At 45.5% G+C, this 70,747-nt stretch overlaps 1 protein-coding gene across 2 annotated transcripts; it reads right to left on the minus strand.

Moving 5' to 3' along the window:
• Positions 1-2,359: 2,359 nt before the first annotated feature.
• Rab7a (RAB7A, member RAS oncogene family) lies at positions 2,360-51,146 on the minus strand. Of its 2 annotated transcripts, none has more exons than XM_006236849.5 (6): positions 51,036-51,146; positions 19,543-19,603; positions 16,363-16,489; positions 8,451-8,669; positions 7,654-7,782; positions 2,360-3,753 (listed from the first exon to the last, which is right to left on the minus strand). In XM_006236849.5, exons 2-6 carry the CDS (start codon positions 19,593-19,595, stop codon positions 3,658-3,660), a joined length of 624 nt encoding a protein of 207 aa, XP_006236911.1. In that variant the 5' UTR covers positions 19,596-19,603; positions 51,036-51,146; the 3' UTR covers positions 2,360-3,657. The 2 variants fall into 2 exon arrangements, with proteins under 2 accessions (XP_006236911.1, NP_076440.1); NM_023950.4 differs by lacking the exon at positions 51,036-51,146 and adding an exon at positions 47,105-47,264 and having other exon boundaries at positions 2,363-3,753.
• Between the last annotated feature and the right edge of the window lie 19,601 nt (positions 51,147-70,747).

Below are 70,747 nucleotides of genomic sequence, written 5' to 3' on the forward strand. Positions count from 1 at the left end.
CATGGATGCTATGAACTGGACTGTGAGACGTCACAATGCGCGACTCAATAGGTAGATTCATCTGTGCAAAATGAGGGAGGCAGGACTTTGGGTGCAGCCAGTTTTACTGAGCTCAGTGAGTTTCCCGGTCATCACAAACCGTTAGTTCAGTTTTAGAGAACAAATGCGTTTTGTGTGTACATTAAGTGGTCACTGCTACCTGAGCACAGCCAGAAGCTGGCTCTGCCCTCCCATCTCAGGCCCAACCATACTTTGTCTCAGAATGTCTTCCAACAGCCCAAGACAACGTGGGAGGGAGAAAGGAAAAAAGCGAAATAACCAGAGTAAAGGCCTGTGGCTGCTACTCATCTCAGGATGTAAAGCTGTCTCCACTCTGTAATGTCCACTCAAAATCAAAAGCAGGTACTGCGGGCCACTCCAGGGGCCTGTCCTATGTTCACAGTAATGTTTACTTGGAAACAGCGTGTCCACAGGTAATAACTCATTCTGCGTTTGGTTCAGCATTATTTTATTAAGGTGGTGTGATACTGTTATGTTCCGTGAGATGGCTTGGTGTTTCCCAAGTAAAAAAGACTATCTGCAAAGTGACAAGGGCTTGAGCAAGTCCCATACGGTATATAGGTCAGAGTTCGATACACTGATGTCAAACCTCTGCTTGGATCAACAATAATTGCAATAACTGACTTAGAGAACAAAAATACACATCTAATCAAAGTTCAAGCGTTCTTTTGGCTTTTGTACAAATATTCCACAGTAGTTACAATACCGGACAGGTACCTCCTGGGTGTTCCCTAAGTAACCATATGCAGTGGCTATACTAATGTGGTCAGAGGAATATAAAGGTAGAATCTTTCTACCCTTGCCCTCCAAAGCCAACTAAGTTTGGGGGATGGTAGGGCATCTCTCAAAGTGTTAATACTGTAAGGGGGTCTCTGACTCATTTGTCAGGGCCAGACCCCTCACGGAACTCTACCCTGTGCAGTCTGCAAAGAGGAGCATCAATAGGGAGGAAAGGTGCCCTTCACACTTTCAAGCAAAGCCATGGTCAACAAGCCCCTGACACAGGTGGAAGAGTTGGTCAAAGGCAGCCTAAGGGGCCGAAAAATCCCCTCTAGCCTGTGACTCAGACCAGATCCTCAAATGGCCTTGGCAGTAAAAATAACCCGAAAACACGATGAACTACGGCCACATCTATGGCCTTGAAAATACAGCCAAGCAGCAGGACAAGTTTAACAATTCAAGGCAGCAGTTCTCAAGTATGGGTTGTGACCATCGAATAAACACATATTCCCGATGGTCTTAGGAACTGAGACACTGCTCAGTAGCAAAATTACTGTTATGAAGTAGCAACAAAAATGTATGATTAGGGGCTCCTAGGGCCATCAAAAACACATGTTTTCCTACCTTCACAACCACTGGCTTAAGGGTGTCATGCTTCCTGCACATTAAGCTTAAATCTGTATAATCAGTATGGGATATTTACACTGTTTCTGGTGATTTTCTTCTTGCTAAGAAAAATGTTGACATGATAGGACATCATGACCTTGCCTAATACTCTCAATTCAACACAGATACCAATCTGCAGCCAAAAGAGGCAGGCCTTAAACAAACAACCAGAAAACTGAAAAATCAAATGATAAATTTCTTCTCTCTCTGGCTCTCTCTAGAAGCCACCCAGGAGGGTCCTTGCTGACTCTATCCACTCCGACAGCTGAGAGCAGATCCTGGGGTTTACCACTCAAGACCAGCCATGGATGTGGGAATGGCTGCCCCACAAGTGCAGGAAGGCCAGGTCACTCCAGTGACCCAATATACACAGGGGCCACCTGCTCTCTGAAGGCAGGGTCTGGGGGTCAGAGATGCTCTATGGAGCCAAGGTTTCAACCCTTCTGCCTCTATTTCCCCAGTTTTGAGATTGTAGATGTAAACTATAATGCCCATTTACTTTAATTTCTGAGGTTTTAAAGTTTCTGAGCCAGTGTCTTACTCTGGCCCTGACTGGCGTTGACTAGGTCAGGCTGTGGTAAGGCCAGGACTATGTGACCATAGTAGCTGTGGTAAGGCCAGGACTACATAACCATATGTAACTTCAGCCATGTTTCATCTCTAGTGAGCCTTCCTGTTAACTTTACAGACTTTGTGTTTTGGTGGAGATATGTTATAGTTTGTATCTGAAAGTTCGCCAGTTTGAACCTTTCCCAAAACTGTGGCTAAGAAAAAGATCCACACTAGGGTAGGCATTCTAGGGAAAAGCTGGAAGGCACCCTTGCCTCTGTGCACCACCGAGAATCCAATGAACATTGAGAATGTCCCCACACAGCTCAAGTCTTCGAGAGAAAACAGACAGAGAGAGCAACTGTTGTTTGTTCTTGTTAAATTTTATTGGCATCACGCTCATCTCTTTACAGAAGAACTCAGCCTACACCCTAGAATGTAGACTTCTGGAGGGGAAGTGCTCCGGGAAGCAAGCCATGATGCAGGGCAGGACCTCAGGAGGGGACAGAACTGCCAGGGCTCAACCCAAGAGACTGTGGGTTAGTGCTGGGCCACACTAGGGTGGGTGGGAAAGGAGGGGATCTGCTAACCTACAGGTACCACAACCCTGAAAGGAGCGCCTTCTAGAACAAAGGTAGAGTCACTGACTGGGACAGGTCTGGTGGGGTTCTCCTTTCCTCTTTGAGTAGGACAGTGATCTAAGGGCATTGGGAAGTGTTGAACAGAAGAAAAACAGAAAGGGAGAAAATGATAATTTTAATTTCTGAAGTAACAGCAATTTATCCATTGTATACACTACTGTATTATGCAAATCAACCTTTTGGAAAATTTAGACACAGAAGGGAACTGTCTCATTCAGTTTTCCCTCTGGAGAGATGAAAAGCTTTTTGGCTCTTAAGTCTGTGATAAAAGGCGTACATAATTCTTGTGTCTACTGTACAGAATACTGCCGCTAGCTGGACTTCCAAATTTGAGTCTCTAACACTCTGTAATCCAGACAGGGTTCAACCCTCCACCTTGCACGCCTGCGTTAGAGGACTTAAACACACAACCCAGGAATTCCTTACACTAATTTATACATTTTAATTGGTTGCATATATTAACATGTACTATAAGATTCTTTTCTAAGAAGCATTACATAATAAATGGATACTGTAAAAAGATCTGATTAGTTAAAAGTAACAAGCATTAACAGATACATACAAAACAGCCTGCTCAGAACGGAGCCTGGGCACCAGCCTTCCCACAGGACCTTCAAGGAGGGTAGGGGTAAAAGACCACAAGACCGTTAAAAAAAAAAATCAGATAATTAGACACAGATGAACTGTGAACAGTTCTCTCACTTTCCAGTGGACAAAAAGAGTAAGCTTTCCACGCCCACTGCACCCCAGAGCACCCAGGGTCTCCGCCATATGCCATACACAGGGCTCACGGTGGACAGCTGCCCCAGGAGCCCTGACAGGCACAGGCTGGAGTTTGCTTGCTGTGTGTGTATGTCTGTGTGTGTGTGCATGTGTGTATGTGTGTGTGTGGAGTTTCTTTTGGCAGCTGGATGTGAGAGCTCACGTTCTGGTCTGTTTAGAGGAGGAGGGACGCGTGTTGAAGGCCTACGTGTGTGTTCTTGGTCTGTGAAGGACTCTGTGCTCTGTGCTCACTGCCTCTTCAACAGCTGCAGCTCTCTGCGGAGGCCTTGGCCCGCTCGTTCTTGTCCAGTTTGATGGGTTCAGGGAATTCATTGTACAGCTCCACTTCCGTTTCCTGGATAGGAGGAGAGAGGGGTGGGGAGGGGGGTGACGACTGGAGTCACAGTATACCCATACGATAGGGTGGCAGACTTTGTGAGGAGATTCAGTCAGCAGGAGCCAGCCAGAATGTGTGCCAACTCAAGTTCTGAGCACTGTGGACCACACCCTGCTAAGGTGCTGGATTTCTATCATTCTGTCATAGGGTTTCTGTCACTGCCAGTTCTTAACTGTCAGCTAGGGCCCTGTTCAAGGCTCCATGGTCCCAGGATGCTCCCCTTGCTACCACTTCCCATTCAACTTTCTGGATTGTTGCCTAGGAGCTAGTTTCTTCCTGGGTTTGTCTCTCACATATTGCAGCCAAAGGGGCAAAGCTATAGTGACATCATCAGTACCCGCACTGCCTGAGTAGATAAGGACTTGAGTCACTGGGCTCTTCTCTCAGGAGGGACTGGGTGCCTACATACCAAGCCCTGGGGCCCATACCACAGCACTGTACCCAAGAGGGGGAAAAACGTTTCCTAAACAGTATTATTTTAATTTTATTCACAATAGCTAAAAATATCCTAGGTTTTCTAGGGTCCAGTGCACCAAGTGTGTAACACACTGGTCTTGGTGTACTTACAAAACTGGCCCCTATCATCACCTCAGAATGCTCATCACCTCAAGGGGAAGCCCCTGCTGCGCGGTGCTTGTTCCCCACCAGCAGTCTTTTTCTCCTTCCCCAGGGCTCCACATGTGCTATGTAAGCACTCTGCCAATGGGCCGTCGTCCTCATTCTGGTAGTCCAGGGTCTTACTCTGCAGCACAGCGTGGTCCTGGATTGGTTTTGGCCAATGTGTTACATACAGCCTTGCTCCCGCCCTCCTGCCCCTGTTAACGGAGGGGCACACGGAGAATATGGACTACCTTTGTTCAGACAGTCACAAGGTTGTGAACATTTGCATGGTGTTGACTTTTTGGTTATTATAAACAGCAATAAACTTATATTCCCGTCAGCACTAATATACACATTTAACACAAAAAGCAAAGAACATGAGTAACAACCTTGGACAGATTGGGCGCCAACCCCAAAGTTTCTATGTTGAAGCCCTCATCTCCACCCCATGCCTACTTATGCCCAGAGTCTTCAGACTAGACAAGGCTAGCTGTGACATCGTCTCTCACAGCACTTCAATTTTTCTTTTCAGACACAGTCTCACATGTATCCCAGGCTGGCCTTGAACTTGAACTCCTAAGTCTTCCTCCCTCCACCTAGTGCTGGGCGTCTAAGACATGCATTATTGTGCTAGATTTATGTAGTACTGGAGATGAACTGGGGCAGGACCTCATGCATGCCAGGAGAGCACTCTATACCAACCGTCAAGCTCAAGCTTCAGGGCTTATTGTATATGTTGCTCCTTGGACAACAGAGGGCAAATTATCACATTTGCTCTTTGAGCAAAGTTGCTCTGTGTGGACAAGAAGACGGTCATGTACATGCCAGGAGAGCCCCAGACTGTACAACTGTGACAACAAAATAAAACGTTTTCTGTATGAGCTGTCTGACCTGTGTATTCTGTTATGGTTATGTTATGTTATTTGTTATTCTGGAAAGATGGCTCCTGCTCTTCAAGAGGTCCTGAGTTCAATTCCCATTAATTACATGGTGACCCAAAACCATCTGTAATGGGATCTGATGCCCACTTCTGGTGTGTCTGAAGACAGCATATACATACATACATACATACATACATACATACATACATACATACATATATATATATATATATATATATATGCTGAAAATATGCTGAAATAAAGATGGCCCAGGTAACAATTCTCCACAAGAGAGTCACAAGGGGGTCATCCTGCATATCAGACATTTACATTACAATGTATTAACTAGCAAAATTACAGTTATGAAGAAACAGTTTTATGTTTTGGGGTTACTACAACATGAGGGAGCATATTAAAGGGTTGCAGCCTGGTTGAGAACTACTGAGGTAAAGGAATCCAGCCATGGCCAGGGCAGTTTGTGCATGCTGGAAGAGAAACATGATGATTTAAACAAAGGTCACAGTTTTCAAGGGGATAGTGGCTACTTCCCAATACTCACATCACTGGAAACAGAGTTCTTTGAAGGGAGGAGGAGCTAAGAGCTCCTCCCACCCAGACCTTTCAAAAGGTAACTGACAGATGCCTTTCTGTTGTTAGGGTCTTTTATATCCCAGGGTGGCCTCCAATTTTCTTTGTTGCCGAGACTGGCCTTGAACTCCTGATCCTGAGACCTCTACCTCCCAAGTGCTGGGATTACAGCATGTTCTAGCTCATCTGGAGTTTTCTCTGTGTAGGCTAGGCTGTTCTAGAACTTGCCATCCTCCTTTCTTCTTAACTTGGCTCTATAAGTGCTGAAATTATAGGCAGATACTACCACACCCAGCTAAGATGGCCTTTTCTTTCTAGGACCAAAGGATACACGAACTGGGGGGAGAAGGGGAAGAAATTGGACGTAGGAGAAGGTAATGTCTACTCACTAAGAGTTCATAAGGTCACTCTGGGCACATTCCCAAGGACTACCTCAGAAAGGACCACAGGTTGGTATAAGGACCCTTGGTGAGTCAGAGAACTAAAAAAAGCCCCATTCTAAAGGTATCCTGATCTGAAGAATTCAAAAGGACACCAGTAAAGAAAAGGTGAAAGACTAAGATGTCCAGGAAACCTCTTGAGAACACGCTGGCCGTTCACAGTAGCTGTCGGTATTCTGTCAACACCTCCCCACCCTCACCCCCACTGTATAAGGGGCTGCTTCCCCTCCTCATTCTCCCTCCTCTGCTCTCTTGCCCTCTTTGTCCCTTCTCTCCCCATTCCCTTCCCCCGTTCCCTCCACGTGCCTACGGCAGCCTTTACTTCTCCCTCTTCTACTCTTCTCTCATTAAACCTCTCCATGTTGGCCTGTTGTGCTTAGTCCGGATGTGAGCCAAGATTTAAACCCCAACAGTATGGAGCCTAGGAGGAGAGGTTCAAAGGGACAGTGCTCTGAAGGAGGCAGCTGAGAGTCAGCAGTTAGGGTTGACACCCACAGCTTGCTGGTTGGAGCTCCCAAGTCCACACTTTGTTTTTAATTAAACTCCCCCCAAAAGTGTAACAAACCCCAGAACCTTGCATATGCTAGGCAAAGACTCTACACTGAGCTACACTTTCAGCCCTACTATGTTGCCCTAGCTGTCCTTGAACTTGCCATCCCACCTTGGCTTCTCCAATAGTTGGAATTATAGTGCCACAGACCTAGCCTCTATCCTGCCCTAGTTCACGGTGGTATCTTCTCACAGAAGAGGGTAGCTGGGAGCTCTGGGTCCCTTGAGGCAGTTTCTTGCATTTCTTACTTGTGTATTACATAACCACTCTCAGGAAAAAGCAATTTCCTGGGATTGAGAGTTTTGGGTAATCACAATCACCCTCTAAAGCTGTCCTTGGTTCTGCATAAGGGGCACAAGCTCAGACACGAATGGTTAAACAGCAGGGAGATGTGATTCAAGTTTATCTCATTAAATAGAAACAGGGATTTGGTGCGAGACCCCTAAGTGGCCTGATTGGCTAAAATGCACTGCAAAACAAACCAACCCAGGGACAAGCAAGCTCCTTTACAAGGGCGCTGCTGTCCTGTTCCCACGGTTTCACTCTATCTGGACCTCACTACTGGAGGACCAGGCCGCTCCTCTTAGGTAAGTGTGCTATCTATCAGCAAGCCATAGCCCAGCTCTGCCCTGTGTCTTTCAGATGTCTAATAAAGCAGTGGATCTCACAGGAGCTGAGGCAGGGTCTGTCATGACACAACCACTCAGAGAAGCACCTTAGTTTATCCCAGATGCAGCCAGGGAAGGACATCAGGCCTCACCAGAGGGCGCCATGCAGCGCAAGGGCCCTGGAGACCCACCTGTTTAAGGGCATTCCGAGCAATTGTCTGGAAGGCCTGTTCCACATTGATGGCCTCCTTGGCACTGGTCTCGAAGTAAGGAATGTTGTTTTTGCTGTAGCACCAAGCCTGTGCCCTCTTTGTGGCCACCTGTGGGAGGGAGAAGGACACTTGTGACATGGACAGCAGAGGACTCAGGCCTCCCCATACAAGTACACAGGTGAGAGAACACATCTGGGAAGGAGGAAGGATGTGGCCTATAGACCTGCAGGGCAGCTCACTCTGCTGCCCACAAGAGGGATCCAAACTCCAGTTATCTCTGTCCATAGCCAGCCCACGGGCCAAAGGCCAAAGGAGAGTGATCCTCCTGGGGTACACAGCCTATCTCTGATACAAACCTGTTTCCCTCACTCATCTAGGGCCACCTGTCCAGAAGGGCAGGTGGCACAGATTTTCCTGCCCCTACCCCTGCCCCAGTCAAGAAACAACAGACAAAATCTGGAAAAAGACATGTCAGAAATAAGCTGAGCTATAATTAACAAAGCTATGTTCTAACAGAAGTGCTGTGTAGACTCAAGCCCACAGCATTCCTCCTACCCCAAAATGAGAAAAGCAATCCCTTCCTTTAAGGTACAAATGGGGAACTGAGACTCTGAGAGCCAGGACTGCCCACACCGAAGCTGGCTGAGGTCAGCTTGGGTACTAGGTGATAAGCAAGCCCACTTCATTCCCACGTTACTCTGAGCCTGGTAGAGAACCCTCTGAACAGGTCCCAGACAAGCACAGTCTGTGACGGTAACTGCACTGCTGAAGCTTACTTGTCTGTTTTCCAGGTCAATCTTGTTTCCCAACACAACAAAAGGGAAGTTCTCAGGATCCCGGGGGCTGGCCTGGATGAGAAACTCGTCTCTCCAGCTGTCAAGGGTTTTGAATGTGTTGGGGGCAGTCACATCAAACACCAGAACGCAGCAATCTGCACCTCTGTAGAAGGCCACACCAAGAGACTGGAACCGTTCTTGACCAGCTGTGTCCCAGATCTGCAAGACACAAAACACCTGGTCTTAGGCGATGTTGGGCAGCGTCTGTGTGCACAGTGACATGAGTCTCCTTTCTTTCTTTTTTTTTTTTTTTTTTTTTCGGAGCTGGGGACTGAACCCAGGGCCTTGCGCTTCCTAGGTAAGCGCTCTACCACTGAGCTAAATCCCCAGCCCCATGAGTCTCCTTTCTTCATCCAGGTGTGTAACTAGAACATGAAGCTACAGCCTCAAGACTAATGGATTCTGGGGGAACTTTCTGCTCTATGTAGCCTAGGCAGATCTCGAACTTGCAATCCTTCTGCCTCAGCTTCCTGGTTGTTGAGATTACAGGCTAATCTATAGATTTTTAACAATGTCATTTCTTTAGTCAAAAAGTGGTTCTTGGGGTTGGGGATTTAGCTCAGTGGTAGAGCGCTTGCCTAGCAAGCGCAAGGCCCTGGGTTCGGTCCCCGGCTCTGAAAAAAAGAAAAAAAAAGGTGGTTCTTGTTTATAACTTAAAACCAAAATTGACCAAAAATCCTGACAAAAATATATGGAGTGAGCAGTAGGTCCTACTTGTTAAGCACAGACACTGTCCTACAGGGCCATCCATGTTCAACTTAGAGACAAATGGTATATGGAATCCAAAGACATAGAACAGACATAAAAATGAAGAAAAAAAACCTCAAGAAAATTTTGTTGTATTCCCAGTAAGTTTTAAAAATTACCTTCCCTTCAAACTTACAAAAGTATAATTCATATATGTCAATTAACAAGAAAAAAATACAGCCCTATGTCTAATGGTCCTTTTACATTTTCTAGAGTTTTCTGGAAGTTGGTGGTGGGAACAGAACCCAGTGCGTTGTGAACTCTGAAGAAGCTCATCTATATCAAGTCCCAAATGAGATACTGTCCTCGACCCCAAAATTATATCCATATATAATTTTTAAAGAATTATTTATCTTATATCTATGAGCACATACACTGTAGCTATATTCGGACACACCGGATCCTATTACAGATGGTTGTGAGCCACCATGTGGCTGCTGGGAATTGAACTCAGGACCTCTGGAAGAGCCATTCTCTAGCCCTATATTCATATACTTATCTATCCATTACTATGATAATTTGGGCAGATACTGCATATGGAAATAGCGTGGTAAGTTTTAATATTGCCACCGTACTTATTTTCTATTTTTTAAAAAAAATTATTTTATGTATGTGAGTACACTATCGCTGTGTCTCCAGACACCAGAAGAGGGCATCAGATCTCAATACAGATGGTTGTGAGCCACCATGTGGTTGCTGGGAATTGAACTCAGGACCTCTGGAAGAGTAGTCAGTGCTCTTAACCACTGAGCCATCTCTCCAACTCTTCTTATTTTTTCTCAAAAGAGTAAACTTATAGGCAGAGAGACAGCTCATCAGTTAAGACCACTGCTGTTCTTCTAAGTACGTGAGTTTGATTCCTAGCATCCATAATCTCAAGCAGCCCATAATCTCAAATTCCAAGAGATCTGACACCCTCTGCTGCCTGTGTGCCCAAGGTAGGAATGTGGTGCAGAGAGACACATGCACATACAAGTGCATAAAACATTACCTCCATGACACTTTTTCAGAAGGAAATGATGCCTGAAGAAAATGTCTTACACCAATAGTGCTTTGCTGTGAATCTCTTCCAACTCACCTTCTCTCATATCCAAAATTATCAGTATCCCATTGCCTTATTATACTGTACTTTATACCCTGGCCAGTCATCCTCATATGCAGGGCTGCAATGAAGACTTTTGCTTCTCTCCTCATGCCAAAGGTTAAGATGAGGTTTAAACCATAGACAGAAACAGAAACTGGGACTAGGGAGCTGTGGGACTGGGAAGAGCTGGTCCAGAGCAAGAGTGGGGTCAAGACATGTCCAACCTCAGAAATCTCATCCTGAGATGGGCAGGAAGAGGACTTGCTCCCACGCTACCCCCAGTTAAAGGAGCTATCTTGCTGAAGCCTGAAGAGAGTCTGTTCTTGCCATGCTCACTTGCTGCCTGAGGGCTCCATCAGCTCCAGGCCATTCCTGCCCCAATTTCCCTCTTAGGCCACAGGTTGTGATGGTTGAGGATCTGCTGTTATGGATGAGGGTGGAGGAGTGGAAACACAAGAGACTGCTATGCTGGCAGATGCATCCACTCTGCAGAAGAGCACAATGCCTGGCTGCCCGCCTCTGCCTGCCCACTCCTCCTCCACATGACCACAATTCCCTGAAATCTGGCTTCCAGGCTAGTAAGGCTTGTCTGTGGCCTGCCATTTTCTGTACTTTGCCCACTTAACCGCCAGTTTCCTGTGAGCACATGCTCCTGTCCAGGGACTACTGTATTTGGTGGTAATGTCATTCAGGGTTCATTCATGCTTTATACAATCTAAACCCTGTGTGACTTATTCTCACTCCTCTACTTTCCATGTGCACATTCGTACTTTTTCGCCTCAAGTCCTGAAGCTTCTGGCTACTCCACTTGAAGGTCTTGGTCCAGCCAAGTGTGACCTGTCCCTAAGAGTTCCCAGCAAGGGCCCCACCACCTGTGTCCTATCCCATGGGCCTTCTCTGTATCTCTGCTAATACCACTGCTTCATTCAATGATACCATGGCTTACCAAGTCTGCAGTGTTCATGCACACCTACCTGGCTGTACCCAGCATTGCACACTGACTTGTAGCCTCAATGCATCAGAAGTGTGAATGGTAACACAGCCGTCACTATCCCACTGGACCTTACAATGTGTAACTCCAATCCTGGTTTTCTTATGGTAGGACCCAAATGTAAGAGCCACACCTGAGAACCCACCTAACAGCAGGCCATGACTTTGATAAATACTTAATGATTCCCTCTGCATCATTATTCCTAGACAGTTCAATAACTACTCCCGTGGGATTAGGTATTATAAGTAATTACAAAATACCTACATTTAAAGTTAGACAGGGGGCTGTCCTTACATTCTATATAGACATGACAAATCAAATTTATTTATACAATTTGTTTTTAATTGATGTCTTATTCTATGAGTGTATCATCTGCATGTGTGTCTGTGCACCACTTGCATGCCTTTTCAGGGAGGCAGAAAAGGGTGTCAGATTCTCTGAGACTGTAGTTACAGATGGTTCTGAGTACCACTGTGCATGCTGGCATTCAAACTCTTCTGGGAGTAGCCAGTACTCTTAAACTGAGCCACCTCTCCAGCCTTTACATTGACCTGTTTAAAGATGGCATCTAGGAGAGAGTAGCTGGGGACAACATGGAGGCTGACGTTAAGATTCCACGCTGCACCTTTACAGGTTGTTATGAGTGTTCTTAAGGGATGGATGTGTACAGGGCTGTGTATGTTTAGGTGGGCAATTATATCTTATCAATTGGATCAGAAAAAAAAAAAAAAAAAAAAAAAGACAGCATCTAATGTAGCCCACACTGACCTTGAACTCATTATGTAGCTAAAGGTAGCCTTATAGCAATTCTGATCCTCCTGCCTCCAGCTCCGTTTCATGTTGAGCTGGGGACTGAACCCAGGACACTATGCAAGTAAGTGCTTGGCCATCTCAACTACACAAATCTGAAGCCCTGGACATGACATAAAGGCTGCATGGTGGTGAGGAAGTGTCTTGGACCAATCCTGAGTAGACACCAAAGGAAACCCCACATGCTTTCTTTGCTCCATAGTGGTGGGGGTGGAACACAGGGCCTCATGCATCATACCAAGCATGACGACTCCTTGGATGACTCCTCTAGCCCTTTGCAGTTAGGTTTACTTTATTCCAACTTATTGGTCTTTATGATGGGGTCTCATGGAGGCCAAGAGACAAAAAAACAAAACAAAACAAAACAAAACAAAAAAACCTGTGCTTTTTATTACCCAAGTTCTAAGTCTGAAAACAGCTTGCTGGTGTCACCTCTTCAACATCACCCCGCTGCTCTGCTGCTATGGATGGTTGGCAAGCACATGGCTGCTGCTTCCTTGGCGTCCACGGCCACGCTGGCACTGGCTTCTCTTTAGTCTTCTGAGGTTGGGTATCACTGCTATTCATGTACATTTTTAATTTATTCCTCCTGCCAGTTGAGATTTCTGGATCCCTGGATTGGTTTCTTTTTTCATCACACACACGCACACGCACACGCACACGCACACACACTCTTTTATACATGGCTCAATGGAGGAGCACGTGCTGGACATGCATGTGTAAAGACAAAAATGAAAGAGTTGGTGTGGCCTCACCCAACCCTCTTTTCTGTTTTTATTTTTTATTTTGCAGATCTTTTCTGCTATGTCCAATCTACTGTTAACTGAAATTTCCAAAGTTTTAGAAACTTTTACTTCTTTTCTTCTCAAATCTGTATTGCCTACTTGTTCTCTGCAGATATAAGGTTTTTTTCTTTTAAATTAAAACCAATGTACTGAGTTCTAATTAGAGGTCTGTGGTAGAACACCCCCCCCCCCCGCCCCGCAAAGAAGGGAGGAAGTTCCAACATGTTAACTGGGTCTGAGAGTTCACGACTGCCTTCTCAGCACTTGGGAAGACGAAGGTAAAAGAACAGAAAGAGTTTGAGAGTAGCCTAGGCTATATAGAGTGAATCCCAACCTGTAAAAATAAATCAATTGCCACGGATGACCCTAAACTGTGACACCGGACCTGGCTCCTTTGTAAATATAAAAATCACTCTCAAGGACAAGGAGGTCACCACTGGATTTTTATCTGTGATGTCTTTCTTTTCTTATCTTTTACTACAAGCTGCTAAAACTCTTTTTTTTTTTTTTTTTTTTTGGTTCTTTTTTTTTCGGAGCTGGGGACCGAACCCAGGGCCTTGTGCTTCCTAGGTAAGCGCTCTACCACTGAGCTAAATCCCCAGCCCGCTAAAACTCTTGAGACATATGTAGGGCTCACTCAAGACTCTGCCCCATCATTCAGAAGCTGCCACCTCCTCCCGCTTTCTCCTGGATCCTTCTGTGCCATGGGTCTCCAGTGTGGCTCATCAGACGCTGGCTGTGGGGATGCACTGCAGCAGTGAGTGTGGCGAAACCTCAGTTCTCAACCCCGTGCTGGGTGCACTGACAGTGCAGGTCTGTGCAGCTCCTGCGCTTCACCTGATCGCCGCAGTGCTGTGAAGAACACCAAACACCAGCCTCGCCACCCTTCCTCCAAGTCACATTCTTTCTGGGGACTCTTGGGGCTGTCATTCTGTTTCCTGCAGTCTTGGGTTCCCTTTTGTTAAGCTGTCTTACTATGTTGCTCTGGCTATTTTTCCTGTGTAGACCAGGCTAGCCTCACAGAGGCTCACAGGACCGACAGAAGCCCACCTGCCCTGCCTCCCGAATGCTGGGATTAATGGTGTACGGCACTGCACCCAGCCAGGCTCCAGTTCTCTCTGACCCCTTGCCCAACCCCTCAGCTTACCCACGCTTCTAGAGTTTAACAGTGCCTTTCACTTACTGTGATGTTTTTTTTTCAGTTTTTTTAAGTTCTAAATTTTCCATATCTTCATTTTTATAGCAGCTTTTTCCATACTGGTTTCTATTCCTGTTTTAAGAAACTATATCACTGTGAAGGTCTTGATTTCCTCAAATGGCCAGGAGCATATATATCTCTCACTCCAATTTTAAGTGTCCCACAGAGTAATCTTGGTTTTTGTCAAGAATGGCATGTGTTTCTGTTAAATTCTGTGAGACAGAGTGTCCTACCTTTGAAGAGTATAAACTTAAATTCTATACACATCAAGTTGCACTGGGCACACAAACCTTTAATTTCAGCTCCTGGGGAGGCTTTGCAAGTTTACGGTCAGTGCCTGGGCATCTAAATGATACCCTGTCCTAAGACACTAGTTTTAAAAGATCTGGGGACAAAGACCAACAGCAGAGCATTTGTCTACTAGCACTTAAGAGACCCTAGGTTCAATTCCAAATTTCCCATCCTGCAAACACACAAAGGAACCACCACCCATGTGGACAGGTGGACAATGAGGCAATCTCAAACCCCCAAGTCCCACAAGTATTGCTCCATCTTTGGCCTGTCTCCCCGTCCTGTTTTTATACTCTTTGTGGGGACTGGACATGTGGTGTACGGGGGGTGCTGGGGATGAGGTGGGGAGTACAGGTGCGTCTCAGCTCTGGCCCCACACATGGGCAGTGTACATCTCCAGTCCTTTCAAAGCTAAAACTTAAAATCCAATCCCATCCCATCCCATGGCAGGAGCCTCTGAGCCTATCACAGTTTTACTTTCCGCTTTGTTCCAGAAATTTCTTTTTCTCAAATTTGGTGTCCTTAACTTTCACTCAGGTATTTTGAATATCTTCAGATCTATGTGCATATGTGTAGTTGGGCTGGGAAGAGGCTGGCTCACATTACCTCCATCCTAAAATGGTTCATACCTTACAGTGATTGCCTATCTGTCTCCTATTTCCTACTGTAGTGCTGGCTGGATAGATGCTCCTCTGGTATCTCTGGTTTTACATGGGTTCTAGAAATTTGAGCATGAACTCTCACATTTTGCATAGCAAGGACTTTCTTTATCCATGGAGCCATCTCTCCGGCCCCACACTTGTTTTTGTTTTAGTTATATGTATGCTTTGTATAGGTAGTGGAAAAGCAAGAACAAAGACCCTGTCTCAAAACAAGGTAAAAGCTGGCTAAGATAGTGTACACATTTAATCCTAGCAGTAAAGAGATTACTTCTAGGTTCAATGACAGCCAGGGCTACAAAGTAAGATCCTGTCTAAGAAACAGATGGATGGATGGATGGATGAGCTGAACAGAACTCAACTTTATAAAAGTTTTTATTTATGAGTTTGCCTGCACTTGTGCACCAATTTGCCTAGAGGGCAGCTCCCTTAGCACTGAAGTTGTGGACAGTGCTGAGAACTGAAGCTGAGTCCTCTCTAAAGAGCAGCTCGTGCTTTTAATCACTGAGTCATCAATTTAGGTTAGCCAACAATTAAATAGTTAAATATACCTTACTATATGCTGTAAGAACTTAGGAAAACCCAGAAAAATTTCTGAGCTAAAGCACTGGACAAAGACACTAAGATAAGCTACAGGATGGCTTATGACTTTAATCCCAGCATCCCAGGGCATCTTTATGAGTTCAGTCATGGATACACAGATACCAACCCCTCCAAAAGAAAATAAAAATGAAGACTTTTAGAACATAGAAGGGACCTATAATTTGCTGTTTAGAAAAGGAAAAGAAAAAGACAATAAATCTTGTTAAATTAAATCCCTAGTTGTAATATAAATTTAAAATTAGGATTGGGTTGTAGCTTAGTGGTGGAAGCATGTGCCCTCAGCCTACATGAGGCTAGGGTTCCATGTCCACCGTGTTCCCAACCAACAACCCTATCTGCACCAATTATCCATTTTCCACAAATATAAATCAGTCTGAAAAGCAGGGAGATGTGACAGACAGTTTAGATGTAATAAACTGGGTCTACAAGAGTTCAGCAGGTAAAGCTTGATGGCCTGTGTTCAATCCCTAGAACCCATATAAAGGTAGAAAGAGAACCAACTCCACAAAGTTGTAGACACACACACCCCCACCCCACCTCTCCTCTCTCTCTCTCGCTCTCTCTCTCTCTCTCTCTCTCTCTCTCACACACACACACACACACACACACACACACACACACACACACCCCATTTTAAAGGTTCAGTAAGCTAGCCGTCTGGCTACTGGCTGAGCAGAGGCTTACCTGCATGGTAACAAGTCTGTCATCCACCATCACCTCCTTGGTCAGAAAGTCTGCTCCTATTGTGGCTTTGTACTGGTTACTGAACTTCTTATTCACATACTGGTTCATGAGCGATGTCTTTCCAACACTGAAATTGGACAAAACCCACATGTCTAAGTCAAATAAGGGACCGAGAGGAATTTAGATTTACAATTTTAAAAGCAACCTGACTGGGCTAGGAAGATAGATCAGTTGGTAGAGTGCTTGCCGGACACAGACAAGGCCTGGGTTTAACTTCTAGTACCACAACAGTTTAAAAACAAAGCATTTATTAAAGGATGTCATGATTGAGAGAAACAGCTCCCATTCGGGGAGCACCAACAATCACCCTAGCATCACATACTAGGTTTGTATTTTCCTGGCATAGTGGAGGGGGAGGGGCTGTCAGGATAGCTCAGGAGGTGTGGCAGTCTGAATGAGAATGGCTCCCACGGGCTCATAATCTCTTGTGGAGAGGGTGGGGTTTAAGGTTTCAAAAGATTTGTGTGCATGTTTCCACACTCTACTCTCTCTACTTTCTCTCAGCCTAGTGGTTCTGAATCAAGACAGAAGCTCTTAGCAACTGTTCCAGTGCCATGCTACCATGTCACCATGCGCTCTCCCTCTGCAATTGTAAGCCTACAATAATAAACTTTTCTGTAAGTTGCCTTCGCCATTGGATCTCATCACGGCAGTAGCAAGGTAAGATAGTGGGTAAAGGCACTGCTAAGCCTAGTGACATGAGTTCAGTCCCCAGGATTCACTGGGGTGAGCAATGGGGGTGAGGGTTCCTGCAAATTATACTCTGACTTCTACACATGCACCAAGCATGTGCAACAACCCATAGACATAAACAAACACAAAATAAATACCCATACACACGTGCAAAAAAAAATACATGTGATTTTAAAAAATCCCATCAATTCCAGCATAGCAGTACAAAACAAAACTGCAAACACCTATCACACACAGAACACCATTTGTAAGATTCAGTACGGGCAGCCCAGGTGGGAAGCTAGTGCAACTCTTCCCTTCCAGAAGGAGACACACACACTCCTAAAAGGAGCCGAGAGAAGATCACCACTCTGCCACTCCAAACAGCACTGTAATCTCAGGTGTTTATGCATCGCTCAAGTAATACCAGGAGGGAGCCACTTGCTTCAGCAGGCTTTTTGTCAGTGCACAGCCAGAAAAGAATGTTCCGGGACAGGTGTTGCAGCACAGGTCTGGAATCCAGTGCTTGAGAGATGAGGTAGCAGCATGGGAAGCCTGACGCCAGCCTGGGCTGCACAGTGAGTTCAAGGGCATCGAGCCACGTGTTTTTTTGTCTCTATAAAAATAAAGTCCACACAAAACCCAACAAGAGCAGGGCCCGTATGACAGCCAAAGGGGAAGGCACCTGTTGCCCAGCTTGATGACCTAAATTCAATGCCCAGGATCCCACAGAAGGAAAAACAATTCTTGCACACTGTCTTCTGATCTTCATACCCACATGCACGTGCACATACATAATAAAAAAGTAAATGTAATTGATAAAAATTCAAAGAATGTTCCTCCCAAGGAATTGTTTTTACCAAGAAAATTTACCAACCAAGTGTTCAGGAAGAGTAGGGCCAAAGTTATGTGACCTGAAGACAGAGCTAAAGCTTTCCCTGTCCCTGTGTGGCTTTCCACCAAGAATCAAATTCACATTCAGATGACTTGGACCTATACACAGCCTAAGGCAGTAGTGCTTGTCAGGGGTATAGCTCAGTGCCTGAGGACCACTGGCCTAATATGTGAGCCCTTGGGTTCTGTCTCCAGTACTGCAGCACAATTAGAATTTACAGAGGAGTAGCAGTAAGATGTGTAATCCTCAAAGATCTTCAGACTCCTTTCAGACAAGTCTGGGCAGCACAGATCTAAGGACAGTATGTCATTTCTGACAGTACTGGGCAGGAGACCTTATTCCTACTGGAATGCAATTTCGGAAACAAGAAAATACTTGTTTAAGGGTTCCTTAAGCAATTCAAACAGGCCAAACAGAAAATCCATGGCTGTTTAAGGAAAAGAAACTTTGGAAAACAGGGACATAAATGCCTTTATTACTGTTCCTATTGCCCTCTTTCTCAGAGACAGGTCATGCTGCCCAGGCTACCTTCAACCTTTCAAGGCTTAGCTGATTTTCCCATCTCAGCCTTCCAAGTTGCAGGTATGTAACACTGTGCCAACTTCATCATGAGTCATTTAAGAAACCAAATGTGAAAACTGGAGTAGAAAACAATTGGGAGACAGAGGCAGGCAGATCTCTATGAGCTCAAGGCCAGCCTGGTCTACACAATGAATTTCAAGACAACCAGAGCTACATGGTAAGACCCTATCTCAAATCTCTTGCCCCAAACCTACCCCACATAAAAAAAGGGGGGTGGTACTCGGCAATCTTTTAAAGATTTATTTATTTTATGCATGTGATTACACTGTCACTGTTTTCAGACACACCAGAAGAGGGCATCAGATGCCATTACAGATGGTTGTGAGCCACCATGTGCTTGCTGGGAATTGAACTCAGGACCTCTGGAAGAGCAGTCAGTGCTCTTAACTGCTGAGCCATCTCTCCAGTCCCTACTAGGCAATCTGAATAGCAACTGAAAAATTGATTACTTGGTGAGTTGAAGATCTAGAAACAAAATGCAGTCCTCTGGCTTTGACTTTTCCACATACAAGCCCTGGTCAGGCACAGCAGCAGAAAGGCAATGCACACGTGTGCAGAGCCCACATCTGCATAGCAACAACAGATCATGAAAACAACCGTTCCTGGTCTGGCCAGATGGTACAGAAGAGAATCCATGAAAAGTGACTATCATTTACTGGGTTCAGTCCCCTCTCCCCTCAAAAGAAACCCAAACCCAAGCGTGTTAAAAGAAATGGTGATGCAGCTGTAGTAGAGTGCATGCCTAACATGCCCTGGGTTACAGTTCAAAGAAAACACAACCACACAGGACATGCACACACACCCATACTAAAAGGGGAAAAAAAGAGCAAAAATACACACCAAAGGACTATCAAATTTCTGCTAAATCCAGTAGTAAAGGACAGGGGACAGACCCAGAGTAGAATGTGGAGCTGTCTTGAGATGGCTCTCCAAGACGATCTTGTGAGGTCAAATTCATGAGGAACACTTACCCAGAGTCTCCCAGGATGATGACCTTCAGCAACACTTTCTTCCTAGAGGTCATCCTTGAAGCTGTAGGAAGGAGAAAGCACAGGTGAGCTGAAGAAACACCAAGGCAGACACTGTCCTTTGCTGCCACTCCAACAGGAGCTGAGCCCCAGCCTTCATTCAGACTGCCCCGGGAACCTGTGAGTCCTTAGCTGACCTCGGTTCTCTCTCAAGTGCTGGGTCCATTACTGGCATCAGCAGTTGGGATTAATACTCCAAACAGACTTAAGAGTTCTACAAGTGAAGATTAAGCATTACTTTCTCAGCGAAGGAACCTATTCCCTTCCTTCCCTTTCCCCCTTCCCTTCCTCCTTTTCTTTTTCTTTTTGAGTCAGTGTTTCTGTGTTGTTCTGGCAGACCTGGAAGTCACTGTAGACCAGGATGGTCCCTAACTCAGAGATCTGTTGGCCTCTGCCACCTGGGTACTGAGATTAAAAGTGTGTGCCACCACTGCCAGCTAGGAACCACTTTATTTAAGGAGCACCCTGTGTTGGATAGTTTTATGTCAACTTGACGAAAGCTAAAAGTCATGAGAGAGGAGGGAGCCTCAATTGAGAAAATATCCCTGTAAGATCGGGCTGTAAGTCTGTAGGCCATCTTCTTAATTAGCGATTGATGGAAGAGGGCCCGGCCGTCTGTGTGTAGTGCCACCCCTGCCTGAGATTTCTATAAGAAAGGAGGCCAAGCAAGCCACAAGGAACAGTCCAGGAAATAGCAATCTCCCATAGCTTCAGCCCCAGCCCCTCTTTGGCTTCTCTCAATGAACTGTTACTTGGATATGTAGGCCAAATGAACTCTCCCTCCTCAAGATGCTTTGGGTCATGATGTTTCATCCCAGCCACTGTAACCTACGACACGACACCCCCTCTCCCAACTACTGTTTGCTGCTTTAAATTAAAACACATATATCTAAATATATACTATTTATATTCTCCATTTTCTAACATTCTCCATGAGGACAGTTTTATTTTCTACGTGCCTGGTGTCAAGTAAAGAATTATCAAACACAAGATTAGTGGAGTGGATGAACAATACTTCACAGTGCAACTCTAGGGACAACCTTTTCCCAAAAACCTAGGCAGCCTTTGCTTGCATGACCATACAGTACGTAAGATACTGACTGACCCCTGGTTCACACTTCCAGCACTTGTCAGTCCTTGAGCTATTAACAAAGAAAGAACGTCTGAGTCAATGAGTGGGTTTCCAAAACACTACTTGTTGGCTAAGTACTGTATGTAAACTGGCAGGCACTGGTTGCTATTATTTGAATGTATGTCCCAAACACAGGTCAGACAGAGAACACAGCAGAACACAGTCCAGATGACAAGGGAAAAAGTTGCAAGCCACAGTTCAGGGGCTGTCTGCCAGCTGCTTTTGCAGTGTGTGACAGCACACCCAAAAGCACATAGGAGATACGGTACCAACTGGCTTACAAAGAAGTGGAACCCTATGTCCCTCAAAGGGACTGTTTCCATTGTTTCTGGCTATAGAGACAGTGTGGAGACAGGAACGATATCTCATAAACTAATGAAAAACTATTTGCTATGACAAAAAAAATAGTTCCTTGAAATGATTTATCTTGGATCACAGTTTCAAAGGCAACTGGGCAGTTGCAAGGATTGCGGGCCCACAGTAAGATAGAACATCACAGCAGGGAGTGAATGAAACTGGTGCCATCACGATACAGAAAGCATACAGCAAGAAAGCCTGTGTGTGCACTAGGCTTCCTCCTGGCCCCTTTTTTCCCCATCAGTCCCCATTCCCACCTGCAAGGTAGGTATGGTATAACCCACATTCAAAGAATGTCTCCCTACTTAACTGTCTCTGGGGTCAGCAACATGGCTCAGCAGTAAAGGCACTTGCCTCCAAACCTGATGACCTGAGCTCAATTCCTGGTCCTAAAGACTGGAAGGAGAGAGCCAACTCCTGAAAGTTGTCCTCTGACCTCCACACGTATGCTGGGACATGCATACACATATAAACACAATAAAGTAAATACAATAAAAAATTACTTCTGGAAATGCTATCACAGACATGCTCAAAGACAAGCTTTACTCATCTCCTAAATATCTCTCAGTCGAATGACGTTGGCAACCAGGATTAACCATCAAAGTCTGGCTACTCTCATTGCCCAACACCCCCATTCACAGCTCAGTCTATAACAACTTGTTAAGCTCAGTGACACTGGTAAGAAAAACAGGTGCTAGGGCCAGGTACAGACTGTGTAAAGAAGTGACCCTCAGAGACTATTTATTTCCTTCAGCCACCCGTCGTCATACCTAGAGTTTTCTCATACTCTAAACCATACACTACATATGGAGCCTTGCCTCCCCACAAACTGCGTTGACTCAGCAAGGTTTCAGTCTCATCGAAGGTCTAGTATCACTTCTGTTTTGTTTTTCAAGACAAGGGTTTCTCCATGTAACCCTGGCTGTCCTCAAACTTAAAGAGATCTGCCTGCCTCTGCCTCCCAAGTACTTTAATCCCAAGATTAAAGGTATGCACCACTACTGCCTGGCTAGTATCACTTTTTGGGATGGATTACACTATGTCAGTGGATAGTTTTGTAAAACTTTCTTTTCCTTTCTGTTGGGGGAGGGGGTGTTAGACAAGGCCTCACTATGTAAACCAGGCTGGTACAGAACTCACAGAGACCCACCATGGCCTCTGTCTCCTGACTGCTAGGATTAAAGCACCACATGGCTTGGCCATAGCTTGATTTCTTAGTAGCCCTTTTGAGTATCAGAAAGGAAGCACCATGCTCAGGCTCTGCTCATGCATACTGATCAAATCTGTTTCCGTCCTGGAGTCTCTGCTCCCTGGCAGCGCCCACAGAGCGCCTAGCATGCTGACGCTGCTGCAGTGATGAGACACCTCTGAGTCATTTTCTTCCTCTTCCAACTCTGGAAACTACACAGGTTGCTGCTCCAAAGCCATCAAATCCCCACAGCAGCAAACAGTGTTTTGAGCATAGGATTTGGTTATTTTTTAATTCTCACATGTTGTTAATTTATGAAAAATGTGGAAAGGATAATGTTGTGAATGGGGTTACACATTGCTTTGTGGTCAGAGAGCATGTCTAGCCCATGCAAGGCCCTAGGTCTGATCCTCAGCACTAAAGGGAGATGGAGAGAGGAAAGAAGGAGAAAGGAGAAAGAGAGAGAAGTATGTATCTCTGAACTCTATCTGTTGTACACTTCTCCTTGGGAGGCAGCAGGAGCTGAAGCAGTATTCAGGGGTGGAGAGATCTTTCAGACCCACAGCTTTTACACATGGTCAGCAGGAGGCAGTGGGCATCAACAGTGGGACTTCCTACAAGGGTCCTCTCAGCACATACGTGGTTTAGGCCCAAGCACATCAGTCACTCTTGGCAGAGCACATTTATTCTTTAAAGGGAAAAGTTCCCTTCCAGTTGCTCAGGCTCCCCCGTGAAGGAAACATACAAGTTACTGTGCCCTCAAGGGGCCCATGGTGGGCTTCAACATCCTACATCAGGTTATATTTTGCTTTTACCAATGCAGCTCAGGAGGCACCGGTGAAATCAGCCTTATTGGCTCCCAGCAAAACGCCTAGCATACACTATGTAATAAGACGTCTAAGTGAAAACTTGTTATGGTTTTGATAAAAATTATGTTTCTAAGATCAGTTTGTGATCAAACAGGGAAAGAGAAAATATAAATATGACTTTGGACTTTTAAATCTGAGGAGGAGCTTAAGATATGAAAGGCTTCGATAGCAGCATTAGCTAATTCCACCCAGCACTGTGTGTTCGAGCCTGGCTACAGAGGAGTTCCAGGACAGCCAGAGCCATAGAGAGATTCTGTCTGTAAAGAAACAAACCCAGGTGAAGAAAGGTAACCTCAGCTACACCCATGCTGGCATGAGGGAGGGTTGCCTAATAGCTCCTGAGGTGAGAGGGAGATACTCTCAGCAAGGCCTGAGCTCAATATACCACTTGCGTGTAAGCCCTCAGACCAAATGCCTTTGTTTTCAGGTTAAGAATTTATTTCTGGAACTTTTTGGCTTTCCAAGACCCACCTCTCCTTCACAGTAAGTCTTTTTCTCTGTGTATCTGATGTATGTGCAACACCTTTCTTTAAAAACAAAACAAAACAAAATTATAGCGTTTGGGGGCTGGAGAGATGGCTCAGCAGTTAAGAGCTCCTCTTCCAGAGGTCCTGAGTTCAATTTGCCAGCAAACACATGGTGACTCACAGCCATCTGTAATGGGTAGGTATGATGGCCTCTTCTGGCATGTAGGCATACTTGCAGACAGAACATGTATATATAAAATACGTACACACATAAACAAATTATTTCTATCACATGGTCTAGAAAGCATAATGTATAGGACAACTTGGGGACAGATGTCAACTGGACCTTTAGGGGCAGGAATGAAGAATAGCCACTTTGAATAATAACCCAAGAGTAAGAAAATCCAGTTAATCGGGGCTGGAGAGATGGATTAGCAGTTAGGAGCACGAACTGCTCTTCCAGAGGTCCTGACTTCAATTGCCAGCAACCACACAGTGGCTCACAACCATCTGTAGTGGGCTCCAATGAATCCTTCTGGCATGCAGATGTGCATGATCCTTTTTAAAGAGAAAAGGACATTCAGTACCCCCCCCCCCCCACTTCTCATACTTGCTGGAGGGTTGGGCAAAGGAGGACAGTGGCAGTGGCACTGAGCATTCATTACACAGGAGGAAATTAAGAAAGAGATCAAGAAGCCAATCAATGTGGAAAAGGCAAGGCCCACTGGTACTCCACGTATTCACTACCAGTAACGGTCCCCACTGTCACCAAATGTTCTCCTTCAGAAATATGCTTGCTGCCCTCAAGAGAGCTGCAGATCACCCTGAAAGACTGTAGTAAAAGAAGTCTACCCAGAAGCTGGAAGAAGGTCGCACTCTTCCATTTTACAATTGTTTTTATGGATCTTAAATGACCTAGATGTGGAATTAAGGTGACCAATAGCACCAATAGGTACTGACTGTTTCATAACCCCCAAGTCTCAGAGTACTGAATAGATGACCTTTCCACACCAACCACACCTTCCTTCAGAGCAGTGAGACTACATTCAATTCTATCACTTACATAAAATAAACTTACACACAGGAAAACTGTACACAGGAGAAGGGAACAGAATAGCAGACTCTGGCTGGCAAGATGCTCAGTGGAAATGCACTTGCTGTCGAATGGGGCAATCTGAAATCAATGCCTGAGACTCACAGGAGTGAACCGACCTGCCCAAGCTGTCCCATAACCTCCAAAAGCACCTCAAGTCACATGAACACTTTCCAGCCCCAAAACACACTCCAGACAATACAAATGAAATAAAGTTTCTAAAGCAGAGAGCCCAGAAATACATTATTACCTTAAGGGACTGAAGTTGAGCAGAACTGGAAATGGAAGCAGAAACTCACTGATTAAAACAAGAAAAACCAACTGAAAATGCTGGAAAGCCCCGAGTCAGAAAGTACAAATGCTGGTGTCCTCTAGCACAGTGGAGAGAAAAGGCAGAAGCAGCAGCTCAGCTGCCCGGGAAAACTGAGAGACAGTGGCAGGAGTGAAAACCACACCAGGCAGGTGAGGAAATGAGGAAGGGAATGAGTGGGCAGCTGTGGTCAGCTCACTGCTGTAAGAACAATGAAGGTAGAGCTCAGGAACCAGTCCCACTACGTTTATGCACCTCTCTCTGACTGTGTAGCAAAGTGCCCTTGGCAATCTAGCCACAAACTCCATCCAAGTCCAGGTTCCATACTCCCCGGGAACCAGGGCCCACCTGTAGTTTTCCTTCAGGTCAAACTGAGGTGTCTAAAAAGCCCAACCTTACTTACCTCCACCCTCCAAGCCTCCAGACTCTCCTTGCTCTGCTTGGGTGACTGAGGTCCCACATATAATCTGTGGCACTCTGCCAGCTTAAGAGGGGAGGTGGAACAGCACGAAACTCCAAGAGTCTGCCTGAAAGCTAGCCATGCTGCCATTCCTGGGGGACAGTTACCAAGTCACCATCCTCTTAATGAAGCCACTGCTTCCACCTACGTGAGTTTGTGTTTTTTCACTTGTTTTTGAGATGCTAAAATGTGTTAAGACTTGAAATCCACAGCCCAACGGCCATGCCTAATTTGTATGTTCTAGGAACTTTATGTATCTGTAGTTTAATTTAGAACTACCATCTCTAAAGAAATTCAAGAGGAAATGCTACTAGAAACTGTAAAAACCCTTGAGTGGGCTTAGGAGGAAACGATAAAAGCCAAACTGCCTAGGACAACAACAATACAGAGAGAGTTGCTCAGATATCTTCTCTTTTCCTATATTTCTAATATACTTCATATATATGACTGTTTTCTTACATGAATCTGTGGCCACATGTGTGTTAGATGCCTGCAGAGGTCAAAAAGGATGTTGGATCTCCTGTAAGTGAAATCATAAGACACTTTTAAACCACTGTATGGATGCTGGGACTCAAATCTGGGTACTCTAGAGGCAAAAGCATTAAGAACTCTTAAACTCTGAGCCATCTATCCAGCACCATGTCTTCTATTTTTAGTCCTGTTCTCTCTCCTCTGGATGCTGGAAGCTCTACTCTAATATTCATTTTTATGTATATTCGTGTTTTGCCTGCATGTGTGTATGTACATGTGTACCATGTGGAAGCTCTACTCTATGATTCCTGGATCCTGCTACTGACAGGACTCTTTAATCCAGGACCATCAATCAGCGCCATACTACTCTCCCTATATTCACTAACGTATCAAAAGCAAAAATAAGCACTAGACTACAGGCAGAAACCATACCAAGCACACGAAGTAAAATACTGGGGGGTGGGAAGGAGACACCAAACAAAACAATGTAGGGAAATGTCACAATGAAACCTGTTACTCTGTATGCTAACTATATCCATGTGTAGAATACTATGATCAAACTATGTTTGTTGAAGGCAGTTATGACAGCTTCAAGAACTGGGAACAATCCCTGGAGAAGAACCAGCTGAGCCTGGGCCTAAGTAGAAAAAGGCAGCAATGAGTTTCAGAGCAAACAGTGTGTCCATCCACAGACCTCAAAACCCAGGCAGCCTACTAGCACACCATATGGGTCCTTGCAGGCCATGAGAAAGTTCTGAAACTAAAGGTCCAAAGACGCAGTGCTGGGCAGTGCTGCAGCTATCTAGGCCAGAGATGACAACACTAGAATGGAGGTGAGGCTGGGAGCAAACAGCATCCAGAGCAAAAGAGATTTAGGCCTGACTGTGAGCAAGCTGGACAGAGGAGCTCAGGAGTGAGTGCAGGACTCCAGACAGCTCAGCAGACAAAGCACAGGAGAAGGTGAAACAAGGGGATCCCGAGTCTGAGGCCAGCCCTGATACATGTAAAGCCAAGGCTGCACAGGCTGTAGTATTGTAAGATCTTGTCTCGAAATAAAATAAATGTGATTATTTGGGACTTAAATTTCACCCAAAGGAATGCTTGTTTGTGCTGGGACTTCACCATCTTGCGCTAGGTTGGAAACACTAGCATTGCTCAAGTATACAATGTCATATAAAAGAAGCTGATGGAAAGAGCTGCCTTCTAGAGGCTGGCTATCTGGGAAGTCAAATGATACCATCATGACGCCAGGCAGGCAGTCCAAGCAGAACACGGCAAAGGTAGGGACATGTCAGTAGTGTTTCCAGCCCTACTAGGGACTGTTATGCTATCAGTCATCATCAGAAAGGATTACTGTTAAATCTGGATAAGAAAAAAGTCTCTGAAGCAGCAAGATAATAAGTGTTCCCTACGCTCTCCCTTACAAACTGGAACCAATCTTGTTTTTAAGATGCTAGGGATCACACACCCTGGCAGGACACACATGCTCAGTGGCCTGTGATTTCCTAAAAGGCTGACTGAAGAAGAGAGCAGAAATCTAGGAAGATTAGATGAGATAACTGGCAACTCCCCTCCCCATCAAATTTCAACAAATTCTGCCCAGGGGTCTGTATTTTATTGGCATGAGGCAAGCTGGTGTTCATTTACAGACAAGAAAGCTACGTACTAGGAGGCTTTGGCTAATTCCTACAGTCAGTCTGGGTGCCCTTACACACTACTGTCCCTTTGTGTAGGCTCCAGGAGCTTCTGTGGTGCTGCTATCAGAGGTGACATTACCTATGACATACTGCTTGTCAGGTAAGAGACAGGAAAGCAGCTTCCCTAACTGCACGACATCCACCTACACCACTAGGGAGAACTGGTCTGTCCAGCATGGTACATATCCTCTCTCTGCTACTTCATCAATGATAATTTGCTGCTTAGAACTTAAGGCCTACAGGGAATAAGAAGGTGAAATGGTCACAGCTAGAAACTATGAAGCCATATGTGACCTTAGCATTGAGTCCCACTCTTCAATGACTTTTTTTTTTAAACAAATCATCCTCCAGCACTTAAACATTATTTTCATGGGTATCAAAATACCCAATACCAAGCCAGGTTCTAATTACAGTTTTACTTAAATGTTTGTAGTTTTTATTTTTGATTTGGACTATTTGTATATCCCAAGCTGACCTTTGAACTCCTTATGGATCTGAGACTGAAGGCCTTGAATTCTTCCTGTTCTGCTTCCATTGCCAAGTGCGGGAAGGCATGCCCCCACGCCTGACTTAACGTCGGCTTTGACTGCCCTGTTCAAAGAGAGCTCTTCAGGAACTTCAGATCATGTCCCATACTGCAGACAAGCTGAGACTCCAAACTCTAAGAAAGATGACTAAATGATGATAACTAGGGAAAGAACGAACCAGGCCAGACCCGTGAAAATGCTCAGCAGATAAAGGACTTGCTGCCTAAGCCTAAAGAATGGAAAAAGAATCTAATGCACATAGTTCCCCTCTGACTTGTACATGTATATCATGGCAAGCACATGTATGGGCACACCCCTGCCCTGTGTGCAGACACAAATAGTATTTACGGAAGAAAAGAGGAAAAAGAATGAATAAACAGATGAATGCAACTGAGCGAGTCAGCACGGAGACACAGCCATGACAAGCCTTGAGAGGAGGCACTGCAGAGACACAGCCATGACAAGCCTTGAGAGGAGGCACTGCAGCAATGGGAAGACCCAGGTTTAACTTCTACCCGCTTCACACATCCCACTGCATCGACTCAAACAGTCTCTGCCTTCATGTGAAAAACAAACACCCTAAGTAAGATAATGCAGAGAAAACCACTACTATGTCGTCTGACATAAGAAATATATCTCCCGTGGGCTGGGGATTTAGCTCAGCGGTAGAGCGCTTGCCTAGCGAGCACAAGGCCCTGAGTTCGGTCCCCAGCTCCGAAAAAAAAAAAGGAAAAAAAAAAAAAAAAAAAAGAAATATATCTCGCAAGTAGCCTTATCACATTAGGGCTTTAGTAATGTAGATTAAAAAAGCATTTATCCAATCAGTAAGTGTTAGTCTACCTCCACCCTTCACAGAGCATCCTTCTAGATAGAAACAGTCTCTCCCAACCATGTGGAACACTCTTGGCCCATCCGACTCTCCATAAAGATAGTCTAGATTCCTAACCTCCAAGGTCCTTTGATCGGACTAGCACGTCTCTTCAAAAATGTGTACGGACGACTACCTGCATCTCTATCTATCCAAGTGCTAGGCATGCAGCCCATGCCTTTAATCTCAGCACCAAGGAGGTAGAGGCAGGCAGATCTCAGTGAGCTTGAGGAGTAGGGAGCACATCATGAGTTTCAAGCCAGTCAGGAATACACAATGAGACCTCAAAAAAAACTGAAAATAGAAGAATGATACCTAAAGACAGCTCCTCCAAAACTTTCCTCAGCTGTCCAGTTATGAACTATGCACGTCACAAATATGACTAACAGACACAGCAACTGCTCTGACCCTTGTTAACCTCCATCTGCTACCATCTGCCATGAATCTTGATCTCGTAGTCCCCAAAAGGAGGCTAGTCAATGAGCGGGCGACCTGAGATCTAGTGGGCCCAGCACACATACTAGTGCATCTATTAACATCTTCCATGGGTGCTGGGGATACTGCTAGGTAGAGGGCAGGACCTGAAGACACTGGGAAAATGTCTAGAGACACAAGCGGGAAGGAAGAACAGTAGTGGGAAAAGCTTGTGGAACACTGGTCAAGACTTGAATGTGCAAGTTAGTCATTACTAGTCACGGCTAGCTATACGTAATGAAAACAACTCAATAAACCAAATTCTCTTCAGCAGCACTAGCCCCATTTTAACTGCTTAATAATCACCACAATAAAAGGCAGATATGGACACTTATACCGTGACATAAAGTTATGCTGCAGTGTGAATCTAAACATGTGAAGTATGTTACTAGGATTAATACATAGCCTGCCACCTCAAATCTCAACCTATAATCACTTCTTGTTTTATTACCCAGTATCTAATGCATTTCTCCCCCTGCTGAAGGTACAGCATAAATCTTGGCTTTTCAATGGCAAACAATGGGTAATATCTGATATGTGAATTCTTCATGAGAATAGTACTGTACATTCCAAAATATTTGTGACCACTGTCTCAGCAGACCATAGATGCTCAAACACTACCTGAAAGTCTAGATTGCACCAAGACTAAGCTTGACACCAGTCCTAACAATCATGAGTAACACCAGAGCAAAGAGAAATTCAACCAAAGCACCAGAGGGGTGACAGCCTGGACAGCACCAAGTGGCTGACTAGAAGCCTCAAGCCTCAATGTGCCTTTACAACCTGTACTGGCGGCTTTGCCCTGCTTAGGCAAGAAAGTCCACACAGTCTGGACAGATGGGAGAAAAGCCTTTTAAGAAAGTTCATGCCATTTTGTAAGGTAATCACATGGATTACAAATAGTTTATTATCAAGTACAAAACTTAGGATGTGCAAATATAACAGAAAGAGTCAACCTAGAAAATGAGAAAAAGTAGACATGTAGCCCATAGACCTCAGTAAGAGCCCAAACACAATGGCAGCTCACAGGATGAAAACAGCCTACCAAAGGACAGGTGGACAGAGCTCGCCAATGAAGGCACACACTGCTCATCCAGGGGCAGGGGATTCAGCTCCCAGTACTCACATCAGACAGTTCACAACCACATCTAATCACAGTCCGGAGGACCCAACACCTTTGCCCCTGTGAACACCTACACTTGCTGCTATCACACTGGGTCTCAGGCGAGCCTTCCAAATCTGGACTGTAGCTCATTCCAGACAGAGTCTAGGACAGACAGATTAGCCATTACAAATGGTGGACACATACATGCACAGTCATTTTTTAAGCCACAAAAAAGGAGGGGAGATTTATATTTTCTAACTATAAAGAATAAAAGCTATCATTTGCTGAAAAGTGAGTGGAACTGTAGGACAGATATGGTACATTAAGTGATCTCAAACCCAAAGAAGCCTGGATGGTAGGTGGCAGTCACCAGTGGCCAGGCAGAGAAGAAAGGGAATGGATATACATTATGGTGCCTAGTTAGTAACAATATACTGTATACAGGAAAACTACAGAGTACATTTTAAAGTGTTCATTTAAAGTGTTCTCACCACAGCAAAACAGAAATACATCAAACAGCCTGATGTGGCTATTCCACGATGTATTTATATACAAAAACACGTATACCGTAAGTTTAAAAAACTAAGGTGTTTCATGCAGTTACATTTCTTATACAAAACAAATTCTTATTCACTTCAACAGCACCCCAAAGGAAAGTAAGAGCAGCCAGGTAAATGGTAATCTATATTCGCACTTGGAAGTTTAAAGTTCCAAAATCAGGCTGAGTGTGGTAGTACACATCCTCTAGGCAGGTGTGGAGTCAGAAGGATCAGGAGTGCAAAGCCAGCCTCAGCTACACAGCAAATCCGAGGACAATGTGGGATAGATGAGTGAGCCTGTCTCAAAAGTAAAAGACAAAAAAAAAAAAAAAAAAAAAAAGAAGGCTCAAAAAGCTGAATGCAGCGAATGAAGCAAAGCCTAACAGCGAGCTTGCAAACCTGCCTCCTCTCCACGGCCCAGAGGTCTCAGAGGTGAGAGAGGAGGACCCATATGGTGGCTCATAAACATCGGTAACTCCGATTTCAGGGATCCAATTCCAGGGTCCACAGGCACCAGTCATCCATGTGATGCATATACATTGCAGGCACATAAATAAAAATAAGATGCACACCTTTAATCACTTAAACCAGCACTTGGGAGGCCGAGGTAGAGGACCTCCGTGAGTTCAAGTCCAGCCTGGTCTACAGAGGAAGTTCAAGGACTGACAACAAAAAAAATGCTACACAGCAAGTATGACCATTTGTCAGAAGGCCTGAAGGTCACATGACATGGCTAACACCCTCAGCAGAGGTTCAAAGCAAAAAATCTCCAAGGATATCAGTTTTAAATATCAAAATGGGAATGTGGTTACTATCTGTGAGGCTGAATCTGACCAAGGTACCTAAATAAACACACACATCTCCAAAGCACATTAGAAAGTTATATCTAAAGTGTAGCATAGGACTTAGGTTCACAAGGATGTCCAGAAGGCCTCTGGTAGAACTCAACCACCACGGGCTTACAATCAAAGCTCTGAAATGTGTTACTCTGTGTAAGCAGAGGCTATGCAATTTGACCTTCCTGGTCTAACACAGAATTTCTAAATCTATAGAAGATGCATGGTGGTGGCTTTGTGAACACCAACAGAACTATAAACAAAGATCTACGGTTTGTCATTTTTAAAGTAGTGCTTCCCGACTGGCAAGTGCAGCAGCTACTTCCTAAATCCCCGGGGAGCACTCCACAGGCTCTAGGGGAGCACCTTTGTGTCCTTTAATTTCCAACAACTCACCTGTTCTGCTTCTGCCTCCCAGAGCTGAGAATTACAGATGTGTGCTGTGTACCACAGGCTGAAGGCATTTCTCTCTGAATATTTACACATTAAGAAAAGAGCAACAGAGAGCTTTCTTACTCTATTCTTAGTAAGTTGGTAGGTCTCAAAATTTTTTTTAACTTGGGGGCTGGAGAGAAGTTTAATGCACTTGTTCTTTCAGAGGACCTGGGTTTGACTCCCAGCACACACATGGTAGCTTACAACCATCCATAATTCCAATTCCAGGAGTTCTGATGCTGTGTTCTGACCTTTGCAAAACTAGGCACCCACACAGTATGTATGTGTGTTGAGATAAGTCACCACACACACATTGTATCAACTGGCTATGAAGGTTATGTCCTGTATTCTTAATTTTTAATTGCTGTGCCAGTAATTCCCCACCTGCCCAAAAAAGAAAGACAAGCTGCCCTGGGGGAGGAATCTCTCCCACTATGCTAATAGCTTTTTCGTAGAAGAAAGAAGCATGGCATTTGAGCAATAAAGTGCTGGACAAAGCTGGGGCAGAAAGAGAGAAAGAGAACAGGAGCAGAGCAAGGAGGTAGAGCAGAGAGAGCCATGTGGAGAGAGACGGTGGCAGAGTACAGTTAAATTAGAGGGTAGCTGAGAGACTGCCCAGCACACAGGCTCACAGCTACTATACAGGGATCACTTTGTTACTAAGCTCCAAGCAGGACCCCCCCCCCCAAAGTCCCAAAATAGAGGAAAAACAACCACACACATAACACAAATAAATAAACAACTTTAAAAATCACTTGTGTTAACTGTACAAAACCCAGAAGAGCAGCAACAGCAGAAGCATGGCATAGCAGCACGTGCCTGGGAGGTGAGAAAAGCCTCCCACTACCAGGATAGAAAGGTCTATACAAACAAAACCAACCCAATCCCATCCTGCAAACAACAATAAAGAACAACACCATTTCAACTTGGAAAAAAGGATTTTTTTCCAAGAAGAAAACTATGAGAAATGAGCTTTCTTAAATTCAGTTTTTCTTAAACAATTAGCATTGACTCCTCATTCTTTCACCTGAGCAGAAAGAACGATGCAAAGGCCAGAAGGGCGGCCAGGGATGAAAAGTCCCTCATCGCTGCACAGCTGGCCAACTTGAGACAACATGTGCACAGCCCTCTTAACCTACTTTTATGACTGGATTCCTCTTCCCCACTGTTCACTCTTCCCGTGTCTAGTGAAAAGAGTCCTGAGGTTAATGAAGGAGCCCTTCTGTGTATGCATGACATGAGTTCAGCTTAAAACTAGTCTTATCTCAGGGCTGGAGAGATGGCTCAGTGGTTAAGAGCCCTGGCTGCTCTTCCAGAGGTCCTGAGTTCAATTCCCAGCAAGCACATGGTGGCTCACAACCATCTGTAATGGGGATCTGATGCCCTCTTCTGGTGTCTGAAGACAGCTACAGGGTACTCATACACATAAAATGAATAAATAAATCTTAAAAAAAAAAAAAAAAAAAAAAAGGTAACGGGTTGGGGATTTAGCTCAATGGCAGAGTGCTTGCGCTTGCCTAGCAAGCACAAGGCCCTGGGTTCGGTCCTGAGCTCAAAAAAGTAATACTGAGGTACTGAGGAAGTATACTGGGTCATAGGAGGTATGTCTTAAGGTTTAAAAAAAAAAAAAGACTAAAATCAGAAGCTAAGGGAGCTGGAGAGATGACTCAGCAGTTAAGAGCATTTACTGCTTTATGAGAGGACCCTTCTTCACACGACACAAAATAGGAGAAGAACACTGAGCATCAGAACGTTGCCACCAGCTACCCTGGAATGGGGGGCACTCTAGGCAAGCACTCTGCTAGCTGAAGTCCAAGAATTATGGAGAATAACAGGCCACAGGACCTTACAATCAGAACATGCACATGAAAAGACATGCATAGAGCTTCTGGTCAACACAGGCCTCTACCTGACTTCCTCAAGTGTCCCACTCAAATGCTTCCCTCATAAGCACCTTCAGAGACACAGCCAAAACAATCCTGAGGACGTGGGCATGAAACCTAATCAAGCACCCATTTGTGGTTTCAAGTAAGGTAGGATGCTGTGACACTCAAGATCTTTCTCCTTTTTGTGTGGTGTGACTGGACAAAAGAGGGAGAAAGATGGGACTTGATGATGGAGCAAGGGGGTTGCAGGGAGAGAGAAGAAAGAACACGGAGATAAAGAGCCCACCATAAGAAGAGATGGACCATGAGCACACGGCCAGGAAAACCAGCAAGTAATAAGGGATATTATGGCTGGGAAATAAGCTGAATAGCTCTACACCTGCCCCATCTAGGCTTACAGCTTGTAAATTAAATACCTAGGTAGAGAGAATGATTAAGTCCACTTACAACTGGCACCCAATACGGGTGCCAAAATGTTGTGGTAACTATAATTTGGACGTTTCTATCCAACCTTGATCATTTAGTTCCCAAATAAAAGGCATACAACCTTTATAATAAGCCTTAAGGCATTAGAGCTGGGCAGGTATCAACCCTCTATGCTATTTTCTCCTTCTCTGTCAGTAACCCCAAGATATCCACTTGCTGTGTTCCACCTTGCGCTAGCACTCGTGTAAATGCCAGTGACACATGACTGCCTGCCAGTAATTCCAGCAGGCAGCAAACAGAGGCAAGACACCCTGGAGCAAATTGGCAACCTAGACTAGCTGAACAAGCATAAGCTCTGAGACCCAACCTCATAATATGTACAGTGGACAATAACAGAAGACAGTCAACATGAGCTCTGGCCCAGAACAGCGCCTGGCACGCACAAACCAAAAATGTGCTTTCAACAGCATAAAGTAAGCAAGATTAAAATTGGTCAATTTTACACCACATACATTATATCACAATAAAAATTAATTTAAAAAATGTGTCATGTATGTGTTTATTACTATATTGTTGCTATTATCAATAGATATTAAACTTAGGAGGAAAAAAGACTATAAACCAACATCTTAACTTATGCCAGAGGAACAGCCTCTGTGATTGAAGCAACTTTATTCTGGGGAAGTTTCACTGTTTAAGGAAGTAGGGCGTTGTCTGGAACTTGTCATCTACCTGCCTCAGCCTCCAGAGACCTGGGACTTCAGGTTTGGTTTTCTGTGATACCTGGCTCACTCTGATGTAAAACTGACATCATGAACTGTGACTCCACCACAACCTAGTTCTGAGCACTCAAGACAATGTGGACATTCAGAAATCCATGAAATAAACCATAAATTTTGGGTAGGTTATAATTTTGTTATTTTTTGAAACAGAATCTTACTATGTTGTAACACCAGGCTGGCCTTAAACTCTAGATCCTCCTGCCTCTGCTAGCTAAATTAGCTGAAGTTATAGGCGTATGCTGCAATACACAGAAAAGGCAGATAATTAAAACAGAGACTGTTCCAGAAGGCTGTGATGGCTCACACCTTTAATCCCAGTACTCAGGAGGCAGAGGCAGGCTGACTTCCCTGAGTTTGAGACCAGCCTGGTCTACAGAGTGAGTTCCAGGACAGCCAAGACTATACAGAGAAACCCTGTCTCAAAAATGAGGGAACTGGAGGGACGGCTCAGCGGTTAAGAGCACTGACTGCTCTTCCAGAGGTCCTGAGTTCAATTCCCAGCAACCACAGGTAACTCACAGCCATCTGTAATGGGATCCAATGCCATCTTCTGGTGTGGCTGAAGACAGCAACAATGTACACACATAAATGAAATAAATCTTAAAAAACAAAAAAGAAAGAAAAACAAAAACAAAAAATTTGGGGATATTGAAATGAAAACTTAAGGATTCTTTGGAAAGTCAGTTGGATGGTGTTCTGCTGGGACAAACATGTGAAGAAACACTTTGTTAAAGTGGACACGGGTATGAAAGGCTAAGGCAGACTCGTGAAGGAATGTTTCACTGAAGCAGACACAGGTGAACCAGCCCCAATCAAATGCTTGCTGTCATGGCGTCTGTCCACAGTAGAGCAGTGACTAAGTGACCGAAACACTTGTGAAGCTGTCATGGCGTCTGTCCACAGTAGAGCAGTGACTAAGTGACTGAGACACTTGTGAAGCTGCCACCCTTGGTCATCTTTCTTAGCCATCTCTCTGGCACTTCAATTTCTCTCATCAAAATTTTGTAACTTTTGTTTCATCTAACCTGGTTAAATTTAATTATTTTCCATACTTTTGCAAATGAAATTATTTTATTAACTTCCTTTTGAGATGATTAATTTATAAAACTGTGACTTTAGCATTCAGAAGGCAGAGGCAGGCGAGTATCTGTGAGTTCAAGGCCAGCATAATCTATAAAGTGAGCCAAGGACAGCTGGGGTTTTGTTACAGAGAAACCTGATGTCAAAACACACACACACACACACACACACACACGCCTCAAACAAACCAAGACATTTAGGCAATCCTGCCTGTTTTCACTGATAACCTGTTCCTTTTACTTTTACTTCTGAAAAGTCCCTTGTATTTTGTGAGGTTGGAGAATTCTTTTTGTACAACTAGATCTATAAAAATAACCACTGCTCAGGCATGGTAGCACAAGCCTTAGGAAGCAGATGCAGAAGGATCTGTGTGAGCTTGGGGCCAGCCTGGTCTATAGAGTGAGATCCAGGACTACACAGAGACGCTGTGTCACAAAAGACTAATGACAACAAAACTATTGTCTGTCCACAGAAGTGGAGCTGAGGCTGCAGCTCAGTGGTAGATGGTTGTCTACCTTGCACAGAGCCATAGGTCCAGCAGCCCCAAACTACAAAATGATTCAAAAAGTCACTAATAATATACTAAAGTCACTGAAATCTTAACTTTAAGTATAACACGTAATATCTTCATACTATCCTCTTTTGCTGATGGCCCTTCCTTATTAATTTTTAATTTACGTACTTAAGTTATTTAGTGCAGAAGACCTGACTCCCTCCACAGGCCTTTCTATAGCACAGTGCTCAACATAATGCACCCTGAGGCTGCCTGCCTGTGTTCTGACTACACTTTCACTGCCCCTGAATCCTAAGGATAGAACTTCGTGTTCTCTACAGCAGCGATGCAGACAGAAAAGCGAACCCACTGCTCAGTGTCTGACCAGCACTGTTTGAACAGGTGAAGTTACTAATTAACTACGCATGCCATCTGCCCATCACAGACACATCCACTCATTCTAACCATATGAAAGGGAACCTTTCTAACCACTTTAAAACCCCACTTGGCTTTTAAAAAACCTTGACCAGAAGGCTTCATCCTTCAGAGACAACAAGCAGCTCGTAGGTCCTCTACAGCTCCAGACAACTTCATGAGTTCACGGATCTGCAAGCCACAAAGACTTGGCAGAAACAACTGGGTAGGTGCAGAGAGACAGACTTCATATGACATGAACAGAAGATCAGCTCAGCCTCCAGAAGATAGTAATGAGAAACGAGAAGACTTGGCTGACCTGTGAACTCTCTTCCTGTCTAGGAGCCAATCATTTTCCTCAAATCGGACGGCTAACATTCCTTTCAAAGTTCTGAAAAGAAAAACTGGCCCAATGGTCTACTCTGTGAAAACTAATTGTCTCTTGATCTGTCAAAACAAGAGGTGGCTCAGCAATTAAGGGCAATGACTGCTCTTCCAAAGGACCTGAGTTTGAATCCCAGCACCCACATGGTGGCTCACAGTCCCCTGTAACTCCAATCCCAGTGAATCTGATACCTTCTTCAGGCTCCCTTGAGGAATCAGGCACAGGAGTGCTGCCTGACATACAGGTAGAATATCCAAACATAAAATAAAATTTTTTTCAATTAATAAAACAGAAAATCTACCATTAACAACTCTCTACAAGAATGATAAAAGAAATCCAGTTCAAAAACAACAATTAGGGGCTGGAGAGATGGCTCAGTGGTTAAGAGCACCCGACTGCTCTTCCAGAGGTCATGAGTTCAATTCCCAGCAACCACATGGTGGCTCACAACCATCTGTAAAGAGATCCGATTCCCTCTTCTGGTGTATCTGAAGACAGCTACAGTGTATTTATATATAATAAATGAATAAATCTTTAAAAAAAAAACAACAATTAACAAACAGTAAGTAATTCATCTACAATGTATATTATGAAGTGACTGTAGCTGTGACAACTTTTTGTTCTTGTTATTGATCAGTGCAAGTGCATGCTCCCATGAGGGGGTGTGTGAGGAGTGTAAGCCTGAGGCTGACACTAGGTGTCTCACCTATTGCTCTCCCAACTTGGATTTTGAAACATCGTCCTTCACTGAACCTGCAGCTCACCATTTCAGCCACACTTGCTGGCCAGCAAGTCCCTGAGATCTTCTTTTGCCTCCCCAACCCCATGCCTCCCTACTTATGTTGGAGTGATGAGAATGCACCACCACACCCAGCTTTTTTGTAGGTACTGATCCAAACTCAGGTCCTCCAGCTTGCACAGCAGCACTTTACAGACACCTCCCGCGACTGCTGTTCAAATACTGTGGGTAAAGCCTGGAGAAGGCAGAGCAGGAAGAATAACAGGAGCTTCATGAGCACAATTTATATCTAGCACGTCCTTCCTCAGGGTAATTAATCTATTACTCCATTACTCTGCTCCATCAAACCCAGGGCAAAAACAGATCTTCTACCACTCAACAGCTGTAACTAGTGGACAACTACCCAGAGTCTGCATCAGATACACTCTTGGGAAAAGTTCTTAGGAAAAGTACTTAGCTTCTTCACTTTGAGGAAACCTTAGGAAAAGCTTCCTTTAGATAACCGAGTCTGCGGTCACACTGATTAAAGAACTAGAACAGGTTGGGGATTTGGCTCAGCGGTATAGAGCGCTTGCCTAGCGAGCGCAAGGCCCTGGGTTCGGTCCCCAGCTCCGGAAAAAAAAAAAAAAAAAGAACTAGAACAAATGGCAAGTATTAGAAGCAACTTCAGTGGAGTTCTATGAAAGAGAGGGAACTGCCTGGCTCACCAAAACACAGCATAAAGCATAAAGAAACTGCCCCAGAGAGAGGACAAGATATGTGAGCAGAGGGGGAAAAGGGGAAAGGGTGTGTGTGTGGGGGGGGGGGGGTGGAGAGACATGAATTCATGTCACAAGACAGTATCTTGAAAATGAGGACCAGACAAGACAATTAAGCACTAAACTGACACCTGGAGAAAGATCCTGGCCAAAACAAAACATCACACATGGGTCAAGGAAGGGCTACAAGTTGGGAGGGAAACACCCCTGTAATTCCAGCACTTGGGAGGCTGAGGCAGGCAGGTCTCTGAGCTCAAGACCAGTCTGGTCTACAGAGTGAGTTAGCTTGTTTTTTCCTTTCGCACATCAAGAATGTTCCTGCAGGAATCCGAAGGATGCAGGCCAGGGTTTAGCTCACTGTGGAACACTTGCTGAGTCTGGTCAAAGCTCTGGGTTCTACCTAAAGAACGAATTATCTCAAGCTCAAGGCCAGCTTGGGCTACCAAGGCAAAAGACTCCTCTCAAAACCAAATAAAACAGAAAGCCCAGCAGCAAGACAAGGACCTTGTGCTCTCGTGTCCATTAAGAGGTAGATATAAGGAACAGCCTCACCTGCTATGTCTGCTAGTGCTTCAGAGGTCATTACCTGAGTATGTTCACATCATAGATACAGAACAGCAAGTATATCTGACTTTAAATAATGCTGAAAACACAAAGCATGAAATCAAGGAAGCCACATCCTCACAGAAGATGCTATTCTCACGTTAGGGTCACAGAACTCTGCAAACTTAGTCACTAGGTGTCCGTCCCTGCCCTTCTATATGTAGTACTTCACAATACTGAAGGTCTCCTTGCTTCCTCACCTGGAAGAAGGTGACATGTCAAGAAGTTTCATGTGAATTTGCAAAGCTTCAAAGAGGCAGTATACAAACTATTTGCACTCTGTTCCAGGTAACATATTCCCGGGGGGCGGGAGGGGGGAACAAAAGCAACTTTCAACAAGCAAATTCCTTAGAAAGCATTCAGTTTTTTGGTGGTGTAGGGGGGTTGAGCAGGGAAGGGAGGAGTTGGCATAAGAGACAAGGGTGATAGTGCCTTTTTGTTTTTTGTTTAGACAGGCAGGTAGACTGAAATACAGACTAGTCACACAGGCTACGTAAGAACTATCAACAGGTCCACAAGTTTTGATTTCAACTCCAGATATCAGGCTTCAGTCAATGATAGCCTGGTCATACAATTCTCAGAGGAACTTTCATGGCCAGCTTGTTGAAGAGGAAAATCAAACTAAGTCCCTTCTTCTACTCCTAGTCCTTCCATTCTTAACATACTGTTACAGGCAGCTCTGGAGTAGAAGTTTAGCTCAGCAGGAGAGTGACTGCCTAGCTCATGTGAGGCCCAGTCCAACTGTAATAATAAATTCGCACAAAAAGCCATTCCTCTCCCAGAAGTGGGGTACATCCAGCTTCTACAGCAGTTATAAGGTTTAACAGAGCAATGTCTACCAGGCACAGCATTAACAGTGGCACCTCTTAGCTGCAAAGCCTGCCTGCCCACTAAGGCACACTTCCATGCCAACATTATCCAAAACTCCACTAAGGTTCTCTTTCCCACTTTAGTCACGGAACTTTAACATTTTCTTTAAGCTATTTTTAGAGTCTTCATTTCCCTGGGTTCTACAATTATTCCTGAATCTTCAAGACTCCTAATTTTACATTCCCCACAGTATTTTCTTATACTAGATAATAAAAATCTAGCAAAGTAACTACTGGTCCAGAAACTACTCACATGCTACGAAAAGCTAAGTTATACTGCAGAATTACAGGTACAGAATTTTAAAGCTTTAAATGAGGCTGAGATGTGGGAAGGAGCAAAGCCATATAATACGTTAAACTAAGATCTGATTTTCAAAGTTGAAGATTATTAAGCCAAAAAGATGGTAGTCTGATACCAACAAATACCAACCGGAACACCAATAAGAACAGCAAGAGACCAACTTCTAACATGTGCACGAGGAACTCCAGCACGTTAACGTCAAATCAACAGATTCTAAATGCAAGCACCCCTGCTATGGCGAGCTGTTGACTCCACAGGTGACCCTTTGGGTCAAGCCAAGCAGAGATGTGTCAAGATCAAAGAACATAAAAGCAGAGGGACCACAGTGATGGCCATGAATGGCTCCTCTTCACTCACCATTCTGAGTCATTCTGGTTTCTCAGAGTGCTCAGAAGACTCATCACTGCGTTATTTGTTTTCCTTTTTGAGGTGCTCAGGGATCGAGTCCAGGTCCAGCCTCCACCTCTAACACAGTTAAGCAGCACTGTCAGTAGTTTCAAACTAGGGCACACTGCTCTAGGACTACGTCTGGCCCCTCCGGGTCTCCCTGCACTGCTAACGGAAAAGGAGCCACGATGGGTCAGCTTCTGTGAGCAGTAGCCCTGTCCACTAAAGTGAAAGAAACAGCTAAATTAGACACACCCCAATGCCCCACCCTTGCCCATTTATGCATTCCAAACTGGGGCCAATTCAGAGTGGGGCTTACTGATCTTTAGAGGGGTTACAAGTTAGATGAGGTCATTAGGGCTGGCCTTTTATCAGCATGGCAAGCCCATTCTGTCCATCCGCAGCTCAGGTGCATAACCTCCAGAACCATAAGGAAATACACTGCTGCTGTTTAAACTACTGGGTTCATAGAACACAGACACACAGACTAAAGACCTTGCCTTCCCACTTTTTATTCAATCATTATGTTTGAAACAGAGGTCTTCCTTCATATGCTCCCAGGCTGATCTTGAACTCTCAGGCTCAATTGATAGTCCTGTATCAGCTTCCAGAGTAATAAGACTTCAGATACACACTACACCACCAACGAAATACTATGGTGCAATGAAAATAGAATTAAAACCACACGTGACACAAGGTTTCAGAAAAGTCAAGGAAACCAGATACAGAGGAATGACTGCACAGTGGGTAATTCCATTTACACAAAGGAATCCAAACCAAGTAAATTAGTCACTGTGTTAGAAATCAGCTGCAGCTGACTTCACGTCCTGAGTGTGGGAGTGGGATGAGACTGGGGCTGGAGGAGGTGTTCAATAAATAGCTTTACAAAGATGAAAATAAATGTACACTTGGTTAACAGCAGTAAAGAGATAATGGATCGAAAGGCAGAAGGAGTCTTTAAGTTTGTGAACATCCGTTAAACTGCTCATCTATTTGTACATACTTCCATATAGATATGTGCCTATTTAAAAAGTGGGGCATAGGTGGTGGCATATGCCTTTGATCACTGACAGGCAGAAGCAGGCAGGTCTCTGAGTCTGAAGCCAGTCTGAACTACAGAGCGAGTTCCAGGACAGCCAGGATACACAGAGAAACCCTGTCTTGAAAAATAAAACCAAATAAACTAAGGTAAGTTGAAGTCTATACTTGACGGAAAAATTAGTTGACATGGAATCACTTCTTTCTACTCCTACCTTTTTTAAGGTTCTGATTAGTTCAATAATCAGCAAAAAGACATGACTTTTTTGAGAAAGGCACATCTGCATATGGAGTCAACAACTGAGACTTCAGGGAAACCATGCAGTGGAAGAGGCAGATGGCACTCTACTCCAGTCGGGCCACCCAAACTAGTCAGGACATGTCAGCAAGTAACGCGAGTAACCAGTGAGCAGAGAAGGGCATTCCCTGGAATCAGTAAGTAACTCACAAACACTAGAAAGCACTTACAGGAAATGCTGGGTAGGAGGGCTTATATAGGACAGTAATGCTCTTCCTGCAGTCACTGACTGAATGACACAGGCCAAAGCACTGGAAACTGGCTCGCTCTCTCTAGCTCTGGCTGTCCTAGACTTATGTAGACCAGGCTGGCCTCACTCGCAGAGACCCAGCTGCTAGGACTAAGACTAAGGTGTGTGTCAACGCATCTAGCCTGCCTTTTGTTTTTTAAAGGCAGGGTCTCAGTGTATGCCACCACACCCTAGAAACAGGTCTACTAGGGACTAAACATCCCCAAATCTCTAAGTACATGGAGAATTTTTGAAAGCCTGGACTACAAAAGACCCTATTTCAAAAGGAGGTGTGTATATGTGCATGTGTGAGGGTACACTGTTTTTCATAAAGTGGCAGACCGAGGTTTTTAAAGATAAATTCATAGTAGTTTTTTTTTTATTGTGGTCTTTTCAAAACTAAATTGAAATAACTTTAAATATTACACTGATACAGAGTAGAATAAATGATATTAACTATTTTAATTTTATTGACATGTATTTATGACTTTATCATACGTATACAGAGTGCATACTGTTCATGTGCAGAACTATTATAGGGCTCCTGAATTAAAGTGAGTTAACTCCCTGAAGAGGCTATCTTCACTTAACACTGGGAAGCATCAAGAAACTCCTCACTCTGCCTGGGAGCATCAGCAGCAAGGCGGATGGAGATGCGATCCCTACAGAGTGCTCAGGTCTTTAGGCTACCTCAAATCTGCTCTGTGCCAACACAGGCAATCCTAGGAGATCAGGAAACAGATAACAGAATCAATCAGATTTCCAAAGCAGTGATGACATCACCAAAACAGACCTCTGGCTGGACTCCCACCCTGTGCATTTATGACTGCATCCTAAGCAGATGAATAGGCGAACACTGCATGCCACATCACCACTGGAGTCAATTCCCAAGCTTTCCTCTTTCCTTAAGGGGACATTTTGCAAGTAGCTGTTCTAAATTTGGTGTTGGAATCGCACTGCATTACTAAAACAGAAAGTGGTCAGGATATTCAAGACGGCTCCACCGATCTAGCCCATCATGTCACGCTCACCTTCGGGCCACAATCACTGCTCATGACCACCACTTAAAGCCAAGCTTTGGGTTTTGTTTTTTATTTAAACTTTAAAACAAAAATGCAAATGATCTCCAGTATTTAATGTTCTCTAAAAGGTGAACAATAGGAAGATAAATAACAAGCAAGAAAACACTGCAAAATGTTTGCAGCAACTGCGGGAGTGCAGCACCCAGACCACAGCTCAGCACAGGTGAGAGTCTTGCTAGCAACAAGAAGAGCAAGGCTCAGTGTTGCAGAAAGAAGGACCCAAAACATAAGGGTCTCGGAACCCTTTAAAGAGGAGCTGCTATTGGCCCAGGGTAGGAGGCCATCTCCTAGTTACTTGCCCAGGAGAACTCATCTAGCTTAGCCACATTTGCCAACTTGGACGGAGCTTAGATGACTTATCATTGAAAAACATTAAAGACTGATGCCAGACCCCAGGGAGGATAGAGGCAGGAGGTGACAACTGGACCTTAGAGACTGGGTGCACACCGTATTTTCATAGGAAAGTTACTGACAAATGTGCAGTACCATTACTATCAGTGCGGATCTCTTTGAAGACAGCGCATCCAATGCCCAATCTTTCTTGCCTCACTTGGTGGTGGAGCCAGAAACTGATTCACAACTCTTTTCCTACAAGGGCCACTCTGACAGGGTCAGGACCTCTGAATGAGATACAACTGACACCAAAAAAGACAACCAGAAAAGTCACCGTGTGCTTGCCAGCAATCACCTGCAAGATCACACTAATAAAGCTACCTTTAGAGCGCCCGTCAGATCCTCATGTGGATAAAGCCTGGGCCCTTGAGCAGAGGGAACCCGAGGGCCATGGAAAGCAGAGGACACCAGTCTTCTCCAGAATGCTTCACTAAGTCTGGCAGCAGCTACATTAAGCTTTGTTGTCAGCTAAAAAGGAAAACCCAGCCTTTGCTCACACATTACAGTGCACTGTACTAAGTGGCGTCTATTTCCCCTCAAGGGAGGACGAAAATATCATTTACAACAAAAAGGGAATCAAATTTAGTGTTGATGGTTACTCTTCAAAGGAGGTGATCAGTCATGCACCAGAATATGATCCCCTCTCAAGAGCAAACTATACAAATACATGGTTAGGAATACATGGTTCCCAATTCTGACAAAGATGGGGACTGAGGATAGTTCAGTTGTTGGACAAGTATAAGGACCTGAGTTCAGATCCCCAGGACCCACATTTAAATCAAAAAAAAAAAAAAAAAAAAAAAAAAAAAAAAAAAAAAAAAAAAGAGAGAAGGGTAGGGGAGTGGTGTGTGTGTGTGTGTGTGTGTGTGTGTGTGTGTGTGTGTGTGTATGTGAGCTTGATGGCTAACCTGCTAGCAGGGGATAAGCTCCAGGGTCAGGGAAAAGATCCTGTCTTCAAAAAAATTAAAAAGGGGAGTAATTAAGTAAAACACCCAATACCAACCTCAGGCACACACAAAAAGTTGGGAAATATTTCAAGTTATTAGCCAGAACAATACACATTTGAATATCTGATTCACCTGAGGGAATAAAAAAATAAAATAAAACAAAAACTACTTTTTGCAGAAGCCCCAGATTCTCCTATGGCCGAGTCATTATTCTGAGGCTCATTCTTTTACAATTCCTTGAGGAAGACCCATCCATGCCTGTAGCCCTGAGTCAGAACCCAGTCATGCCTGACACACATATGGAAGAAAAACATTTCCTAAATGAGATGCCAGTCTCTTCTCAACTCACACATCACAAAGGTTTACAGCCCAGCCGGACAGCAAAGTAAACTACAGACAACCGAGGACACCAAACTTTAGTTTGGCCAGCTTTAGAAGTAGTAATAATTCACTTTCCAGCTCGTACACTCAATTCTGAATCAATATTTCCAAGATAGAAGAGAAACATACCAACAGGAGATTTTATTAACCTAATCATGCGTATCAGCTGCTGAAGTAACAAGAAAGAGACAAGAGTTTATTCTTTGGAAAGCCAAAGACGCAATATTTTCAACAGTGAAGAGTCAACAAGCTAGGCTGTTGTAGGAAATTCTTGTAGAAAGGTACACACGATAGACAAGCCAGACCTGACTCAAAGAGAGCTGCATAGGAAACCTATTCAAATCCAATACATACCTTGCCAGAATTCAAGATCTTCTGGTTCGGTGACAGTACACTACCGTCACTACCGTATTATGCCTTGTAAGTCACAACTGCAAATACAACATGGCTTTAAGGTAGGACCAAGAAGCTCTCAAATAACATCATTAGACAGGAGGTGGAGGGGGTGCTGATGGACAGATAACAGGTGGCAAGCTTCGGGAGCATCAAGAGGAGAAGAGGCCAGAGGCCAGTAAAGTGCTAAGTAGTCTGACTGCCTATGCTTCAATCTCTCCCTCTGAAACTTATCGGCGGTGTGACCTTGGTCGAGTGACTTAACCTCTCTGTTCTTCTCTGTAAGTGGACACTGCCTCCGTGCTTCGGAGGGCTGTTTGGAGAACAGGGCAACCTGTGCGGTCTTGCCACGCAGCCCAGCAAACCAGAAATCTCAAATGTTCACAATGTTACTCTCAACATCCGCACGATTATGAGCTAGGAGGACACCAGGCTATTTGAAAGGCACTCGAGAGATCCTTCCTCCTGAAACTTCGGAAATAGAATTTACCCTGCAGGACCCTGAAAAGCTCCTGTCTCCCAGTGCCGGCGGCCGGCCGGGGCATGTGACGCGCTTGGCAGCGCTGCCTCGGTGGCCGGCCGGTACCTCTTCCCACCCATCAGGTAGCCGGCGGGGACGCGCCCAGCCCAAGGATCCCCGTACTCGCCGCCCGCCGATCACCCTGCGCCCTCCGACCTCCGCCCGCCGGGCGCCGCCCCGCCTGGCCCGGCCCAGCTCGGCGTTCGCCGAGGACGCCAGGCCCGGAGGCCCAAGCCACGGCGGGGGAAGGGCGGCCCGGGCCCGCCGCTCACCGCAGGGTCAACAGAGGAGGAGACACAACGCAGGCCGCGACAGAGAGGTTCGACTCCGGCTCCAGCAGGCTCCTCGGAGCTGCCCAGCCCCAAACACCGTCGCCAACGCCGCCGCCTTGGGCTTTATGGTCAAAGCTCCGGCCTTGCTCCCACTTCCGCCACTGCCGCCGCCCCGAGCGGAAGTGCCTGTCACGAGACGCCCGACGCCAGGGTTGGAGGGAGGAGCCCCGCCTCCACCTTGCGTCACGTTCCGGTCGCGTCAGGTCCTAGCCTGGCGCCTGGTGGGGTAAATATGGCGGTTTCTATATGGGGGCTGCCATCTTTGAAGGCCGTGCAGAAGCTGGAGCGCACCATATTGGGCCAAGAACTGATAATGCAATATTCCCTCCCCACGCCCCAACCCTGAGGGAGAGTCACTTAGCCTTTCTGAGAGTGTCCCCCTTTGGAACACGCTAATCAATCACCCATATGTCAGGCAGGGTGTGGTCCAGGGTCTTCTAAGTCCACTGGGTGCTATCTCTAATGTGGTTGGAAGTGATCAGTTACAGTGTTCTCAGAAATGGAACCCAGAGAGGAACTAGAAACTACTGAATACCTGTGCAGGGTAGATGATCCAGGAAAATGGAAAAAGAGCTAAGGAGTTGCTGAACTGACGATATGCCAGACTGATTTTATAGGCATGAAAGATATCACACCCACCAAAACTAAAACAAAGGCCTAATCCATCAAAGTCCATTATAGTTCTGGGAAAGTCTCAAAATGTACTAACCTTGCTTTTTAACTTCAATAGTTCCGCTTATAGCTAACAGTTCTTGTTAACTGAAGTATGTTAACCCAGAACATGGGTTTTGTTTTTTATGCTTAAAAGCTCACCCTGAGAAAGGCTCAACTTATATTGGAGTATTGAACACCCAGTGCAGTAGCCAGTCGCCTTTATTAGCTTACACCCATGTCTGAATAGTCTTCTCTGGTGCATGCTCTAGCTTGTGGGTTTAAGGAGTAGGAAAGGTTTGTAGGTCCTAAGGAATAGGGGAAGACAAGACCTTTCTGCCAAGATCCTCACCATTTGCTATAATAGAGTTTAAATAAACACTCATAGTGAGAAGTTTGCTCAATTTCAATCATGGATTAACTATTATTTGGCCATTCAATTGAATACTTTGAAACTAAGACAACAAAGGAAGTCTGTATATTCATATGCAAACTGAAATCTTCAAGAAATAACAAGTGACAAAGCAAGGCAAAAATATATATAAGTTGTCTGGTTATCTATTAAAATTTGACAGGGAAGTAGGACCCTTACGAATCTGGTGGTAGAGTCAGACTCTCCACAGTTGTGGAAGCTGATTCAGGCCCTGTTAGAATAGGGCACTACCTCACGCTGGGCATAGCATCAGCCTCCACATGGCAGTCAGACCAGCAGTCGGGAAGCAAAGCTGGATGTGGCTAAGAGCAGTGACACACTTGACCCGAGGAGGACAGTGGGAGGCAACCATGAGACCCAACAGGAACTATGTCTGTTCGTCATCTCCTCTGACTTTAGTTCCCCTGGAGTAATCACAGAGGAGCCAATGCTCTATTCTATCCTCCACGGGCACTGCATACACACATTGCCCTTACATACATTCAGGCAAAACCCTCATACATGTAAAAACAAGGGGGGGGGGGTAAAAACTAGGTAGAAAGTGGCTAGATGGGGCTGGGGATTTAGCTCAGTGGTAGAGCGCTTACCTAGGAAGCGCAAGGCCCTGGGTTCGGTCCCCAGCTCCGAAAAAAAAAGAACCAAAAAAAAAAAAAAAAAGTGGCTAGATGTGGTGGGCCACACCTTTAATCTTAGCACTTGGGAGGCACTTTAACCCTAGCACTCAGCAGGCAGAGGCTGGTAGATCTCTGTGAGTTCAAGGCCAGTCTAGTCAACAAAGAGAGTTCAAGGTGAGCTGGGGCTACTTAGACGCTGTCTCAAAACAATCAAACATACAAAACCCATCTGTTTGTTTTTGTTTTTCGAGAGTCGGGGTATCTTTGTATAGCCCTGAGTGCTGGGATTAAAGGTGTGTGCTTTCACCATCCACAGGTATTGGGTTTGTAGAAAGTAACTGAAAAGGACACGGACGCTGAAGTCTGACCTCGCTATATGCGCACAAACATACAACACCCACCCACCCCTTCATGTGTATTAAGAAAGTAAACAAACCATTAAGTAATTAGTGCAATGCAGGTTATAAAATGGTGTTATGCAGCCAGAAACGGTAGGCCTAGCCTGTAATCCTAGCAACCAGGAAACTGACATCAGAGGATCACCAAGAGGTAGGAGCCAGTCTAGGCTACATATAGAAAGCCTATCTTAATAAACAAGCGATGGAAAGTGGATGAAAGCAGGCACAGGTGTCCTGAGATTCATGGGTGACGAGGCAACTTTTGAACAGGACAAGCTGACACGAGCAGCTGACACGAACAGAAAGCGCTGTGTGTAGCCATAACAGCAGAGCAAAAGTTTTGTACAGAAAAAGCATCTTGTTCAGGAAACAGCAGCCAGTGTGGTTGAGGCAGAGCAGGTGAATGAGGAGAAGAAATTGGGGGAGAGAAGTAAAGCCAGACACTACAGTGGCTTCTGAGTCACAGCCTTTCTATCCCATATAAAAAGAAGCCCTAACAGTATAGATGAGGGGTGTGTATGTGTGTCTCTGTGTGTCTCTGTGTCTGTGTATCTGTGTATGTGTGTGTGTCTGTGTGTGTCTGTGTCTGTGTCTGTGTCTGTGTGTCTATGTGTGTGTGTGTGTGAGGGGTGTCTGCATAGGTCACTTACACAGCAGAGCCTGTCCTAGCCATCACCCTTTCCTCTTCTTTCCTTGAATGAAACTCGTGGCCATGGAAAGCTCTTGACACAGCCTCATAACCAGATTAATGTCTGATTTTGTGTGAACTGGGGCTCCTCCTGCTTCCTTCTACTTGGATGCGTTTTATAAATGCTGTCATTGAGTTCAGGCAAGCTATCAACTGAACTACACCATAGCCCCTGATTTTGATATATTTATTTATGTATGTATTTATTTTGGAGGGGAGACAGGGTGTCTCTATATAGTCCTCGATGTCCTGGAATTCCCTTGGTAGACCAGGCTAGCCTTGAACTCACAGCCAGTCTACATAGTGATATCCTGCAAAAACACACCAAAACGGCGTCTGTTTTAGCCAAGTGAATTGAAACAGCCTGCAAGCCCAGCGCTCGGAAGGCAGATGCAGAGAAGCTCTTGGACTGTATGGAAACACGCCCTGTAAATAAAATGCTGTTAGCCTATCACCCCAGGTAGAAAATACGGAGGTGGAAGTTCCAGTACAGAGAGAGGATTCTGGGAAGTAGTCAGGTGCCGGAGATTCCCAGAAAAAGAGTCATATGAAACTGAAACTGAGGACTAGGTAACCAGCCATGTGGCATGTCTTAGAATAAAATAAATGGGTAATTAAGATATGAGCTAGCTGGGGGGACAGAGTCAAAGCTATTGGCCGCAGCATTTATTCATATATATAAAAAGTCTGAATTGTTATTTCTGGGAACAAAGTGAACAGGTGGAAAAACCCAAAGTTACAGATGGTTTTAACACAGGCAGACACAGGCAGGCAGGCCTGTGAATTTTAGGCCAGCCTGGTGTACAGAGTAAGCTCCAGGACCACCAGAACTGTACAGCAAAAACCTGTCTTAAATAAATAAATAAACACATGGCAATCAGAGGAGAGCGAGAATTGTTGTATTATTATGGCCATTTTTCTTCCCTGGAAAGTTCTTATTGGTCTCTGGCAGACTGTATCACTTGCCCAGCTGCACTCTCCTCTCCACCCTCGGTTACCCCATCCCTTCTCCAGCTTCCATGCCAACTTTGCGTTTTACAGCAGCTCTGAGCTCCCTTGAGCCTCTGTGCGATCGTTTACCACTTACCAAGAGGTGGACAATAAGCCCCACCTCGCTGTGGGAGACTGTGTGTGAGAGTGATGAATGCACTCCGTCTGATGCCGCAGAGTGACTGAAGCTTGGCAGTTGCCAGGTAAGGGAAATTGTGGGCAGTGGCTTAGGGCAATTTTCTACCAGGTACTAAGGAAATGAAGGTTAGCTCATCCAATCATTTAAAAGCTACTAATCGGACCATGGCCCAGCAGATGACCCCCAAGCACATAGGAGACCGCACTAATTGGAGCATGGGTTAAACATTAAACAACAAACAAATGAAGAAGGGTGTTTAGTTGGGAGACGTGTTGAGGAAATGCAGTCCAAGATTTGATCCTCAGTACCGCATAAACTGATCTCCAGTCCTTGATTTTGATATTTTGTATTTTTACATACATTTTTATGTTCATTGGTGTTTTGCCTGCTTGTATGTCTGTATGAGGGCATCGGAAGCCCTAGACCTGGAGTTCCAGAGAGGTGTAGGCTGGCATGCAGGTGCTGGAAATTGAGCCCAGGTCTTCTGGAAAAGCAGCCCATGTTCTTAATCACAAAGCCATCTCTCCGGCTCTGCTTTTGATATTTTAAATGATCACCATAGCCAAGTAGAGTGACCTGTAATTCCAGGATTCAGGAGGTGGAGGAGGCATGAGGATCAAAAGTCCAAAGCCATCCTCATGCTCAGCTATATAAAGAGTGCAAAGGTAGCCTGTCCCACAGAAGACCCTGTTTTTAAAACAGCAACAAACAAAACTACACCCGCAAACAAAACACCTTACACAGGAAAATGTCTAAAAACAGAAATGTCTTTCTTGAAGCTTGGGAGGTTGGAAAGTCCAAGTTCAAGACATCAGCATAGTCAGTGTCTAGTGAGGGTTGTGGCTTTCTGCTTCCAACATGGAATGTCCTTGCTGTATTGTCACTTGGCAGAAGCAGGCAAAGAATAATGACCAGACTTGCTGAGCCATGATCTAAGTAAGACCACTAGCTGCATTTGTGACTGTCGGGTCCTCATAAACAAATTAATCACCTCCCAAAGACACAGCACTTAAAACCATAATCGTGGGGATGATATTTTTCTTTTGATTTTCCAGCTCTGCTGTTTTTAATGTTTTTCTTTCTTTTTCGGTTTTTCGAGGCAGGGCTTCTCGGTGTAACAGCCTGTCCAGGAGCTCGCTCTGTACACCAGGCTGGCCTCAAACTCAGGGATCTGCCTGCCTTTGCCTCCTGGGTGCTGGGATTAAAGGCCTGTACCACCTTTGTTCTTGGGCTCTTTTCACATTTTATTACATTTTAATTTTATGTGTATGAACATTTTTACCCCTGCCTGTATGTCTGTGTACTACCTGTGTTGCTGGTGTTCTTTGAGGCCAGAAAAGGATATCAGAGCCCCTAAGATGTGAGTTAGAGATGGTTGTGGACAGTCTATGGGTGCTGGGAATCTAACTCTGATCTTCTGGCTTCCTTCCAAGTTACATTCAACTCTCTCCCACCTCCCAGGACCATCTGCACAGGGTTGCACTGCCCACAGTGGGCTGGGCCCTCCCACATCAAAAAACTGCTCCCATAGACTTGCATCCTGGTCAGTCTGATGGAGTCATCTTCTCAGTTGCAATACCCTCTTCTCAGATCTCAGATGGCCCTCGCTTGTGTCATGTGTCTATGTACATATATACCTGAAAGTATGTGTGCCTGGTTTTGTGTGTGTGTGTGTGTGTGTGTGTGTGTGTGTGTATGTATGTGTGTGTGTGTGTGTGTGTACAGACACCTGATCTTAGCCAAAGGCTAAGAGACAATCCTATTGTCTTCATAACTTGTCAGGCATTTGTTACAGTGTTCTAACGAACACAGTTCCCCAGGGAAAACTGAGGAGCTAGACTGAGAATTTGGAGAGTGGCTGAGAGGTGAAGCCTTCATGTGACCAGCTTCTCTAGAGATAGCTCCTGGGACCAGAGCTGTCAGGATTAGCACGTGTAAATGCATGTTCTAGAGCACTATCCATAGCCGTCTATGTTTCATGCTTAACTGTGCATCTTGCCTTTGGTCCGGCAGTACTCTGTGGGATGGATGGCACTGTGCTGCTGCTCGAACAGCTTATGAACCACCTCTGTTTTCTTCTCTCTTTCTGCCACCCAGGACTGAATGCCACAGTCAGTAACATGCCATTGAGCTTTGTTCTCAGCCTCTGTCCTAGGCTGCCAAGGTATGCACGCCAATTCAGACAGGATTCCCACCTCCTCTGAGAGTCCCAAACACTTCAGCTCACTTCCCTCTTTTATAGGAGAAGGATGATACTCTCTGCTGGGTGCGGTGGCAAGTGCCTTTAATCCCAGGAGCAGAGGCAGATAGATTTCTGTGAGTTCAAAGCCAGCTGGTCTACAAAGAGAGTTCAAGGACAACCAGAGCTGTTACACAGAAAACCTCTTAAGACTCCCCCCGCAAAGGATAACAACTCCTGTGCCATAGGCAGGGTGTCCACATAACTCAAAGGGGGAAGGACACATTTTTGACTGACAAGATGGGAGGTTTCAGTCCACAGTGTGTTGCAGCATTGTGGCAGAAGGGCAGGGTAGAAAAAGGCTGCTCACCTGGTTGTTGGCAGGAAGCAGGAAGAGATCACAGGCAAGGTGCATCTGCCCAGTGATCCCTCCAACCAGGCCCTGCTTCCTACCAACCTGACATTTGTGTTCATTCCTGACAGCCCCCTGGACCTGAGCTGTCCAAAGGATCAACTCACGGAATCCAGCTGTGATCCACTCACCTCTGCTGATTCACCAGCTGAGGACTGAGCCTTCAACACCTGACTCAGTACCCAACACCGAGGAAGGCAGACACGTGAGCCCCAGAGCTGCCCCTGGTGTCTAAGCTACTGTGGCAGAGAAGACGCCATGACTGTGAGTTCCTTTCAGCACATCACACAGCCGACATCCCCTTAATTCTTACTTTGTCTGACTTCTGCAGTTACCTGCTCCCCACCTCTCACTTCACCATCATAAATATCAGAGCCACTTCCATTTACCCATTAGGTCTACACTGTGAATGGAAGCTCTGGCTGTATCTTGACCTGCCTTGTTCTCTCTGTGTGCTTCTCAGATATTCTTTGCCTAGAAAGACCCCGGAGCCTCGAAGGCTCTATTCCGGTCCAACTTCGTTCATTAATTCACTCGGCAAACATAGCCTGAACATTACGCCCGGCAGGCACAGACAGCTCAAGGTAGTGCTTGTTAGGAGACCAAGGTGAATAAGACCAAAAAGGCCCCTCCCCTACTGGAATGTATATTCTTGTGGGAGAGACAGAAAACAGAGCAGGTTAAGTGTGCATATTTAGCTCTACCTAACATGAACGGGGCTCAGAGTTCAATTTCCAGGAGTGCACAATAAAAATCAAACTGGAGACAGGTGAACGAGGGAAAGGTGTCGTATGTTAGACCATGGTAAGGGTGATAGAATCAAACAAGGAGACAGAGGTGAGCCACCTGCCTAGTCCAGCCTCACCTCCCCCTTCTCATGATGCTGCCTTTCCCCCACCACTATTCAGAAGAACTCTGCACTGAAGGGTTCACATGGCCAATGATTCTTCCCAGCTAAAATCCATGCCCTTGTCTGTTTCATTCAATGGTAGAACTCCCATGTTTGGAGCAGGGACTCCCTGGCCCTCAGTGAAATCCACAGCATTACATGTATGTTCAATGCTCCTTTGTCCCCCGTCCCTTCACTGAAGAAAAGTCCCCACTTCCCTTTAAGGGCAGTCTAGCAAAGAGGCAGTCCAGCAAGGAGTACATAGAACATTAAGGCATGTTCTAAGCAATATATCTGGCCTAAGGCCATCCCGCCCTTGATGCCCCCCACCTGGTCTAGTCTCGGAAGCTAAGGATTTAGGGCTGCTGAGTACTTGCATGTGAGACAGATGTCTCCACAGAAATTCCATTTCAAACGAAATAAGAGCACATGTCTTTCTTCCATCAACAAATCCAAGGCACCACTTGAGCACCATTCCAAAGGGGCTTGTCACTGTCTAGATACAGCTGGTCACAGGACAAGTGTGTCAAGAGGCACACCCACTTAGTGACACATCGCTGCTCACATACCTGTGGCAGGAGCAACTCCCACAAGCCAGAGAAGTTGTGACTGGGGTTCCAGTTTGGACAGCTGCTTTCTAGCAACACACATATGCTGTGGGAGGGAATAAGAGTTGATGGAGAACTCTTTGTCTCTGCCAGGAATCCAGCAGAATAAATGTTACCTGAAGAAAACAAAGAAGCTGGAGTGACCCAGGAGAATCACCTAATGTCATCAAAGAGATGGGACACTCAAGGAGGACTCCCCAGAGGAGGCAGCTGTCAGGTGACTCAGGAAGGCAAAACCTATTCTGCCAGTAAAGGAAGAGGAAGGTTACTGTCAGCAGAGACAAGCATATGTGAGGTATGGAGAGAGGGCAGGGTGTCGTAACTCAGCCTGGAAACTGCTGATGGGACATCGCTCAGCTACTCGTCAGAGAGCAGGAAACTGGACAAAGGAGTCTAGGTGGAGAGAAAATTGTGGTGGGTCCTTGGCTTGGATATGGATGGGAGACTGTTCCCATTTTCCTGATTGACAATTGGGAGCCATACTTGAAGGCAGAATGGAGTGGGCCTCACATGTTAGGGGGATCCAGAAAGTCTGTTAAGAGTGGGGAAAAACAGGTTCTGGGAGTTCACTAGCAAACGGCAGAGCTAGGGCACTACAGACCCCTCTTCAACACACCCAGGTGAGCAGCTAGGAAAGACAGTGAGGGAGGGAGTCCAGATCACTGACTGCAGTGGGTTCTGGCTTATGGGTTCTCCCTCCCCACCATCGCCAAAAGGTGTCCTAAGAGGCATGCTTTTAAGGTCTGAGACATGACACAGCCAGAATAATAGGTGTCTTTTTTCCCAAGGCAGCCTATAAAGAGTCAGGGCATGGTTTGTGTGGTCCTCAGTTTTCCAAGAGCTGGGAAGGAATAGGGGTAGGGGCAGTATAGGGGTAGGGGTAGTATAGGGGTAGGGGCAGTATGGGGGTAGGGGTAGTATAGGGGTAGGGGCAATATGGGGGTAGGGGCAGTATGGGGGTTGGGGCAATATAGGGGTAGGGGTAGTATGGGGTTGGGGCAGTATAGGGGTAGGAGCAGTATAGGGGTAGGGGCAGTATAGGGGTAGGGGCAGTATAGGGATAGGGCAGTATAGGGGTAGGGGGTGGAGACTTCAGGAGATGCTGCCTGCTAGCCACCTCTGGGAGGATAGAATGCCAGATGTTCCAACCATTGCTCCAGGAGGACAGTGAGCCAACGCTGTGTATCAGTTATCTATTGGGGCAAAACGAAACCCTGCAGCCTAATGCTGAAGCCCAGCACGACAGCTAGTTAGATTAGCCAAATCAGAGGGCTCTGGATTCAGTGGGAGACTTAGGAGTTTTCTGGACACCAACCTCTGTCCTCCACAGTCATGTGCTTACATGGCAACACACACACACACACACACACACACACACACACACACACACACCTGAAAGGGCTGCTTATTAAAAAAGGCCTACTGTTAACTTGAACAATTCTCTAACTCCTGAATTCTTATTCCAGCACATCAAGGAAAAGGGCTCCCCTGATTTGTCGGACATCTAGTGTATACCACCACACACGGCCTTGCAATATGATTTTTAAAATAACTTTAAACATTTTAAATCTAGTCTATTTGAATTTGTGTTGCTAAGGCTGCAACTCAGAGCTTTGCACATGCTAGGCAAATGCTTTTGTTTCTACAAGTTTTATTTACTTATTTAAAAAAAAAAAACCTTAAAGACGTGTAGTAGGGGAGGGGAAGGGAGTGTGTGACTGTCAGCTAGTGCACTTGGAGGTCAGAGGACAACTCGTAGGAGTCTGGTCACTCCTCTCATCCTTGGGTCCTGAGAACCCAGCTCAGGGATCAGGCTTAGCTAACTGAGCTGTCCTGATAGCACGAAGGTGAAGGCAGGCTGGCCTTGATCCTCCTGCCTCAGCCTCTTCAGCATATCTCACTGGTGTGCACCATCACAGCAGGACTGATCACTTCTTTAAAGGATTTATATTTTGTAAGCCTGTGTGTATGTGTGTATCTGTGTGTGGGTATCTACGGAGGCCAGAAGTGTTGGATCCCCTAGAGCTGCAGTTACAGGAAGCCTTAGGGTTCTCAGGACCTCTGGAAGAGCAGCACATGCTCTTAACGGCTGTGCCGTCTCTCTAGCACCTTATTTTTTTTTTAAAACCAAAGTACATACATATGGTTAAAAAACAAAACAAACCCTGGACAGCACTAAATTGCTTTAGTACAAATGTCTGTCCCACCTCTTCCTGTCCCAGGACTGCTATAAGCAGCTGTCACTCTTTTTGTTGTTGTTTTGTTTTGTTTTGTCTTTTTGAGTCAGGAACTTGCTACGTAGCAGAGGATTCTCTTGAACGTGTACTTTCCAAGTGTCGGGAATCAGCCATGCCCTCCCCCCCTCACTGCAGGCAGCCTCCACTCTTGGAGCTGTTTTGTTCTGGTCGTTGGTTGCCCTGGTAGTTATGTTTACAGCTCTGGACAATGTACACTTCTTGTTATTTCTGGACACATCAAATTAAGTTGGCTTCCTGTTCTGTGTGTGTGGATTGAATTCACCTAGAGTTTGCCCTCGCCATTTTCCAGTGAGAGTTTGTCCTTGTAATTTGAGTCTTTCCGTGCTATGTCAGTCAGCTTCAAACAGTATGAGTCCCCCAGTTTTGTAAGCATGGCCATTCCAGGTACTATTTTTCCTTTTATTGGAGGTGGGGGGGTTTAGAACATGATACCCCAAAGCCCGAGCATTTGGTGTGCTTGACTAGTGTGAACCAAAGGATGTAGTCTTAGACCCAGTCTCTCTCTGATACTCTCTACTTCCTGCTGTTCCTTCTCCTCCAAGGCGAATCCTACTGCTAGACTTCACTTCCAAGTGTCTTCTCGGGGCTGAGGCCCATGAGTTGAAAGTTCACGAAAGTTCCCCAGAGCATGGTTCTGACAGGTGTTGTAAGCTGTGGGTGGTGCATGGGTCACTGGAATCATGCTATAACGAGGATTATGAGGCTCCAGATCTCTGTCTCTCTCCTATGCCTCTACTTGTGCCTACCAGACACTTCCACCATGATTCATCTCTTGCCAGAAGCCAAACCGATGGAGCCATATGGTCTTGTACTCAGAAGCTTCAAAACATGAGCTCAGCAAACCTCTCTTTACTTTACCAGTCATAGGCTTGTGTATCTGAACACTTGGTGCTGGTTGGTTATTTGGGGGAGGTTATGGAACCTGTAGGAGACAGAGCCTTGCAGAAGGTCGTGTATAACTGCAGAAGCTTCAAGAGTTTATAGTCTCCGCCCACTTCCAGTTCATTCGCCCCTCCCTTTCTGTGGGCGGGATGTACTCTTTCTGCCTCCTGCTCTGGCAATCGGCTGGCTTGTTGGTCTCTCCCGTTCCCCATCATGATCTCTCTGGATCTGTAAACCAAAATAAAGTCTTTCTTCCATAACTTGATTAAGGTCATTGTTAGAATATGCGGCGCAATACCGGTGTTTTATCACAGCCAAAGAGAAGTAACTAATAATCACAGAGACGGAAAGCAGCCAGTACAATATCTTACAGACACTGCACCCGTGAACAGTAACTCCATTCTCATCTCTCTCCACATTTCCTAGCCCCATTACTTCAGTTTTGCCTCATTCTCTAAGAAATCAATTATTTAGCCAGGAGTGTGTGTGTGTGTGTGTGTGTGTGTGTGTGTGTAGGAGGTAGGGGCTGGAGGTGGAGGTAGGGGGCTGGAGGAAGTGGGGGTGGACAGTAGCACATGCTTTTGATCCCCCCACTCAGGAGGCAGGCAGATCTCTGTAAATTCGAGGCTAGCCTGGTCTACAGGAGCAAGTTTCAGGACAGCCAGGGCTACATAGAAAAACCCTGTCTTGAAAAACCAAAGGAAAATGAGAAAAGAAATCAACTATTTATTACTTTGATCTCTTAAAAATGGAGCCTTGATGTGAATGAGTTGCTCTGGCTGGCCTGGAACTCACTAAGATCCTCCTGCCTCCGCTGCTTGAATACTGAGATTAAACACATGTGCCCCCATGCCTGGTTCGTTTGTTTGTTTTTAGACATGGTGTCACGTAGTCCATGCTGGCCTTGAATTCATTATGTAGTCAAGAGTGACCCTGAACTCCTGATCTCCCTGCCTTTATCTTTCCAGTGCTGAGATTAAAAGTGTATGCAGGGCAGGGCTGGGATTGAACTCAGGCCCTATGCCTGTAGGTAGGCACTCTACAAACTGAGTACTTCAAAACTTCTTTAGATCTCTCTCTCTCTCTCTCTCTCTCTCTCTCTCTCTCTCTCTCTCTCTCTCTCTCTCAGTCGGGGCTGGACAATGAAACAGAATTCCTGGTGGTCATTGCTAGACTTGAATTCACTAAGATAGACCAGGCTAGCCTCCAACTTTCAGTGACCATCCTGCAGTATAAGCATACTCGCTCTACCACTCTCCACGTTGTCAGGCTGGATAAATACGATGCTTTGTTCAGCTCCCCATCCACCAGTGGACACTTGGCTTTTATCTTTTATCTCCCATGAATAATGCTGCCTGAATGTGCCTTTGCAAGCATAGTTTCAAACCATAGTTGTATTTAAAAAAATGTGGTGCTTGGTTAGACTCGGGGCCCTGTACACGCTGGGAAAATGTTCCTCACTGAGCTATAGCCCCAGCTCTCAAGCACATTGTTCTCAGTTCAGTTTGACTTTTCTTGTTAAAATGATCTTTAAATTTTTTCTTTTATTGATTTACTTATTTAGATTTATTTGTTTTAAGTATATGAGTGTTTTGCCTACATGTCTGTACATGCACCAGGTACATTTCTGGCATACCTCTAAAGAGGCTGTTGTGGAGAACAGGAGAGGGGGTCAGGGCCCTAGAACTAAAGCCACAGATGGTTATAAACCACTGTGGGTGCTGGAGATCCAAACTGGGTCCTCTGCAAGAACAGCAAGTGCTCTTAAGCCTGCAGCCCCCTTCGCCTTTAAACAACCCACTGAGTTCAGTTTGTGCTGCCTGCCTACCCAGATGTTTGGACTGTGGTTACCTGTGAGAGGCTCACACTCTTGAGGATAATGCTCTCTCCTGCCCTGAAAAGCCACCAACCCTCCGCAGCTCCTCAGTTAGGGGCAGGAGTTCATAAGCCCCTCCCCCTCCACGCTGGGATAGTAATTGTCTTCATCTTGTGGGGGGGGGGGAGGGGGACAACCACAGCTGCTGTGACTTCATGTGCGTGGCAGTCCAGTCAGGGCTGGAAGACACTGGTTCTCTCTGGACCTCCGTGACCTCTGGCTCTAAAGATCTTTCCACTCCTTCAGACAAGGTAGCCCTGTAGACGTTCCGTTTGTGTTGGAGCACCCCACTGGTGGTCTCTGCACTTTGGCCAAATTGTTTCTTCAGGTAAGTGTTCATTCTTTTGAGAATTGCACAGACTTGGGATAGCAATACTATGCCATGATACTTCCCCAGCTTTGGTGAGATATAATTGACAAAGAAAAGTTCTGCATCAGCCAGACATGGTAGGTGGTAGACACCTTTAAGCCCAGCTCTTTGGAAGCAGAGGGAGGATGGTCTCTGTGGATTTAGGGCCAGCCTGGACTATTTATCACGTTCCAGGACCGCCATATATCTACACAGAAAGACCTTTGCCATATAACTACATAGAGAGGCCTTGTCCCAAAACAAAACAAAAATTCTCCCCTGCAAAACCTGCACATGTTTAAGGTATATAACAGTTTTATATACGTGTGTATATATGCATATATACATACATACTTGTGTTTATGATGATTCTACTCAGGTTCTAGCTTTCCATACTAGCTACACTACTTTTCCTTCCTCCTATCCCCCTTTTTTTAGCTATTGTTTTGTTTGCTTTAGTAATACTTGTTCTAGCGAGTGTGGTATGGTTGTGTTTTTCTCATTCTAGCAATATTGACTATTCATGTGTTTATTGGCTGTCCAGGGTAGAAATACTTACTTAAATCCTTTCCTCACTGTCATGAGTTGTGTCTGAAGTATTCCCTACACTAAGCTCACACACCAGAGCTTGGTCTCCGAATGGTGGCACTTTGGAGGGGTGATGGATCCTGACAGTGTTAGTTTCACCGTGGATTAGCCCACTGATTGGCTCATACTGACTAGGCATTTTAAGAGTGAGGCCTGTTTGGAGAAAATACTCCCAGTGTGCTGTTGAAGGAACTGTCTGGTCCCTGGCTCTTTCCCCACCTTCTGCTTCCTGGCCACCTGACCGCTTCCTGCAGGTCACCACACGTTCCCTGTCATCATGTTCACCTCAGCACAGCCACACTGGTGGAGCCCAGTGAGTACAGACTGAAGCCTTTACCGAGTCAGTCTTTCCTCCTTTAAGTGGTTTTTCCTAAGCATGTAACCCTAAGCATGGAGGTGGAGGTGGAGGTGGAGGAGGAGGTGGAGGAGGTGGAGGAGGAGGAGGTGGAGGAGGTGGAGGAGGTGGAGGTGGAGGAAGTGGAGGAGGAGGAGGAGGTGGAGGAGGTGGAGGAAGTGGAGGAGGTGGAGGTGGAGGAAGTGGAGGAGGTGGAGGAGGTGGAGGAGGAGGAGGTGGAGGAGGTGGAGGAGGTGGAGGTGGAGGAAGTGGAGGAGGAGGAGGAGGTGGAGGAGGTGGAGGAAGTGGAGGAGGTGGAGGTGGAGGAAGTGGAGGAGGTGGAGGAGGTGGAGGAAGTGGAGGAGGTGGAGGTGGAGGAAGTGGAGGAGGTGGAGGAGGTGGAGGTGGAGGAGGTGAAGGAGGAGGTGGAGGTGGTGATGGTGGTGGAGGAGGAGGTGGAGGTTGAGGAGGAGGTGGAGGAGGAGGTGGAGGAGGTGGAGGTGGAGGAGGAGGAGGTGGAGGTGGAGGTGGGACACCCTGCCCAGTAATCTCAGCACTTGTGAAATGGAAGCAAACGACCAGGAGAACTGGGAACATCTAGGATTCGGGAAATGTCTTAAAACAAATAAGTAAACTGGAAAAAAAATCCCCAAATCAAGATATATAGTATAAAAACAAAAATTTTCCATTTGAAATATTTTGAGTAGGGCTCCATAGAGTTCTGTGTTGTTAAAGTGTGTTTTAAACTGTGTTGTTCAACAGCATCATGAAGTGTAAGAAATATACATAGTGTGGCCTCAAAAGGTTAAGAGCATTGGCTGCTCTTCTAGAGGACCCAGATTCTGTTCCCAGCATGCAGCTGGTGGCTTACAACCATCTGTAGCTCCAGTTCCTGGGGATCTGACGCCCTCTTCTGGACTCTGAGTGCACCTGCAATGCAAGTGGCGCATAGACATGCATCCAGGCAAAACATTCACACCTATAAAACAAAGTTAGTTTAAAAAACATTAAAGAAATATACTCTATTGCTTCCTGACTCCAAACCCTGGCTTAGGATTCTGGTAACCTCTTTAATTTCTTGACCAATAGGAGTGCTTGTAGGATGTTTTGTTCTTGTGTTGGATCTCAGCCATGACTCTTGACACCAGGGCTCTTCAATCCCTTGAAACTTCCTGGGTTATATGAACATTTTTTTAAAAAATTTAAGGGGTTGGGGATTTAGCTCAGTGGTAAAGCGCTTGCCTAGCAAGCACAAGACCCTGGGTTCAGTCCCCAGCTCCGGGAAAAAAACAAAAAAATAATAAATAAATAAAAAATTTAAAAAGCAGAGTTTCTCTGTGTGGCCCTGGTTGTCCTGGAACTTGTGGTGTAGACTAGGCCAGCCTCGAAATCACAGAGCTCTGCCTGCCTTTGCCTCCCGAGAGCTGGGATTGAAAGTGTGCACCAGCATGTCCCACTGATATGAGCATCTTAGGACCTAATAAACAACTTTTGCAGAAGATGGAGAGGGTGACGATCCCCAGCTGCTTCAAGAATCCAAAGGATGAGATTCGGCAGCTCCCAGGGGCTGAAAGTGCAGGAGTTCCTGGAAGATTGCACCTGCTAGGAGGTGGTGAGGAAACGCCAGCCTCTCTCCACACCACACCCCACGCTCTCTTGCACATAGCTCTCTAACAGTATTCCCTATAGTGTGCTCTACAATAACTGACGGGCATCAACAAGTGCTTCCCTGGGTTTCGAGAGTTTTCTTCTTCCAGTTTGACGATTTTAGTTCTTTCTATTTAGGGTTCCAGTGGATGCTAAAACCTATTGAACTAGAACAGTGTTTGAGACACATCATTCAGCTCAGAAGTCTGTATAGACTTCTCGGCTCTTAAATGTCACCCCCGGCTTCAATCCCTTGCCCCATCCCACAGGGCTCAACTTGGTCTACCTTACACCCCTTCTCTGATTTCACCCAGTTCCAGGCACCTGGCCATAACATGCTGTTCCTCAAACCTGCCAGGCACATTCCACCTCAGGGAGTGAGGACTCAATGTTCCTCAGGCCAGGAGCATCTTTCAGCCTCCTAATAATCTGACCATCCTAATGAGGTCACCTCCATCCCCAACAATCCCGCTGTTTTGTTGTTCTTAGGATCTCTGACTTCTGCTCGTCACTGTGAGCTCATTGACCCACCTCAGGGGAATATACTCTAGGAAGATGCTACGGTTTGAATGCGATTCCCCAAGCTCAAGATTGGCGACTTACTCCTCAGTGCCACAGGGCTTTATATGGGGGCTAAAGAGGTAAGGGTCACAGGGGATGTGCCCCACAAATGGACCGATGAGTGCTGAAGAGTAAGTTAGTTACTGAGAGTGAATTTGCTGGCTACCAAAGTAGGCTGGGACCTCTCTTGTCCTTCTGCCTTCTGACATTGGCTCACATAGCATGAAAGTGCTGACGATACATGCACCAGGCTCCTGGACTTCTCAGCCTCCAGAATTGTAAGTCAGATTTCTATTCTGAATAAATTGCTCATTTTACAGAGAGATGAGAAGGACTAGTCTTGATCATTTACATTGTAATGTAATTCTAACATAGCACCACCCTCAATTAATCTTGGTGGTGTTGTGTACCAAGCATTGGGTCTCACACATGGTAAACACACACTAGCACCAAAGCTGTTAATGTGTGTGTGTGTGTGTGTGTGTGTGTGTGTGTGTGTGTGTGTGTGTGGTGGTTGTATATGTACATATATATGCTGGTGAACATATGCGTGTGTCCCTGTTTACATAGAGGACAGAATTCAACATTGGGCATCTTCTCTAACATCCATTTATTTGTATGGGAGGAGGCATGCACATGCCATGGCACATGTATGGGGGTCAAAGGATAACTTATGGGGTCCATTCTGTCTTTCTACTGTGTGGACTCTGGGGATTGTACTCAGGTTGTCTCCATGTTGTGAGGTTGCCACCAAAGAATATTAGTCAAATGTGGTTTCAAGCGAAATTGAAAGTCTTATTAGCCAGCTGGTGACAATATTGAGTGTTCAGGATCCCAGTGTGGCCCTGAGCCTTCCTCAAGGTGAACCTTTAATCACACACACACACACACACACACACACACACACACACACACACACACACTAGCCTGAGTTGACAAGAACTTCAATTAACAAGAACAGTTAGCCAGAAGCAGAGCTACAGAAGCCAAAAAGCAAGGTCAGTCCGTTTCGGGGCTTTCCCAGAGCTGTGGACTTTGACGGATTAGGTATTTATCTTCATTTTGGCAGGCGGTGCTGTCTACGCACTGAATTTTATGACCTGAATGGTGCCATCATGGAGTCAGTTGTGCTACTGTCTGGGGCCTGTTATACTTGACCCTTCCCCTTCCTCTAGGAGTTAAGGTTATGTAGGTTAACCGCCATATCTTGCTTTTACATGCATGCAAGAAATTCAAACTGAGGTCCCGTCCTGGTTAGCTTTTAGTATCAGCTTGACACCTTAAGTCCCAGCCTGCAATCACCTGCGGACGGGGAACTTCGAGTGAAGCATTGCCCTGTGACCATGTCTGTGAGAGACTTTCATAACTGATGATGGACGGGGGAAGCACCAGCCCTTGGCAGGAAAGCTATGAGAAAGCTAACTGAGTAGGAGCCAGAGAACAAGCCGTAAGCCGCCATCCTCTGTGGTCTCTGCTCCAGGTTCCCACCCTCCCCCGACTTCCCTCAGTGATGGACTGTGATCTGGAAATGCAAAGTGAAAGCAACCATTTCTGTAAGCGGCTTTTGGTCATCGTGTTTATCACAGCAACAGGAAAGCAAACCAGATTAGGTCCTTGTGTTTTCGTGGCAGATACTTCACCAACCGAGCCATCAAAACCTCAGTTTTTATCAGAAATGTGGGTTCTGGCTAGTCAAGCAACTTGTAGGTCACAATCTTGAAAAGGAGGGAGAGGAAAATCTTTTAAGAAGATAGATTTGATTGGGGAGGGATGACCAGGCTGTAAATGAATAAGTAAAAAAAAAAAAAAAAAACAAAAACAAACCACCAACAACAGAACATACACTTGTCACTCTCTGTTGCCTATCTCTCAAATGCTTTCTCCACCTCAGGATCTTTAATGAGGTCAAGCCCCATGAGCCCACCCCAGAATAGTATGGAGGTGGCAGCAAGGTGAGAAAATAGGAATCTCTGAAGGACACTGACTTTCAAGTTCCTGAGGAACTGCGCTTTGCCAAGAAGCACAGAAGCCTGCGGAAGACACAACACCTCAAACTCCAGGAAGGCAGCGAGTGCCTCAGGGAAGCCTTAAGGAGGCTAAGCCCAGGATTCCTCAACTGCAAGCTCTACCAACTTGCTCTCCTGGCTCTCACCGAGCTTAGGAAGCTGATTTGTGGCTTTGCCAACCAAAGAACAAAGCCCAGACCAAAACGGAAGCTGGAACTTTGGCCTAAGTCCAGGCTTCAGTTCCTGCTCTTGCTCTAACTCCAGCTCAGACTCCTAAAGATGCTTAGGCCCCACTGATGGCCATACAGGAAAGGTCTCTACCTATCAAGGGACTAAGACAGACTGCTGTGACTCCATCCCCATCACCATTTGAAGATGGTTGGTGCTCTGTACGTACTGTTTTTACAAGTAAATTTGAGGGGGAAATGTGTTGAGTGTGGATCGGTGGTGAGTACTTACCTGACATGAACTTAGTCCTGGACTTGATTCCAGTACTAAGAAAGGGGTGTGTGCACATCCTTCTTTTCTCTCTCCTCTTTCCAGTGGCGAGAATTGAGTATAAGGGCAACCAGAATTTATTTGACATTCTAAAATTTTTATCTGTTCATTTTTATCTGTATAGGTGTTCTGTCTGCACATATGTCTGTGTACCACATGTGCATAGTGCCAGTGGAGGCTAGAAGAGGCCATTGGATCCCCAGGGACTGGAGTTACAAACAGTTGTGAGCCACCATGTGGGTGCTGCCAACCAAACCTGGGTCTTTTGCAAGAGCAGCAAGTTCTCTTAACCACTGAAATCTCTCTCTAGCCCAAAATAAAATATATTTTAATTCTTTTTTTTTTAATGTAAGGGACGTGGTTCTTAGGCTCAATCTATTTTCTGAAATGTGTGCAATATGGCTGTAAGCTTTCACTTTCCCTGGAAGATTCCCAACAGACGCTGCAATTCTATTTCCCTATCCACCTATTTATTTATTCGTTTTGATGCAGAGTCTCACTCTATATAATCCAAAGTAGACGAGAGTTCGCTATGTAGCCTAGGAAATCCTCCACCCCGGCTTCCAGAATGTGAAAACTACAGGGCTATGCCACCACACCCAGTCTGTACAGTTAGGAAACTGAGGAAGGTGGCACACACCTGTAATGCCACTCCTGCAGAGGTGCAGACGGCCCGAGCAGCACGAAGTCATGTCTTAACAAAAGAACTATGTCTGAGGCTGCAGAGATGCAGATCAGTTAATAGCACTGACTGCTCTTCCAGAGGATTGGGCCACAATTCCCAGCACACACCAGGCTGCTCACTCTCTGTAACTCCAGTTCTGATAGCCTCTGCTTTCCTCTGTGGGCAGCAGCACAGACACTGCACAGGCATACATGTCAGCAACACACACACACACACACACACACACACACACACACACACACACTCACACACACAATATAACAACAACAACATCTGTCAGTGTTCCCTGCTAGAAGCAAGTGGCCAGGTGACAGGGTTGTAGGCGAAGAGGGGAAGTACAAGCTGCAGGGTATGCTTCCCTGACAAGTTCACAAAGGAAGCCTGACTAAACTAGAAAGTACAGTTGGTGGCTTCATGTCCCGCTTCATCCTGTCTGAAACTGGGCAGTGATGGGGAAGTGTCATAGTCATCTTTGGTCTTGAGGGGACAGTTTGAAGATGGATAAGGAAGACTGAGCATTAAAGGGACATTGGTCCCAGGTGGCTTCATGGTGACCTCTCAGTTTGTGAGAAAGAAGAAACATGTGCCTGACTGAGGAACTATGGTGTGAGTTTGTGATGCTGGACACCAACCCAGGGCCTTGTGTGTACCTGGCAAGAGTTTTGGAAGCTGTGTTCGACTTGCATGGCATTTTGGTGGGGCTTTAAGTTTGTGTATGTTTTAAGACAGAACTTCCTGCAGCCTAGTCTGACCTCAGACTTACTATGTAGCTGAAGAAGATCTTGAATATTTGATCCTCCTGCCTCCGTTTCCCCAGTGTTGCAATGTTGTCCCTATGTCCTCTCTCTCCCTCTCTTGTTCTCTTGTTCTCTCTCTCTCTCTCACTCGCTCTTCTCTCTCGTTCTCTCTCTCCCCCCTCTCTCTCTTTCTTTCTTTCTTTCTTTCTTTCTTTCTTTCTTTCTTTCTTTCTTTCTTCCTTCCTTCCTTCCTTCCTTCCTTCCTCCCTCCCTCCCTCCCTCCCTCTCTCTCTTTCTTTCTTTCTTTCCATTCTCTCCTTATTTTTCTTATTTTCTTTCCTCCTTCTCTTCTTCCTCCTTCTCCCCCCTCCCTTTCTCCTGCTTCTCCTTTTTAAAACAGAATCTCGCTATGCAGCCCTGGCCGGCCTAAAATTCACTGTCTAAGCTAGGCTGGCCTGGAATTCACAGAGATCTGCCAGCCTTTGCTTTGTGAGCGCTGAGAGCAAAAGCATGTCATCACATGTGTCTTACATCTTTTTTTTTTTCTTTTTCTTTTTTTTTTCGGAGCTGGGGACCGAACCCAGGGCCTTGCTAGGGCCTTGCTCCTGCTAGGCAAGCGCTCTACCACTGAGCTAAATCCCCAACCCCGTCTTACATCTTTTTGGTTAGGCTTTTTGAAAGTTTCTCACTATATAGCTCTGGCTGGTCACTTGCTATATAGATCAGGCTGGCCTCCAGTTCACAGAGATCTGCCTATTGCTGTTTTCCTCCCTTTCTTCCTCCCTTCCTCCTTCCCTTCCTTTCTTGAAAGGTCAGCCTTGCCTGTTCACCAGGTAGCTCAAACTGCCCTTGAACTCCGGATTCTGCTAAGCACTAAAATCATGGTGTGGTCCGCCATTCCCAGCTCTTTCCTGCTTCCTGCCTTTCTGGGGTTTGGGTAGTGACACTAGGGATTAAACCAAGGGTCTCGGGCTAGGCAATGCTCTACCATTGAATTATATCATAGGCCAAGCTTCCCTCCCTACTTCTTTTTTTTTTTTTCTTTTTTCGGGGCTGGGGAGCAAACCCAGGGCCTTGCGCTTGCTAGGCAAGCGCTCTACCACTGAGCTAAATCCCCAACCCCCCCTACTTGATTTACGTTGATTTTGAGAGAGTCCCGCTATGTTGCCTAAGGTGGCTTTTTAACAGCTTTCTCCTGCCTTAGCTTCATGCATAGCTGTGATCACTGGTGTGACACTATGACTCCCTGTCCAGTTTAGTGCATTCTGTGTTTTGTTTGCTTCTTTGTTTCATTTTTTAAAAACAGGGTTCCTCTGTGTGACTGTCCTGGAGCTCACTAGACCAGGCTGGCTTTGAACTCACAGAGATCTGCCTGCTTCTGTCTCCCAAATACTGGAATTAAAGGCATGTGCCACCACCACCAGGAACATAGCAGCTTTTTATAACAATAGAATTACCTGGTCAAATATAAAATGTAATCTACTGTCTCCGGTCCTTTCAGACATTTGCTCATGTTGAGTATATATGTGATCCATATTTATAGCAACGTTAATGCTAATACTGAGTAGAGGAAGTGACCCCAATATTCATTGGCAGGTGAATGGATAAATGCGCTATATAGACACAATTGATTCGTCAGCCATAAAGAGTAGCGAAGTTCCGCTATGTCCTGAAAACATACTTAAAATGCTGAAAACCCTGGGATGAATTGAACAAACCAGATACACAAGGATAAATAGTATGGCCCCACTAAAATGAGCTATGTAGAATAGAAAAGTAGAAAGGCAGAAGTAGCGTGTTGATCCCCAGAGCTCGGGGTTGAAGCAAAATGAGGAACTGCTGCTTCATGGCAGACTTTCAGTTCAGTTATGCAAGACGAAGAGAGTCCTAGTGGTGGCTTATGAAACACTCTGAGAGGACTTTATTGGCCCGCACAGTTAAGAAGGGCAAGACGCTGAGTTCCGTGTTATGTATTTCACAATAATTAAATATATTTTAAAATGTATCCAAGACTGATTCATATTGCACTATGGAGATGAAAGCCAGGTGAGGTGGTGTATGACAGCATTCTCAGGGCTACAGGGCAGGAAGATCAAGAGTTCAAAGTTGTTCCAGGCCAGCCTGGTCTACAGAGCCAGTTTCAGGGCAGCCAGGGCTACACAGAGAAACCCTGCCTCAAAACAAACATATGAACGAACGAAAGAAAAAGAGAAAAATGACAATGAGCTGCAGAAACATGGGGGCTCAGAGGACGGTGAACTTAGGCAGTGCCAATGGTGACTGCCAAGAGGGTTGGTTTGTGTTCTGCTGTTTTGTTTGAGCCAGCATCCTATTATGTAACCCTGGCTGGCTTCAAACTTGAACTCTTTCTGACTCAATGTCCTCAGGGCTGGGATGTGGATGATGTGTGAACCCCTGTGTCTGGCTTTACATAAATTACTTCTAATAATTCACAGTTACCCTTGAAAGAGGTTTGCAATTTTCACCTTAGGATGGGGCCAAAGCCCAAAAAGTTTGAATAGCTTATTGAAGGATACATAGAATAACACTAAATTCTTCCCAGTGTCCCATGTGGCCTCTAGGAAGTTTATAGAGCTAACATATTTCTAAAGCCCTCAAGAAACTCAAAGGCTCAAATGCACTGCTTCGAGTTACAAAGTGAGGTTTAGCTCTTGGACAATACATAGCTGGTATTTACCAAGCGTTAGGTGAAGGTAAGTGGTTGGCCAATAACATTTTTTGTTTCTTGTTGGGAGGAGGGGTTTAGCTTGACTCACTGTCATGGTGGGGAGGCCTGATAGCTGAGATTCTGTGGTGGCTTGAACAGCATGACCCATCACGTGTCTGTGGATGAGGAATCAGCATGCTATCATATTAGCACTTCCAAGAACTTCAAGTGGTATGTGGAATTACCCAGCTCAAGGTAGCACTCTTTTCAGAGTTAGAGCAAGTCAGAAATCCCAGCATTTGGGTAGGTGGAGGTAAGAGGGTTAGGAGTCAAAGACCAGCCCCCTCTGCATGACAGACAGCCTGCTTTAAAAGAACGTCCGACTTGTCAAGGGCTCCGTGCATAGGCAATGTGGTCAGAGGGCTGGGTCCTTTAGAACATAGGACTGATTCCTCTTTCACAGTAAACGTGACGTGCAAGATCAACAGATTCT

Source organism: Rattus norvegicus, chromosome 4 (assembly GCF_036323735.1).
Source record: "Rattus norvegicus strain BN/NHsdMcwi chromosome 4, GRCr8, whole genome shotgun sequence".
NCBI lineage: Eukaryota > Metazoa > Chordata > Mammalia > Rodentia > Muridae > Rattus > Rattus norvegicus.

Coding starts and splice junctions, on each gene's coding strand:
- Rab7a (XM_006236849.5), bottom strand. CDS start 19,595: ATGACCTCTAGGAAGAAAGTGTTGCTGAAGGTCATCATCCTGGGAGAC. Junction 7,783..8,450: donor TTGACCTGGAAAACAGACAA/GTAAGCTTCAGC, acceptor TCCCTCCCACAG/GTGGCCACAAAGAGGGCACA. Junction 3,754..7,653: donor CTCGGAATGCCCTTAAACAG/GTGGGTCTCCAG, acceptor CCTCCTATCCAG/GAAACGGAAGTGGAGCTGTA.